Source organism: Pempheris klunzingeri, chromosome 3, assembly GCF_042242105.1.
Source record: "Pempheris klunzingeri isolate RE-2024b chromosome 3, fPemKlu1.hap1, whole genome shotgun sequence".
Taxonomy (NCBI): domain Eukaryota; kingdom Metazoa; phylum Chordata; class Actinopteri; order Acropomatiformes; family Pempheridae; genus Pempheris; species Pempheris klunzingeri.
Genome location: NC_092014.1, coordinates 17486130 through 17550724, shown reverse-complemented (window position 1 = coordinate 17550724; position 64595 = coordinate 17486130). Strand labels below are relative to the sequence as shown.

The window sequence follows — 64595 nt, the reverse complement described above, 5'->3', positions numbered from 1 at the left end:
GGGCACATTTAGTGTGTGACCTGTGTATAAATCCTGCTGTGTGATTGATGTATGCACCATTTTGTTTTTGTTTATATTTTAGTCTCTGTTTGAATGATGTCACCATGCATAATTATGGTGTTGTGTGAGGTCTGCGCCTGACAGCATCCTCTCTGAGCACTTACTGTCTACGGAAACAGACACCGCTATTGTTTCCTCTTCTGACCCCACTTCACACAGACACACACACACACAGACACACACACACCACCTCCAGTTATTTAACATGAACCCACATCTCCTTTGCCCCTCCATGTTTTTAATGATGTATCCATGGTTTGCATGCAAACCTTAGTGCACAATGAGTCTGATTTACTAAATATTTTTCAATGGTGTAATGAAGATTTTCACAGTCTCCATCTGGGCTTGGTGACGTTGATCTGGCCTTGGGCAATCCAAAAAAAAAAAAAAAAGGTCTTTCATCTCTTCACAACACCTGCCATCAACAGATCCATCCATATTCTCCCAGAGACATACAGTAATATTACATGCTATCACTGACATCCTGAGGCATAAATTATTTCCCAGGAGGCTCAAAAAGCACAGACACACAAAATGGAACAACCTAACCAGCATTTTGTGAAAGAAAACAGGAAATTCAGCTAGTTTTCACAGGAATCCCGATCTTACTGATGTATCAACCCCTTCCCTCATCTCCTGCCCCCTGTGTTTGTGTGTGTGTGTGTGTGTGTCTGGCCCTCGGGGCCTTCCAGCCTCGACATAAAGGCCGACCCCTTTGTTAATATGTAGGTTCTAACCTCGCTGTTGTTCCAACTCATGATCTCATGTTAGGTTACCGACACGTGGACTGTTCATTTCCACGCGACTCATCCACTGGAATCACGGTCCTTGTGACCGCTGCTGGGCTCCATGTTGCTCAAAGCGTCCCATTGTAAAGGAGGGCCGTGGTTTTTTTTTTATCTGATATTGCTGCTCAAAGCTCACCGTTTGTGAAAGCCATAACTGGAGGCTCAATGACTCGATTATCTAAAACCAATGTATGGAATTAGTCCTTGCTGCACATATTGACAAGCTAAACAGGGTCCACATTTAGTGCACAACAACAATGATGTGTAAAGCAGATACTAATCAATACGCGTGTGATGAAAGCAGGCTTTTAAACAACCTAACAGCATCTGCCTGACAGTGGTGGAAAGTAACTAAGAACATCTACTCCAGTACCGTATACATGTTAAGTACAATTTTGAGGTGCTTGTGCTGTAGTTGTACTATCTATCTATGCTACTTTATACTGTCACCTAACAAAATGTCTCTACTTTTTGCTCAATTTATTTGACAGCTGTAGTTTTTGGTTACTTTCTCTATAAACTTACTCTCTTTATAAAACATCATGCTTTCTTACAAATAAACCTATTAACACTGTATGAGTTAAAATTAGCCCCAGCTTGACCAACTATAACATTAAAGTGCTCCTTTAATACTAATGCGATAGCGATCCAACAATATAACACTGACAAGGGCCAGTGCTGCATAATGGGCACTTTATTTGTTGCTAATAATTTTGTACTTTTACTTAAAAGCGTTATTCAATGTTTCACTCTGACGCTCTAAGAAAAAAACGTGATGTCTACATTACCCACAATGCAACTCTACCTGTGACAGTTCAGTGAGAGACTTCAGCGTGTCATGCTAGTAGCGGCTGGTGTAGCGTCGAGCCGCGAACCTCAAGCAGAGACGAGGAGTGAACTACAGTCGTCTGGTAAGCTCACCTCTTTCTAACGCCGCAACCCCCTAAATTTTCTTTTCATTCCACACGTCGACAACTGATGCTGACTCAAGTGACATCACCTGAGGACATTTATCAGACTTCACGCAGCTTTATACAACTTTTTTTTCAAATATGCAGTGATACTCAAACTCTTCTCAACAGACTTGCGTGTAAAATTAAAGCAGTTCCTCTTTAGTATAGTTTTTAATGTGTATATTTTAGTATTTTTATATTGTGGAAGTGGTTCTTTTACTTACGTGAACGATCTGCAGTACAGGGAATGTCTCCTTATTAACCCTGAGATCATCATCACAGCCTATTCTACAAACAGCCCTTGTGTACCAGCAGCACTTTATGGATTATTGGGATGAAATTAGTAACTCTCCTGAATTCGTGCATGCAGCAAATGTTTTCTGCCATTTGTCCAAAAAGAACTTAGTGTGACATTAAACCTGATTGAGGAGGGGACACATTTAGGACAATCAAAGCGACACAGATGGCAAACGTTTCCAGACTTGGATCGCTAAATCGACTGACCATGTTCACTATATATGACTAATGCTTTCCTGCTCTAAATTTAGTTAGTATCCCTCTCCAGATGATTCGGTTCCCCTGAGAGCCACTGAGAGAGGAAACTGTCTGGAAATAGCCCCACAACCCATCAATTACTTGACTATTTTGCCATTTTCTACCACTGAACGGCCAGTGCATTTGTACCAACACTGCTCGGATTATTTAACATTTTAGAATTTTTAAAAAAGCAACCAGATTGCTACATCCACTAATCACGCACTAATCTCAAAACTGGATTACATGAGCGTGCCATGGAGGATAACTGTTAAACTGGGTGCTACCACAGGCATGCAGCCCTGCTTAATGTGATGCTGAAGCAATGACTGACATTAGTCTTCCTGCTGCCTTCATTATACTGTGTTATCTTTTCGATTTCATACTGTCCCAGCAGTGCCTTCACGAACGCTGATCAGTAGCTGCTGTTTAATCACCCGTTCTGATTACAAACATCTGTTGTTTGCCTCAGAAATGGCTGTGAGAGGAGGAAATAGTCAAACATTAGGAATCCATTAAGGTCTTAAAAATAAGAGACTTTTGATTTTTTATTTTTTTTTGCAAGATTACTTTCTAGTATTTCATAACTCCTCCTGGGGAAATGAGAATACTATTCAAACTGTCCTGCTAGTAAAATAAACTAATAAAAATTCTAGTGTAATCAAGTAAAGATTGTTCAACTCTAAAACATGCCTTATTCATTCTGCATCTCAAAATACGAGGATATAATTTCACACCTAATTTGAGCTGCAAAAAAAGCTTCTTTATGTCTACATTGTTTACTCCACAGCCTAGCCTAAGCACACTGATGACTCATTAGCAGACGGGACTCACCACGTTACAGGTTGATTGTGCAAACGAAGCATCATCAACAACAGCCGAGAGTAACGACGCAGGTTTCAGAATGCCTCAGTCTCTCAGTCAGTGACACGTCCCTGTTGTTAATCATACTCCCACACAGTCACCTCTCAGTAGATCATTCCCTCATGTTCCTTTTAAACAGTAATGATACCTTGACTTAGCTGATGACATGCCCGTCAAACAGATGTACAGTGTTTTTCAGAGGAAATGTTACACTTTTTACTCCACTACATTCATCTGGCAGCTTTAGTCCCAATACAAAAGCACCCCAATACAAAGCATTATTAAAATTTTAAGTAGAGGTTCCCAACCTTTTTGGCGGTGATCCCTTTAAACAAATCAGTGTCTAGCTGTGTCTGGGGCTCCTTGTCACGTCTCAGATGTCTGTAAGCCGTTAGCAGTTCCACCAAAAAGAGATTGTTTAAAGTTTGAGGCTCAAAGAGATAAAATTATCCAGTTTTACTACATTTTGCTGATGAGATTTTACTTAAGTGAATGCAGGGATTTTACTTGTATTTGATTGTTTTTACACTGTTGTACTGGTACTTTTGTTGAAGTTCAGGATGTGAGTACTTCACTATTGAAACAGGTGAGTGAATAGAAAAGGGGGAAATATTCAGAATAGAGCTCAAATGAGAGCTCCTCTACTGCATATCTAATAACCTTATGCATATTTCTGTCTCATTATTTGAAGATAATTTGCATGTTGGTATAAATACATCATGCAGCAGTGAAAATGAGATCACGAATCAGTCAGTGTAAAACCTGCAGGGTTTCACAGATCCAGTTACAAATCTGCAGCCTACAAGAACAATAGAGTGGAGAGAGGAGAGCTGCAGTTGTAGTGAGCCTGAACCGCAGCAGCCAGGTCATCAAGCTGCTCACTGTTTCCATGTGTCAGCAAACGAGATGGAAGTGCAGAGCCGAGCACGCAGGCCAGGCTGCCACCAAAACAGTCAGCCAGCAGGTCAGCCAGCCAGGCAAGCACATGCACGATCAACATTTCCTTGTAAAAATCAACCTTTCTAGAGAGTAAAAACTTTACTTTTTGCCACTTAGTAAACACTGACAAGCAAGAAATGTGAAAATAAGAAAAAAAAAAAAGGTATGTTCTTTGGGTTTCGGACTGTTGGCCACACAAAACAAGTCACCTTGGACACTGGGTCATTTTATGAGCTAAAAAAGAAAGAAAATGATCATCATAGTAAACCATACGGAAAATACTGCAAATTGTAGTTGTATCCCTTTAATTTTTTCATGGTTTTGGCATCTTTCCTAGACTGTACCCAAGTAAAACTGCCAGTCGACATCACATCTACATTATCCTCATCAATTAATCAAGCTTAGATTTATGCTTTGGGGAAACGTTTCACTTCTGTTGAGCACAGGAACAGAAACGATGAGTGTTTTCTTTGTGAGATACTTATGTGATCAAGCAACGCTGCCATGAAGCTGGAAAACAGCATTGCATACAAACAGACATTGAGCATAACTAATAGCTGGTGATTATCTACTGCAGTGATTCATGTGAGTTTATTAAAAAGTCACAGCGCTGCTCTTTGATTATTCATCTCAGGTTGTATTGTTGGATTTAGCCACCAGCGGAGTGGATGTTAGCTCAGGAAAAAGACGTACCCGACCCTTATTTACACTATTTATGAAAGGCTAATCAATCAGTCCATCGATGTTATGAGCTGGGCATGTGGCTCCTGTTTGTCCCGCTCTACAATCAAACGCAGTCGCAGACAATAATAAACCTGGACAGCAGCAGGCAAGAGGCTGCGAGATGATATCCCTCCTCCTGTTCACACACACACAGAAGTATGCACAGATTCAAATCCATGCACACACACACACACACACACACACACACACACAGCTCAGAGACTGTTTATCCTGACGACACTGTCCAGAGCCTATTAGCTTACCACTCTCTCACACTGATGAATAAATGTGGCAGCAGCAGTGTGGCTGCACAGGAAAAAGGTTATCTGGGATGGGCCGGGGTGTGCTTGTGTATCACAGATGTGTGCAGTCTTTTGTGTGTGTGTGTGTGTGCGTGTGTGTGTGTGTGTGTGTGTGCCATAGTAGGATCAGATAAAGAAGTTTTTGAGGCACCTAAAAACAAGGTCACCAGGATGTGAGAATCAGATACCTGTTTCCTTGAATGTGAAATGTGTGAGAGGCCTTTTGTATGGTGATTGGATTTCACAGATAAGAACGAGAGTAATCTCACTGTATCTCTGTGACGGACACATTACTCACTGGTACATGTCCTCAGTTACGGGGCATTTTAGCCATAAGTTCAATCAAAGAGTAAGATAATTAATTCATTGAACATTTCCCCCCCTTCTGAAGAGAAAGATAAGTCCCCGAGGGAACTCTTCAATTTTGTGATTAGTCAGCGGTATCCTTAATGCTCCAACATCATACCCCCAAAATTATGTCAGCGCCTAACTTTTTATCCCATTTGGGAGGTGAAAACGATATGTGCTTGGCCTAGATGTGAAAGTCATTTAACTCAGTGGTTTTCAGCCCTGCGCCTCTGTGTTTAGGGCAGAGCTGGGTTTTCTGTCTTACAAGCCTATTTAAGCACATTTTAATAGGGATTTACCAGTAAATCACCCTCTGATTAGATGGATACAGTGAAAATAGCTGGATTAGCGGCCAAAACAAGACCGAAGACTGTTGATGCAAATGATATTTCTAGCTAAGTGGACTAGTGAACAGGCAGGTATAGACGCTCAGGGTGTACAGTGTTTAGAGGGACAGGTCAGCAAACATCTGGACACAGCTGGACACAACATAGCAACCATCCATTGAAGAAAACACCTTTTCAATGAAGAGGACTGTGACTCCCTCAATCCTTTGTCTTGCGGTCTCATACTTGAAGAGCCTGTAATCCTATTGACTGGGCTCCTTGGACATGACAGCTCATTATCCCTACCCAGAGCTGCTTGAGGGATGCCTCAACAACAGGCCTGCATGCTCTGCAGTCGACTCATGGCTCGGCTGGATCAACATCTGTGGCCAAAATGACACATCATCCCCTCTTTGCGGCACCAAATGTCCCGGCTTCCCACGACAACACGATTGTGTAACACTAAAAATGAGAACGGGACGCTGAGGAGGAGAGACAACCAGGACGTGGCACGGAGCGGCACGCTATGCCTTAGCAGTAAATATGGTTTAGGGGCTAATGAATGGGCCGTGTCTCCGCTGGCATGTCGTACAGCGGAATTTTACGCTGAGATAAATTGAGCCGGAGGATGGAGCCGCTGTTGGCAGGGTTTCATCATCCAGGACCGTCAGTGTTTTGCTGTGTGGGCCTCGGTGTGTGTTGCTATGTTGAATTGATAAAAAAAACTAATAAGCTCCTGGGCCCATCAATAGGCTCTCCTCGCGATAACACTTAAAAACAAGCACATGAAATAAACAAATATCAGCCGAAATGCTTACCTGGACCCCCTTTCCATAATAAGCGCGGTGCGTCTGTCGTCGCTCCCGCAGCAGTCCGAGACAAATGTCAAAATGTTGTCGGCTAATTAAAATCTTAATAGACCACCGAGGACAAATAGGTCCAGCGCAGTGCCATCCTCCTCCGACCGGGAGCCAGCGGCCGCGTCGCACAGCTGGTCGCGAGCCTCAGCACGCGGAGCAGGCTCGTGTGTGTGTGTGTGCGGTGAATCAGAGGAGGGAAATATTTCTGCAGAGATCCGCTGAAATAACCATGACAGCCGCGCTATGTAGGCTACGGTTCACCGGGGATGTGGTGTATAAACGGCAGCATCAATCATTGCTGGTAAGTCTCACAGAATGGCTGGCGTCCCGTGCCTTCTGCCGAGCACGAGGAGGGGCGCACCAATCAGCTGGCAGAGTGAAATGTGATTGGCAGGTCGTGAACCAATGGCCTGCTCAGACCGCCGGATCCCGGTGGAAGGACAGCAAAGAGAGCCAATCAGTGTGGAGCTTTATTCTGCGGGAAGGCGGGACTTGCAGGTGTCCTACAGCCGTGTCGGCTTGAGAAGATTCACTGAGGAGTTTATTTGTGTGACAAAACTGAAATAAACGATTATATTATGTGGCTAAAACGTGATATACTAATGGTTCCAGTTAATCTTCTGTTCTGTGATTGATTGCACGTTAACAATGACTTCAAAGACGTGAATTGAGCATTACTTTTATCCAACATTATTTCTCAAAAACTAATAAACAATAAATGCTCAATTTTAACTTAACTGCTATTGTTGTGGATTTTGCCAGAAACCAAAATTCCGTGTAAACTTCCAAACATGGGCAGTAAGTCGCCAATCAGTGCAGGGGCTGGGAAGGGGCTCCTTCACTTAAAAAGCAATGGCACACTGTAAAAATGCCTGCATCGAAAATGCATTGAAAAGTATTATTAGCTAAATGCTCTTAGATACAAGTAAATGTGTATTAAGTGCAAGAGATTATCATACTTTTGTTGCTGATTCATTAATGTATAAGCAGCATTTTAACAAACCTATTGTATAGGCTATAGAGTTGGGGTTAATTTTATAAGGTGATGTTTTGTATGTAAATCTTAATTTGTTAACTACGTAGTAACAATAGCTGCCAAATTAATGCAGTAGAGTAAAGAGTATAATATTTCCCTCACTGTTCAACAGGAGTAGAAGCAGCCTATAAAGTAACATGAAATGGAAATATGTGAGTATGTGTACCTGAAAATTGTACAGTACTTAGATAAATGTACGTGGATATATTCCACCACTGTCACTGCTTTAACACAACTTCAGGGCCTTGGATCTTTGGTCTGGATGGACTTCTTCATCAATAAAAGAGCCATCAATGACAGCAGTGTAGGAGGATGATTGAACTGCAGGAGATGAACAGGAGATGCTGCAGACAGCCTAAATGTGGAAAAACAGGAACTGCTTTGAAGTTGAAGTATGGCAACAGGAGGCTGTAAAAGAGAAAAAACATTTAGTATGTCATCTGGGGAATCAGGAATCAGATTTGAAGGGAAACAGAGAAAAAAATGATGAATAATCTGTAATACTGTTTGTACTTTTCAGCAAAGGGGTAGTGTACTACTGATAGATCTATCTATCTATCTATCTATCTATCTATCTATCTATCTATCTATCTATCTATCTATCTATCTATCTATCTATCTATCTATTTAAAACTCAGACTAGAGATTGATGTTGAATCTCACTTTTCGTGTGGTGTCTTTTTTTCCAAATAGAGCTCAGGAGTTGTTATACAGCTGTAGAACCAGTGTGTGTGCACCCGAGTTGTCTTTACTGCACACAACAGAGAATAATATCTGTACTCCAGGCAAACAGTATTATTTATTCAGAATTGGGCTGAATTTGAATTGTAAATTGAGATTTAATCCATTTGGTTGGAGCGCATCTTGTCACAGACCCTATAATGACCACAGGCACGCCTTGAGGGATGTTCTCAACCTTTGTGCTGAGGCCCCACATAACATGAGCATCCTTCAACTATATTTAGTGCCATCTGCCATCCAAACAAATGTCGTTACTTTATTGCCATCAAGTGGACAAATTGGTTACTGCAGCTCCTCGGGAACCCCAAACAGATACTTGTAGATTGATTTAATATCTCGCAAGGTCATGAAACCATAGGAAATATTAATAGCACTATATTTGGAAAAAAAGCAGACACGATAATATACTGATATTTAATTGATTATACAGCTCTGACCCCTTTCCCCTGCCCCCTATGGTGCTGACCAATCACAGCCTCGGAGCACACGTCCTGCCGTCGGGCGACCGATGCCTTCAAATTCTCACAAAAAACGTAATTATGACTCACAGGTCTTGGACTTGATTATTTGGACAGTAAAATAAACGTAACGTTGAGATTTATGAACACAGTTTTGTTCGCGGCGGTGAATCCGAAAGACCTGTCATCAGTTGGTCTTGAGATTATTTACTTAACCATAAATTTTGTCATTTGTCAAACACATAAAAAATTAAGTTTGACAAAATTACGGGTCTCAGCTCTATGCCGCACGATGCGGTATATATAATCAAACAACAGCCTCCTAATAATTTTATTGCAAGCTTCACTGTGCTGTTACCGAGCAAGCACGTCTCAACAGGATCATTTTACAGCCATTGGTTCATACCGCATCGATAGGCGTAGGATTTTCCCAGATTGTACTTGAACACACCATATATGTGTGCTCACTGTGCAGTGAACGCTCACTGGCTCGCTAGTATCACGCACATTGACATCACCGGGACATAAGATACCACAGCAAGGTAATATTATAGTGGCCTTCCTACTTTTCACACAAAACTCGTCAGCGTGAAGATGCATTTGATTGTTACTAATAGAGAAATGGGTTGAAAGCTTTGTTGCAGTAGCTCAAGTTGGAGCTTTTAGAGTAGCTTCGGTAGCTAGCATGCTAGCCGTGTTGAAATTAGCGTCGTTTTGAGCTGGCTGACTACCTCTAGCTGTCTAGTTATAAGTACTAGTGAGTGCTTTGAATTTCCATTCGTTCACTCTACAACGCCACCACATACCTACCAGTATGACGCTAGAGTAGTTAGTAATATGCTTTAAATGTGCTACTAGTGAGTGGAGAGTCCCGTTTAAGTGTTAGCTGCTAGCTTGCTAACTAGCCGGTTTGACTGCAGGTGAAGGAGGAGCAGTTCATTGTTAATGGCTGCGACGTCTCTGCCGGTCACACAGGTCGGCTGATATTTGGAGTCGGCGTGGTTGTAAGAGCTACACTGGTCTCATTTATCACGGTGGCTGCTCAAGGTCGTACACTGCAACGTTGATTTTAGCTTCATTCATTCATTTCTCATGTGAAGCGCGGCTGCGGCCTGCTAACGTTGCTGCTAATTCAGGAAACTGTTTAGACAGCTGGTTTGGTTTCAGATCGTTGCAGCACTTGCTTCGTATCGGCATTTGTTCCTGTTATTTCCAGCTGTTTCATATCGGCCAATTCCTAGTTTAACTATACATTTATAGTAGTTCTGGGTTTAGTAATAACAGCAGCAGCAGCATGGTGTTACCAGATATTAGAACATGTGAGATTGTGTGTATTTATCTAATGATTACTAGACCACCAGTTTGCACATTAAAGGAGACTTTGGCACAGCCCACTGTTTATGTAAAGTTGTGAGACACAGACTTGCATGTTGTCCATACAGATGGCTGAGACAGACGTTGATAATGAACTTTTGGACTATGAGGAAGATGAGGAGCCCCAGGGAGCCCCAGAGAGTGGGACCCCAGCAAACAAGAAGGAGGTGAAGGGCTCCTATGTATCCATCCACAGCTCTGGCTTCAGAGACTTTCTCCTCAAACCAGAGCTGCTCCGTGCCATTGTGGACTGTGGCTTTGAGCATCCCTCAGAAGGTAAACAGCAGTTTTGGGAGGTCCAAAGCCCCCATATAAACTACTGTGTCTTATGTTTTTAACATATCCTGATTTTAATCAACAGGCGTTTTTGAAAAATTCATCTGCTTATAATTGCCATTTGTTTTTTTTCCCAGTCCAACACGAGTGTATTCCCCAAGCTATTCTGGGTATGGATATCCTGTGTCAGGCAAAGTCTGGTATGGGAAAGACTGCAGTGTTTGTACTGGCCACCCTGCAGCAGATAGAACCTGTGGATGGTCAGGTGAGTTGGTCGTTGTTTTTGCTCGTCTTACATGCTAAAGAGTCATTAAGCTTCTTCTACAGTGTTGTACACGTACTAAGGTTAGGTGGTGCTCTGTGCTGAGTACTCAGACCTGTTGCCTCATGCTTAATATTCGCTCAACATTGAATAGAAACATTTCACTTTCAATGAATGAGTTTAAAAATGCATATGATGTGTCTCTGCTCAAAGTTGGTATTTGGCAGCTCAAATTTGATGAAAGCTACTTGCGTTTTTGAAACAGTGGAGATTAAAGCTTCCCACATAAACATTTTGAGTCTGAACTTTTAGGTTTACAATTGCTTTTCTTCTGAGTTTGATTAGAAGATAAGTAGCCGATAATGGTAGCTGCTGTGTGATTGAAAGCCTATTTACCTGGTTCAACAGAACCAGCAGCTTAGTGTGATCTGGTGTAATGGTGCTACTCACTTTCTTTAGTAGTTGGTCATGTCAGAGCTGATGACAAATGATACAGCCCTGAGTTTCAGCATTAACCACTGAAGTTTGGTCTTTGTGGTTTTTGGTTTCAGATCTCACAGCTCATATTCTTTTTCATTGTTAAAACGGTTTTTAATAATTGCATGCCCAGCAGTAGGATGTCCCTGATGTATCCATTTCAAAAACAAAGTGCTATTGAATTTGGTCCCTCCAGATACTATAATTTAAATCATCATTGGGTCTTATGAGCTGTACATCCTGATGATTGTAGAAATTACATTGAAATGTTCAAATAGCCCTGAAATCATTATGTGCGTTAAAAGTCCTGTAGAAAATCAAGGAGCAGTAAAATACGTTAGCCGATATTACAAATGCCCAAGCTGCACTATGTGTGGATGAAACACTTGATGAGACTAATGTCCTCATTCCCTACATGCCAGGTGTCTGTCCTTGTGATGTGCCACACGCGAGAGTTGGCCTTCCAAATCAGCAAAGAGTACGAGCGCTTCTCCAAGTACATGCCCACTGTCAAGGTGTCTGTGTTCTTTGGTGGCATGGCTATCAAGAAGGACGAGGAAGTCCTGAAGAAGAACTGCCCTCACATTGTTGTAGGAACTCCGGGGCGTACCCTGGCCCTCATCCACAACAAGAGCCTCAGTTTGAAGAACATCAAACACTTTGTGCTTGATGAGTGCGATAAGATGCTGGAGCAGCTGGGTGAGTAGCTTTGGTGGAGGACGGGGGGGGCATTATGTAAGGCAGGGAGGCCAAGCTTTTGTTCTGGGATTTCATGTCGTACTTGTGGAAGTGTCATGCCATCTTTTCCCACTGCATTATGCATAGCATGCTCCCTAATTTGCTGAAATGCAAGTTAAATAGCTGTCCATGAGCATTTGATGTGAGGTGTGGGTTGTGGGTGTTATAATTTCCCTGTGATCTTATAGTGAATAAGCAATCTACAATTTTGTTTATTTTTGTTAAGAGATGATGAGCAAGAAAAGAATATTTTTCGTGTACAAAGTAGAATCGATGTGTAATCTTATTTTCCTGACAGACATGAGGTGTGACGTTCAGGAAATCTTCAGGCTGACGCCCCATGAGAAGCAGGTTATGATGTTCAGTGCAACGCTAAGCAAGGAGATCCGCCCTGTCTGCCGCAAGTTCATGCAGGATGTAAGTTATTATCTTACTGATATGTCAAATTAAACCCACTGTGCTTCTTACCTTATTCATTGAAACTGTGGCTTGTTTAGCACTTAACAAAGCTTAATATCTTTTAAGTAATATGTATAATGGCTATTATTTTATCAGTGTCCTGTCTAGTTTCAGTCATTAAGATTCTCCCTGTTGTTCTTGCCATGTATAATCAACAAGTGAGATAGCTCAGGTAGCCCAGTGTTGTGAAGTCCCTCTTGGCTTTGCCCACTTGTGGCTGTCAGTGTCATAAGTGGCCATATCTGAGGGGCAAAGTGATCCTCCTTGGCAGATTTAGCTCGGTCAGGACAGTCGGTCCTCCTGGCTCTGCTGCAGTCCAGGAGAACAGGTTCAGTGAGCTGCCATGCACAGTTCATTTGTCAAAACATGGTGAAGACCGTATGAAACTGTAGACTTGTCACATGCAGAGCTCGGAAAACATGAACCACGGGGAACTTCTGGCGGAAATTGCCTGACTGCTCTGACCAAATGTGTTTCTTCATATGTTACATTTTTTTGTTTTGTTTTGTTTTCTTTCACTTTGTGGTCCTCACATGTTGTTTTTGTGTCTGCAATAAGTTTTCTTTTTTCGTGCTTGTTACATTTGGTGGTATAGAGATGTGTGTTTGTTAGTGAGAGAGACTAATGTTTGGCTCCTCTCTTGCTGTGTAGCCCATGGAAGTGTTTGTGGATGACGAGACCAAGCTGACACTTCATGGTTTACAGCAGTACTACTGCAAGTTGAAGGACAGTGAGAAGAACCGGAAGCTGTTTGACCTGCTTGATGTGCTCGAGTTTAACCAGGTATAGCTGAATACTGATACTAAATCAGATTTAGTCATGTCTGTATATATTATAGTTTAAGTATTTCATTTGCTGCCTTGTTCTTTTCCTAATGATTGAGCTCAAGTTTTGTGTTTTGGCTCCCGCTAGGTTGTCATCTTTGTTAAGTCGGTGCATCGCTGTGTGGCTCTGTCCCAGCTGCTGGTGGAGCAGAATTTCCCCGCCATCGCTATCCACAGGGGCATGGCGCAGGAGGAGCGGTAGGTGCTCCTGGCTTATGTCACTTTTATTCTTGTCTTTTTGACAGTAGTTTTCCCCGTTTCAGTGGCTTTACTAGTTTCAATATCTTGGGCATGTAAAACAGCTCATTACTGCACTTGTATTTTTTAAAAAAAATTTTTAGAGGCTATAGTTCCTGCTTTAAATTTTAACTTATGTATGTATAAGTCCTATTTGTCAAGGAATTTGTGACCAGGTTTCTTTTAGTTCCCTAGATTTTGGGATGTTATTTTACTTATTCTTGTGCCTGTTGTTCCTCATCCCTTCCCCAAGGTTATCCCGGTACCAGCAGTTTAAAGACTTCCAGCGGCGGATCCTGGTTGCAACCAACCTGTTTGGCCGAGGAATGGACATTGAGCGAGTCAACATTGTCTTCAACTACGACATGCCAGAGGATTCTGACACATACCTTCACAGAGTCAGTCCAGCTATAATCTAATTTTGTTATCTCTATATCTGTAGCTTGTAGAGAGAAAGAATTGGTTACTTCAAGCAGAGCCTGTTGTGAGCCTAATATCTTTATCTGTACCTCAGGTGGCACGTGCTGGCAGGTTTGGGACCAAGGGCCTGGCTGTCACCTTTGTGTCAGACGAGTCCGACGCCAAGACCCTGAACGAGGTCCAAGACCGGTTCGAGGTCAATGTAGCAGAGCTACCAGAGGAGATTGATATCTCCTCCTACAGTAAGTTCTGTCATTGCTCACAAGCTTTCTGAAAGTGTGTTCATCCTGACTAAACTTGCAGTGGTCTCCGCATCTTGCGGATACGCCTTTTACATAGTTAAAAACATTATATGTACACATCAGGATATTGGCGTCCATGTCAATCTGCACGATGACTAACCAAACCATTGTAGGTTGAACTCTGGCCGTCTTCATCTGGTTGTAAAGCACATGGAATGACACAAAGGATAAGCGTTACTGTACTAACACTGATCTGTGACATCCCATTTTATAGGTTGTATAAAAGTACATCTTATAAGCTCACCCTGTAAAAACTTTCCTTTTCCCTCTTTGCAGTTGAACAATCCAGATGAGTCTGAAGTGTCCTTTGAGAGAAGACTGTGTGTGACCTGTGATGTTGCTGTATTGTGGTGGAGGGGAAAAAAAAAACCTCACATTTATTTTAAAGTCCCCCTCGGAAATGTTGGCACGTTCATGATAATTTTTTTTTTTTTATTATTATAATGTCTTTACGGGGTGATTATTTTAGTGTTTTCCTTATTAAAACCGTGGATATATTGTTTTGGTTGAAGAAATAAACTTTTTATACCTTATTTACCTGTGTTGGATTTAATTTTGCATATTACATTAAACATACAGTTACACCACAACACTATCATAAAATACAAGCTGTGTTGTCATTTGACTGTAGTTAATCGCTGATGCAAGCAGAGGGCGCTATCATCATAGTTTGAAGACTAAAGCTACCATTTACAGTTTGCTATGTTGAACTAGCTGCCAAGTTTAAAACTGTGCAAGTTGAATTAAAATAAAGCCTCACATGAAACTTGAGCTCAGCAGCCAGTTTTATCACATGGATGGATGAACAGAAACTTGTGACCGCTACCCTGTAGTGTCTTAACCCACACAAGTGTATAAATGTGGTAACAATACAAAGTTGGATCCAAATAAAGAAAACATGTCCAGAATACAGTCTGACCCAACATAAATTCTCAAATACAGGTTTGTGTAAGACATTCCTCTAAGTTGCATTTAATGCACAAACAAGAAATCAGTTTGCATTGGTCCAGTCCTTGCTGAACGCTTGTTTCAGTTCCAGGTAGCGTTCCTCATTATTGAACAGTCTGTTACAGGGGAACATTGTCATTCGTTGCTGTGTATGACTTTACTTTGAAGAGGCTCGTCATGTCAGCATGCCAAAATAAAGGCACAAACAACAGACTCTGCTTATAGGTTAGTGCTTATGTTCATAACATGCTGATTTCATACATTTGAATAAAAAAAAAGTTCGTATCCATATTTTGCTTTATATTCTGAGGCTTTCTGCATAAAGCTGCAAAAGTTATTCTTTTGCTTGTCACTGAGTAGCCACAGTGCATTGTGGGATATGGAGTCATCCACCGTCACAGTATGTACAGCTGTTGGAGGTGAGGTGATCTCTGTGCACTGCTGTCATAATTACAAAGTTTCAGTGCTAAAAAAAGTGCTTTGTTGCTCTTGTAGTGTTTCTCCTCAACAAACCAAAAAAAAAAAAAACAGCCATCCATTGCACCTGGACCGGCAATCAGTCCAGAGTGGAGGAAGTCCAGGAGCGCTCCAGGGCTCTAATTTAGCTCTCACGTCTGTTTGAACAGGAGCAGGCAAGTGTACAATCCACTCCGGTCACACAATAATATTACAATAGGGGTTACCTTTTAAGATTTAATAAAACCGAGGCGTCCCTTCCTGTCTGCATTTCGGCAGTCAGGTGCCTCTGGTCTTCACTCACTGGGAGCCAGATGAGAAAAACGGCCCCTTGTCTTGAAGCGTCTTCCTTCATCAAGAAAGCTGACCTCATCACGTTAACATAAAAATAAAAATCCACCTCTGAACTAGTCTACGAACTTGTGTGTATCGCCGTACATCCAGTGCTGAGGAGGGAGCGCCACTTCATTGAGGAGGCCGCAGTCGTTGCTACATTTACACGACTGAATGAACATGGCCGACTTCTGGAAACGCTCGCCATCTGGGCACACAAAGGTCACAGGTACGGTGCGTGTGCGGCGAGGTGAGCAGCACCGTCCGTCTGTACACATGCCGCAGTAGTTGGGCCGGTAGAGGCGGACACTCACACAATCTCCGTAGGACAGGCGGACGGGCTCTGAGGCTTTGTGGGCTGGGGAGCACTTCTTCCCTCTCTGTGGCTGGATGATAAAAGTAAAGAGATGAGTGTCATAGCCTATAATCTCATAATAATGAATGTTGTTCCTAATTGACTCCAGTAGCAAAATTCACACTCAAAAAATCTAATAAACTGTGACTTTTATCTCCTGTGTGCTTTTACATAACAGCAGACTTAAGCAGCTTTACACTTAGACTCATTAGTTTCACATTAAGAGGGCCACACTTCGACTTGTTATGCCAAAACAGGGATTGAGAGAGGGATTACTTTTAGATTCAAGTGATAAATTTTAAGATTAAACATTTATTTAACATTTGAGTGTCTTTTTCTGTTCAACGGCCTGACACCTATGATCGTTAACTCAGTAGAGCAGAGAAAAGGGCTCTTAGTGTGTGTCCAACATGGAGGATTAATATAGACACACCACTTCCCTGGACTCTGAGTACACAGACGGGGCCTGGCTATGGACAGTTGCTTGGCAGGAATGCCGGGGGTGGGGGACTATATTTAAAAAGGCGCCTGCCTGCCACCAAAACACGGCTGAGTAAATCAGCACTGCCCAGTTCCCACTGGATGTAGAGCTTCCCGAAAGTACCGCTAAGATAATCTCTGTTCTTAAGCTTGGGATAAAGATGGCTTTAGCACTAAGAGCATATTTACTCAGGGCCAGAACATCTAATTTTTCATTCTTTGCAGCACAGGTTTGACGTTTTTACCCTCTGCCGTTTAGTTTAAAGACTGAAACAAGAAAACAGAGCAGGTATTGTTTTTCTCTGCGCAGTCAGACATGAATAGATAAGAGGTGAAATAATTTCTTATTGATATGTGTTATCAGAAGGCGTTCAGGTTTTTGCTGTGTGACAGATAAGTTGTTGTGATAAGTTATCTTAGCCGGTATGTGAATATTCGACCTATGCCCTCAGTCTGTCTCCTTCAGTTCAAGTCAAGTCTAGTCTACTTCACCTTGGCCGGGACAGTCAGCCCGTGGCACGGCCGTATGGTGCAGATTCTTGTCTCTCTCTCCAGCTTGCACTGAGGGTTCTTGTTGGTGATACGAGAAGAAACGCCCATTCCACAGCTGCGGGAGCACTGGGACCAGTCAGTGGTCTGGACCGAACACTTCTTCTCCTTCAGGTGGTTCCACACTGAGGGTCGTTGGAGACATGAAGAAGGGTGGAGGGCAGGGAGGAAGAGAAAAATCATACACATCAATTAGACCACCGGTTTCCAACCTGGGGGTTGAGACCCCATCAAGGGGTCACAAAATAAATCTAAAGGGTCGTAACAGGATAGAAAAGCAGAATATCTACATTTTCTGCAACACAATATCATGTGGATTCTTTCAGATTGTCCACACTGTCTATATCAATATCAATATCAATATCTCAACGACTCTTGGATGGATTGCCTTTGATTCCCTCAATTTTTCTCGAAATGTCAAAACTACATTCCCATCAGCCTCAGCTGTACTTTGTACTTTTATGTTTTATGTTAACTTTCATGCTAACATAGTAAACTAAGATGGTGAACACGGTAAACATTACACCTGCTCAACATTCTCACTGGGACAATCTTAGCATGCTGACATTAGCATTTAGCTCAAAGCACCAAGTGAGTGAAGTCTTACAGAACTGCCAGCACGGCTGTGGACACTTTGTCTTGTTTTCTTGTGAATGATTGAACAATTTTATGCACCGGTCTGGAGGAATAATCACTTTTTGGTTCAGCTGGTCACAGCATGTAAGTGTTCAAAAAAGATTGCATTCTGCCTTTAGCTTGAACTTAATTCCCTCTTTGTCTCACTTGGCAGGTGTTTGTAGCCATGTTCACTCTCCCAGCCGCTGGACTTGACGTCTGCAAGCTCGTTGGTCAGCTCATTTTCAGGCTGATGTGGTGCGGGATGGTGCGGAGGTCTGGGCAGGTGCTGTTGTGGTGGAGGCACCTGTGATAAGAGATAAGACAGAATGAGACTGTGCCGCGGTCACGTCTGCCTTTTGTGTATCTTTTACAGTCTTACAAACAGCCATGGTGCCCTGATAGTCAATGGGTAACATCAGGGCGATCGGTCAGATGAAGCAGTGAGGAATCTTCAAAACTTTACTGCAAATTTTGATAAAACTTCCATGGCCCTTTGTTCGGGGATTTAATGCTGTTATGAGCTGAAATTAAGTTATAACCCATACATAATACATAAATTGTAATCAGCAAAGGTTTTGTTTATCATTTATGCTATATGATTTGATGCTTTCCCTCATCTAATGTGATAATAAACTTAATATCTTTAATGTCGCAATCTGATGCCATCAATTGGAAATGGTAATGGACAATTTTCCATCAAAATAATACATTGTTTTTTTTTTTTTTTGTTCTGTAGAAATGATTCTTTTTACCAAATCATCTTTGTTTTCTTTATCAAGAGAGATTGATTTACCTCCGTAAAAAATATGTTTCCAATTTGTGCCATTTTCAGTCACATACTAAGAGACTCCTTTGCCGTTACATGAAAAGACAAACCTGATGCTTAGGTGGGAGCTGCCACGTGCCCTTATGGCAGTCCACACTGAAGCAGCACTGCCCGGGTATCCTGACCAGCCGAGGGTAGGGGCAGGATGGAGAAGCCGGTGGCAGCTTGTTGCTACAGAGGGGAGCGCAGCCGACAGCACCGTCGATGCAGGTGCACTGGTGTTTACAGCCGGCACGGAAGCTCTCGCCATTCTGGTAGATTCTGCCGTTGTACTCACACGTGCGTCCCTCTGATTTAGCTGGAAAGACACATTTTATTCAGCTGAGACAAAACATGTAATGTAAGTGTAGTGAGATGTACTGCAGATTGGTCATAAACACAGATTGGCTGCATAAACCAAAGGGGCGACAGAGGTGCTCCAAGGCTTATGTACCTCAGACATGCATCTGTCAGTTTCTACGGAACATGCTTTAAAGTCTAACAGGACCAGTGATTAAGCTTGCAGCCTACAGCAGGTATGTTAAGAGGAATTCCTCGCATTGTCTTCTTGTAAGAGTTGGAACAAACCCAGTCAAGCAAAGTGACTTGATCAAAACACGTACAATGACTTGACACTGCAACAGCACACAAAACCACACAGAGGACCACTAAGATCGAAAGGTCAGTGAAAACGAGGAGACAGAAAGTGTCAGACTCCTTGTCTCCAAAGCATGGAGGAACCAGCTATTCATAGTTTGTGGGGCAGCACTGGCATGGTGCAGATGGAAAGTGTATTTTTATCTCTGAAACCCCCTGTCGCTGCCATAAAACATCTACTACTCATTAAAATACCCCCTGTCTTGTTCCTGGATGCGAAACGTTTTATGTTGCTTGATCGCTGAGTTGTGATTGCTTTGGCTTTACGGAGAGGAGGATCTGTCATTTTACACCGGTTTCTCTTGCATCTTTGGCACGTAGCTGCACAACTAAACAAGACCTTTTGGCTTTTATCTATTAATATTAAATAGAAAATACTTCTTCCATGTTAATACTAAGCCCTCGACTGGGTTGACATGAACAGAGGAGCAGTGCAAATAGCTGTAGAGGACACTAACTTCCTAAGTGGAATTCCATCCTTCCCAGCATACTTTGCTCCCTCCTCTCTCACCTCGACAGATGCCCCAGGCCACAGTCACATCGTTGCCGTAATTACACTCCAGCCCTTTGTGGTGGTCGCAAGGCATCATAGGGCTGCAGTCCTGGTTAAGCTGGGCAGCACACACTTTACAGCACCCGCATCCGTCTGGCACAGCGCTCACTCCTGGAGGGCAAACCAGGGGCTCTGCAGGGCACTGGCACACTGCTGGGCAGCTAGCAGTCACCTGGAGGGAGCAGAAAAGGAGATCACATTATCAGATGAGATAAAAATGATCTGAGTCGTGCAGCATTCTCTACAGCTAAGAAAAGAAGAGAAGAACTAAAAAACAACCCCAGAGCCTTGCTCAATCAGCATCACAGGATTTGAAAGGCAGCCACAGTGTTACACATGGAATACTTGATTTGAGACACAAAATGACTGTATGGCAACCAGTTCCAGCTTTGCTTCCAACACCAAAGTGTGAAGTACGTCTCTGGTATATTCATTTTTGATTCTGTATCATCTTTTAGGCTCCTCAGGGGTTTGTGACTGATTCTGAATTCTTCCACAGACAAAGTACAGTGGTATGCCTCTACAGTAAGTCTCAGTCACTGGCCAGCAGTCAGCCCTAAGTGTCTAGACAGCTCAGAGTTTGTACCCAGTCCCCTGCTGGCTCGTGATTTGAGTCATCGTTCAGCACTAGAGCCAACTTGTTCCAGTTTATAGGAATCATCACGTCACTGTGCTTTAAAGACACGAGACATGAGTAGACATGCTGATTATTGCCGTGAAGGACAACCAACTTCAGGAGAGCTATATTCATTATTATATAAGCAGTATTGGAGTGGTCACGCCACCTAAACTCCATTTAGCATTTGCATTGTATCTACTTTTTAGGCTGACAGGCATAAAGTCATGACGGTAATCACTGTTAATCTGATGTTTGCTTTATGAAGAACAAGTCTTTGAAGATGAAACATGTCTGGGAGCTTTTCTAAAAATACATCTGAGTTTTGTTTACACCAGGAGGTGTTTCTGCTGGAGGTCATATTCTAATCACTTTTTTTTTTTTTTTTTTACTGCATTATCCATGACAGATTACACATTAAACTCATCTGGCTCTTTAAATAGAGTTTCTGTCAGCAGACTTTTGGTACAGCCCAAACTCCATGAGCCTCTGTCAGGAGAGAAACGTCTTACCTGTGTGATGACGGCTGTTGTCAGAACAGTCAGGTAAATCAGAAAAACCATGATTCATTTAAGAAAAATACAAATAAAGATAAAATAGTGTCTTCCAGCTGCAATCGACTGAGCGATTGTTAGTCTAAAGTAGTTTCACACTAAGTTTAAGTCTCCTATCGGACCGTGGTCCTTGTTTTTCTACCGGGATAAGAGTCTAAACTCTAATTTATACCCGCTGGTGAGTCCCTGGGAGACCACGCCCCTCCCCACACTCCTAACCAATCAGAGCGCAAGCAGCAGCCCAGACATTCCACATGGGCGTGGCGTCATCACGGGGGCACTTCGCTGATTGGTGGGCGTGTTTTGGAATGAATGCAGCCATTCATAAAAATCGCAGGGCCGCTCTGTATTTATTTTATGGGTTAAAAATTAAAATGTAACAGCCGCTTTCAAGTCACACTTAGGCACATTCCTGCTTTTGTGGCCGCCACTCTCCTAACACTAAGTAAATATATTCAGCTGGGCCAGACTGCATGGTTACATTAATAGGACCTCCACCTCTGGGAAAAAAAGAAGGGGGAGGAATTCCCTCTGTTTTTCCAGACCAATGTAGGTGCCAGGACCAGAAAATTAAAGCGGAGTGTATTAAGCAAATAGTAAGATAATAGCAGGTGTCAGAGAGAGAGAGAGTGAACACACCCCTCTTTGTCTATAGCCACCATAACCTGAGAAAATGTGTTTCCAAAGGTACATTTTGATTGTTTTCGTCTCTGAATGCTTCATCTTAAGTTCAGGTGGGCTGGCTGACGCTGACTATTATTTCTAACCTCACGGTGCTGACATGGGAGTGATGAGGATATGATCACTTGGAAAGAATGGTAGAGTCCAGGGTGAAAGCAGGATTATTGTTTTAAGGGAAGCTCATATGAGGGTTGGCCTCCTCCTCCTCCTCCTCCTCCTCCTTCTCTGTCTTCCTTTTCAACCACAGGTTTTCAGCCACACCTGCCCTAACACAGAGGCCTCATCTGATGGAAGAAATGTGATAGGCAGAGGTTGGAAAGTTAGGTTTCTGCTATTAATGTTCGTGTATATGTGCAAAGTTCTAGCTCAGACCTGAAAAGCCAAACATCTCACACATGGTTTCTCACACGGGCTGTGGTGGTCGTAGGTGCTGGGAAATCTCTGTTAAACCTAATTTTCATTCAGGAGGTAATCATCGATAACCCATATTTAGTTTCGCGCATAAAAGAGCGACAGATTCACTTTTACCAAACCAACCTGTGCATCACTGGCACACCCCACCCACTTGAAATAGGTGAAATTGACCTTTTAGCTATATCTGATGTAATTGATGTGTGGTATTGTACATTGTCCCTCTTAAATAAACAATATAGTTTCACATCATACTTTTTCATTTACATTTCTAACTCTTTATTTATATTCTACTATTTTTCTCTCTTATACATACTTTGCTTTCACTTATTGATTCTCTGTTTTCTTTTGCTTATATTCCTTCTTCATAATGTTCCTCCTTTAAATAAAGTCTTATTCTTATTACTTGCATTATGTACAGTCTATACAGATTTGAAGTTACGTTTTTAACTACACCCTGCACTGTGTATCAGACAAAGAAATGCTTAAATCTTGTATCTAAATTAGAAAATAGGAAACATCACTTCATCAACTATAGAGAATGTCATAACTCGTGCTACAGATGGACACCCTTCCTCTTCATCCCCCATTTAGATTGTGCCATGTGACAAATGTTGGGTGTGTTCAGTTCCTTGCCAAGCAATGCTCTTCAACTTGAGAGCACAACTGCACGGCCCGTGGCGATTTGGCAGGTCTCATCAATGTGCTAATGCAGTTGCTACAACATGACCGCTCCTAAGAGGGAAAGACATGAATATGAGTTACAGACACTGTAAACATCCCCAGCTGTTCATCTTTCCTGTTCCTCCCATAACTAAATCTTCACCAGCCTTTGGAAAATGTGCAGATTTTGTCATTCAGTGAGCTGATTTCAGTGCTGACAAACCCACATTTACCCTTAGAAAAGCAAAAGAAAATCAGAAATGATACTGCCAAAATCAATGTAATCCTTTTTCAACCCACCAACATAAACACAGAAAAACTCTGCCCAGGTGGAAAGATGGTTGATGTAACACTTCTTAGAGGAATAGTTGAACTTATTGTTTATGCTTAGGTTATGCTCTCATGTCTGTACAGTAACAATGAAGCTACAGCTAGCAACATTTGCCAGGTTACTATCAGAGACTGCATGAAGTCACTGCTCCTGGTCAAAAAAAACCCACGTTAAACCAACTAAAAATTGTTTTCTATAACTGTCTTTTAGCTCCAATGGGCAGATATGGGACTGGTATTGAACTTCTTATCTCACTCTCATCAAGACAGAGAATAAATGTAAAAAAAAGTCAAACTAATCTTGTTATCACATAACCTTACAAACTAAAGAATTACACAACAAAGTCAATTTTGTAAGTGAACTGTGTTCAACCGATATTTTCCTTTGCGGAATCTACCTCAGCTTTAAAGAAAACTGGCTCTTTTGCAACCAACATTCATCTTCATGTTCTGCAGCTACCTGTCTGACTAGTATTTCACTGAAAACACATAAGAGGTTGTGGACTGGAGTCATGACTCTCAATTTACAAAAGGAAACCACCTCAGGAAGCTGTCACTCATGGCTCTAATGGTGTGACCAAGGAGACAAAGTCATGGCCCATCTATTTTAATCCTCCGCTGGTCATAGTACAGGGGGAGTTCTCAAAGTCCTGTGACTGCTTCTGTTTTCAATGTCTCCACTGATGCCGAACGAGAGGGAATCAGAAGTCTGGCAAAGATGTAAAACTGATCTAGTGTGATGAAGTGGAGCGGTCTTTTTTAGACATGAAAATCATTTACTGTATGCACGCAGTGAGACGTTTTACAGTTTCTTCGATTCGGTACGGGGCATCAGACAATTGTGAATTCTTTCACACAGGTCAGTCTATCCTGGGAGAAGTGAATAACTTTTCTCCGAGCAGAAATTCAAACCAGAGCCTGAGTCACAGTCAGGACGAATTTGCTCCTAATTTAATCAGGAAGTGTGCTATAGTTTTGCCACAAAAAGGCTCTTACAAATAATCACAGTTTTCAGTGTTTGTGGAGGTATTTAGATCCCTTACTTAAAACAACTTTAATTTAAAGACGTACACACACATTCGCTTTCTTACTGAGAGTTGAGACACAAAGGTTCACAATATCTGCCTGTACAGCATGAAGTTACAGCCAGCACACAGTTAGCTTAACTTAGCACAGAGATGGAAAACAGCAAGTCTGGGTCTGTTCAAAGTTAAGAACATTTACAGGCACCTCTAAAGGGCACTGATTACGATGTTTAATGTCTATGCAAGCCATGTTAAGCTAATCGCCTGTTAGCTGTAGTCTTATACTTAATTGAGAGATATGAGAGTGGAATCAGTCTTGCATCATGCAGAATGGCCCTTATCAGAATGTTTTATTGCTGCATTTCACAGATTATAAGAGTATTATTTCTGATCCATCAACATCAAAGCATTTTAGTATAATTTGTTGAGTTTGATCTTGATTTATATAATCATAATGTATATTATTATATATAATATAATAGTCAACTAATTTTATGTGTAACAATACATTATATTTCATTAAATAGTCACATATTTATAAATGGAATCTTAATTCCAGTAAATACAGCTGTCAAATAAATGTAGAGCAAAAAGAGCATCGTTTTCCATTTGAAACGTGGTGAAGAAGAAGAAGCCTGGTGGAGGAAAATGAAAATCCTCCAATAAAGTAGGTCTACAAGTACCTCAAAATTGTATGTAACCTAAGTAACTGAATTATCTCGCCCCACTGATAGTATATTTTGAATTAGGTGAACTGAAGGTGTGAATTAAGTCCAGCTGATGGCTCTGAAGGAACAACAGTTCCTGAGATGTACTGAGGTGATATGAAGATAGCAATCTGAATTAGCAGACTGGTAAACAAAGTGATGTCAGAAGGGTGAATGGCCCGACGCTGCTTCTCTCACATGGCCTGTCACCTGAGAGGGGCACACTGGGGGCAACAGGACACACGAGAACATCAAGGGAGCCACAGCTTTATGAGAAAGGGCTGATGTAGGAAAACAGGAAATGTCCACATGAAAGAATGGTGAAAAAGTAGGTGAGGCGTTGTGTGAGAGGTAGAAGAGAGATGTGAGGGCAGAGTGGGTGTATGTGTGCGTGTATGTGTGCGTGTGTGTGTGTGTGTGTGTGTGTGGGGCAGGGGGTGACGACAGGTGTTTCATGGTAAGAGAGTTTGTTTTTTCAAGGGGAGGAGTGAGCAAGTGCCCCGCTGCCTGGTCTGGTCTGCCCCGATGGGGTTCTGGCAGCCTGGCAGTATGGTATTTCACACAAAAACAGACCGCTGGTGTTTCAGCCCATACCACTTTTAAGGTCACATGCACCAAATTACATGATACTAAGGTCATATACTTTAAAATATATAAATACATACGGACAGACGTAAAGAAACACACGTTGCATAACATAATTCCAATGTAATTATCCAAATGGGAGCATGAAATTGAGACATGTGGAGAAAAGTCATGTCCTGAGAGAGAAGGGAGGAAGAAAGAGTGCAAGTGGTGGTGACGGAGTCATTAAACTGGTTCCTCTGCTGCTACAGTGGAAAAAGTTAGGCCTGTGGGAACCTCATTTATGTGCTTATTTAAGGTGACAAAGGGGATAAAAGTGTCTGTGTGTGCGATTCTTTCGAATAACAGAACCCTGAGACAGAAAAGCATGTGAAAGTTCTGAGTGAGGCTGTGTTTGTGTGCGTACGCCACACTCCACACTCCTCATATAATATTATAATGTGTAACGGGATCTGTGCTAAATCTGGAATCGACATTTGGTTCCGGTGTTAATGAACTGAGCAGTGAAACGCACAGAGTATCGTAAAGTTATGTAAGCGAGCAGGACTCAGGTCTGGAATCTAAGACAACTTCCTTGGAGCCATTTCTCCCCCTAGTGGAAATTTCAGAGGAAAGTAGTGGATAAAACACAAAAACAAAACAACATATGCTGAACTAAAAGGTTTCAAAGATAACAAGAGCAGGTAACTGTTCAGATTAAGATGAAATCTTTCATTCTGAAACTGAACCATGTTGCTTTTTAAGACACATGGTGGGACTGCTTCAAGTCTCCCATAACTTTAATCAACTTTCTAAGATTTATTCCTGTTGTGTATCAATTTGCTGCACAGTGGCGACTTTCCTCAACCCTCCACAAGATGGAGCCAAACACTACGATATCGAGAAAAATATATGCCTCTAGGGCAGGATTTGATCCAATGCTCGACACAAAGGCACTGAGTTGTGAAGTCCAAAGCAGCATCATGAAAGTTGTTGATAACTCACCCCTGCTAAGTTTGCCTTTCTGGATGGCTTTGGTGTCAGAGATAGGAACTTAGACTAGTGGTACAGCAAGTGTTCACTCCAGCCACATCAGCTGATTTAATGTCCAACACATCAGAAAACCTGCAGAATATCATCCTCAGCCATTCGTGATTCACAGGTCTACATGACTGTGGTCATGCCGGATGATTTTATGAGAAGAGCTACTGTTAAACATTCTTTTGGTTTCATTTTTTCTCCTTCACTTGTCCGCCCTCACTGATATTTAATTAAACTCTCCTCAACAGACTGTGAGTAGGTGGTGGAGTTGAGGGAGACGCTCTCCCTCTTTTTCTCCTCATTTTCGCTATTTCTATAAATCTTTTTCTCCATCCTCCTCCTACTTTTTTTTTTTTTTTTACAATTCTTTTCTCTTCACTGAAACCTCTCTGACTCCCTTTCCCTTCTGTCTCTCTCTCCCCATTTCCCTCTTCTCCCCCACCCCACCTTCCCCCGTTTTTCTCCAGAGTGTGACAGCAGAGAGCAGCCGTTTTGAACCTGGTTTTATTCAGGGCACGCGCTTGTCTCCCATCACCCATGGTCTCCTGATTAGACTGCCCACCTCCCCTCCTCCCTTAGCAGTCACTGGGGCTCACAGCAGCCGACTGTCAGGGAAGGAAAAAGCTTTTCCCAGGCAGAGTAGCAGCACTGCCTGAAGACTTGTAAGCCAAATATCCTTCTTGTATTGGAGGTGGGGATTACCCCTTGACCAGGTGTTAGATCTTTCGATTCCAATATGGCGATTTTGAAAAGCACAAATATGGAAACTTGTTCCAAGGGAAGATGTATAGTGTATGTCAGGATTTGAACCCTTGCCACCGAATTCCGTTACATAAAAATGTACAGAATTAATATTGAAAAACAAATCAATTCAGTCCAAGCTGTGATACCTCAAATAAACAGCATGTACTGCATACAGGCTTGGTGTCTGTAGTGTATTGTGAGAGAACAATTTTCAGTTTGCGCTCATTTCAGCAGAAGTAGCAAATACATGTAAGCTGGTGGGAGTAGAACATGTGGTATAACATATAAACAGCTTGCCTGTCATTTATTCTCACCCTGTATTTTGCAATCTAACACTATTATGTTTGCAGATGATACCACAAAGCTGAAGAGTGGGCTCACATGGAGGAGTGGACCCCTAAGACCAAAGAGCTCATTGTATATTTCATGAAAACTGAAAGCTGCAATTTTCATGAATAACATCAAGTTGGGCCTTGTTTCCTGTTTACACCTCAGAAGGCCTCACCTGCGTGATCCCTCAATACTCCTCTGTGGTTATAAAGGCGGGGAAATGTGTTCTCGTAGAGGTTAAAGCCAATCACCTCCTCCCTAATATCCTGCTTGACTTGTGTCGCTGCATGGCAGAGAGTATCCTAACAAACGGTATCATCTATTCACGACAGCTACCGTAAACGTTGTCTGAGAAGGACGTTTTACATTACAACTACTCTGCCTTAAGGGAGGTGCTGCAGTTGTCTAATATTCTGTAATGCAGGCACACAACCAATGTTTTATTTAAGGCTGTGGTTTAATTGCAGCAATGTTGGTCTGACGGTTGTTCAGTTCAGCACTTTGGAGCACACTGAACAATCTCAACAACTAATGGATGAATTTACATGAAAGTTAGAGGATGAGTCTTGATCTCCTGACTCGCCCTCTAGCGCCACCAAAAGCTTGACGTGTTTGATTTGAAGTGTAATTTCAGCATACCTTTAGTGCCATCACTAGGTTAAAGTTTGAATTTGTTGAATACTTTTAGAAGTACCTGCAAAGCTAATGATATTCTGACCAACCTCAGCTACTACTACTACTACTGCTAATTAGCAAATGCTGTTCAAGACAGATGGTGAACTTGGTAAATACTATGGCTGCTGAAAGTCAGTATTCTCTCACTATTATAGCCATCTTCTCTTCTTTAGTCCTGAAACCCTTTCTCCCTCTCCATCTGTCCCCAGCGCTGCATACCACCCTCCCCTTCTACGTCCCTCCTTTTCCCCTCTCCACATCCATCACTTCCTTCCCACCCATTCCTCACATGCAACCCCCCCCCCTCCTCCTCTCCATCCCCATGGAGATGCACTACAAGTTGACGACGAAAACCTTCCATCAACTGTGGCGGACTAACACAGATTTCTCAATCTGCAACATTTACAGATAACCCACATCTCTCTCTGCCCCCTCCCTCCATCCTTCATTTCTCCGTCCTCTGTTTCCTCTTCCTCTGCTTGCTCCATCCCCCAATGGGATGAGGGCCTTATGAAGATGAATGACGCCTCTCAGCTTCCTTACCCTTCTCCCATCTGCTTCCTTCGCAGCTGCGGTGGGGAATTCCCTTGTAAATCTCTTATTCCTCTGAGTGTCTTGCCTGACAGGTTCGCAACCTCATTTTTTGTCCACAAGGAACAGGAACAGTGAAAAAAGGCCTAAACACGGTTTGCTAGAGCAGCTGGCGACATTAGGAAGCCATGACAGAGATTTAGAAGCTCAATGCTCATCAGATTTCTATTAGAGAGGAAAGTGAGTGCAAATCTGAAGAAACTATCTGATAATCAGTGTTGGTGAACATTTTCTGGCCTCTGATATGACTGAGGAGACAATCAGCTCAAATCAGGTAGAACATGTTACTCTTTGATTTTAGATATAAAACATACACATGCTATATCTTCTTTGTTTAATCCTTACAGTAACTTCTTTATGCTAAACTAAGCTAACTGGCTGCTCGATGCAACCTAATATTTAAAGGTAAATCTATACGAGATGGACCAGAGTTGAACACGCACAAAAACTAAAGTAATAGTGGTTTGTTGACACAGATAAGGAGAGCAGTGTGAGACTTTCCAACTTGGCAGCTGTCAGTCTTCTGTTTTCTGACTCTCCACCAGAAAGCAAATGTGTGGTTAAATATTTGGCGAATTCTGCCAAATGTACAGTTATTCCCTTAATGTGAGAGAGTTGGGCCAAAGCTAGAAACTATTTTATTGGATAAAAACAAAAGATGGCTCCACACACTTCGGTCCAATGGAACCACTCAATGGCAAAGTCAAGCTTTCAGTTACTGGATATACATGAATTTCCTGCCTTAATTCAAGACCAGAACGAAAACAACCAACTCAACAAGGACCAGCAGGAACATCCTTGTTAGACTCCCTTTTGTGGCTGGGCTGTCAGAACATTTAAAATATTCAACAAGCAGTAAACCAGAGAGCATGCAACACTAATATCTCTGCTTGTAGATCCTAAGACACTAAGAATATGACGTTTATAAAACAGCAGGCACCCTGGGGATCAGCTGTCAGTGAGCACCAGACCAAAACTAATCACTGCATCAACTGGCAAGAGGTCAAAGGTCACTGACCAGGAGCCAGTGGAAGGTGGGAAATAGATCAAGGAGGACATTCATCAGCTTTGAATAGAGACAGGAGTTGCCATTGCCACCTCATATATACATGTACAGACCACCTGTTATCATGTGATGGAAGCTCCATACTCAAGGTGTGTGATGACACCTGAGCTTGCTGTGCAAAGCTCCACTGAGTATTTACTAAATTTATTTCCTCTGTACATGATTTTTTGCACCTTCACGCGAGTCTTTTCAGAGCAGACACAGGTGTTACTAATAATGTTAACTATGGCCGTGTTGTGTTCAGGTGTCTCAGGAAATTGTGACAGTGTGAGTGAGAGCATGACCGACACCAGGACCATGAAACTAAAGCAGCTAACTGAAATTCACTTTCAAGTTTATCATTTACACCTGTCCTTTTCCCTACTGTGACAAGTACACATCCTCTGTGTTGTTTCATCTTTCATATTTCCAATGTGAACAATCCAAGGCCGTGACCTGTATTAATAAATTCAGTTTCATGACAAATTTGAATGAAGGATTAAAACAAAAATGCAGTGTTGTTACTTCAATTCCCCTTTTCACATATTGAGCAGAAGGGCATGAATAAATCAAAGAATGAGCAAACTCCTTACAAGTCTGCAGTCATGAGCACTTGTGTTCATGTGAGGGTATGTAAGTGAATTTATGCGACAGAGTGGGAATGCTAAATTTAAAATGAAGACAGAAAACAGCCTATTCCACTCTACCGGGCACCTTGAGCTACTTACAGAGGCAGCAACCTTAAACCCCAAAAATATATCAAGGACACAGTGCAACCCTCTCTTTGCTCACCAAAAAGGGATAATACAGTCACTGTGTGGACGGTGAACACTGGTTTAACTGGCTTGGCAAATGAAAAGCTTTTCAGTGAACGCAGATAAAAAAGAATAGATTGATCCCTGAGTCAAGGCGTCCTCAGCCACGTGGAGAGACATGTAAGGCTGGCAGCTGTTTTCTTTCCTTTGCTGAATGAAACCTAGATCTGTAGGAGGTGGACCAGGTGAGGTGAATGTGAACAAAAACTAAAGTAAGAGTGGTTTGTTGACACAGATAAGAGGAGCGGTGTGAGAAGAGAATCCCCCCCTTGGCAGCTGCCAGTCTTCTGTTTTCTGTGAGGGCAGATGTTTCATCTGATTCCACAAATCTGAAAATCAATGAACATAATGCAGCACACCGTTGTCTGACAAATGCAACCTTTCATTTGACGTTACCTTGTCTGTATTTTAATGCCAACCATAAACAAACCATTCCTCCAACTCAATTCTGTATGCAAAATACTCGAGGAAAAACACATGACAATGAGCACTGAATACATAACAATGAATGCTTAAAGAGTCATTTCCTTCAAATAACAAAGAAATAGTTTCTTACTTTCCTATGCAGGAGGTTTTGGTTTCATTTGCATTTTTAACCTTTCTTTCATCCTTCCCTCAGTTATACACATTCACAGTTAAAAGCAGACTATGACAACCACAGTTGAGGGTTAGGGGTCTTGCTAAAGGGCACCTCAGTGGTGGCAAAGGACCAACCAGCCTGCTGGTTTACACCTACATTACCTTCATTGAGAACAATCTTAAGATACTTTTGTTTAGTTTTATAATTAGTGGTTTGTCTGCATGCTGACTATGTTATATTCACTATAATATCCACTCTTTTATCTGTGTGCTGCACAAATGACATGGAGCTTAATGAGGCAGGGGCAAGCAATGCTGTTTCACCTTCTCCGATCAGATTTCTCCTAACTGCTCAGGGATCAGACTAAGCCAACCTTCCGGCCACAAGCCCTCTTATTGTATTTTCCCTCAATAATAACCTCCATAATAAATCAGCAGCACTGCGGTGCCATTTAGTTGTGGCCAATTAATAGAATAGACTTCTGCTCTGTGTTGTAAATGAGCTCCGGCTCTGGACAAAAAGCAGAGGAAGGTGCTGCTGAGACTAATGGCAGGCGTCCCTGACTATGCCGTCAGTGGTTTCCACAAACACAGGTATTGACACTTGACCCGTGCACGGTCAAACATTTCTGGAGCGAGAAACTTAGAGATTGGTGGTTGTCATAGCTGCACATGACTCTACACAACTGAGGCTATGGAGATAACTGAGATTATATTTTATATTTGTGTTCCCTCATGCGGCCATTACTGTTTTCAGGATGCTCAGTGTACGGCGGTATGTTTAATGGCCAACAGTAATGGCTTTGAAAATCATTAGAGGGAGCTTTCAGCATGTGTCCGTCTAAATTCACACACAAACACGCACATTAAGACCATCAGAAAAATACCTAGTGATGTTTTCTGTTTTTATCCTGTAATATTCATCTGCTGATAAAGTCTCATAGAGCAATGAGTGACATTTAAAAATTATTTTTAGGTAGGTGTTACAGCATAGGGTGCCAAAGGGTAATTTTTTCCAACAGCAAACAGGAGCAATCTCTTAAAAAAAAAAAAAATCCTTTTCAAGAGTTTTTGTGGGAAGTTGTGTGTGTTTTGGTTTATTTGTTCATAAAATTTCAGAAGACGTTGACTTTTTCTTATAAACTTATACTTATAAAAAAACTTATAAAATCCTGTCATTCATTTCATTGAAGAATATTAATCTCCACACCTTTGTGGAGGAAATTCTCAATTTCACCTGAGCCTCACATTTGTCAGAATATTGTTTTATTTGTTCTTGAGAGAAAGAAAAGGTAAAAAAGTGTTTGCTTTTTGCAGTAGACTTTGCAAGAAATATGCTGCCAGTGTTTAAATAGTCACCAATCATTTTGTTTTCAGAAAGGAGAAATTAGTGTTTCTTTAATGGGACAAAGCCTATATAGTTCACTACTCACGGAAAAACAATATGCGGTATATCCAATACCCTCTTTGCAATAAGCAATAAGGTAGTCTCTTCAACTATTTAGTGAGTAGACTATGTAGTCTACTCACCATTTAGCTCTCTTAATTTTGTTGCTGCTCTCCTCGTTTGCAAAATCTGCTGTCATCACTCATGTAACACTTCATATGTGGGCTCACAGCTGCCATATTTACTATATATTACACATTTTGTGTTTACACCGCGCTTCTCATTGGTTTTCTTTGTTGGTAATTTGCTATATATATAATAAGATTATATGGTGACAGACAGCCACAGATAGAAACAAGATAGTTATCTTAGGTTAAGATAACGGACTGTTGGACAAAAGGTCTGCCAGTAGAATGGGACATTTCAGGTTGTGGTTTTGGAATAATTGGTTGTTGGTTGGACAACTAAACAATGAGATGAAACTCACAATAAAGCTCTGTAAAACCGAGGGGAGCTGCAGATTCAGATGATAATATCTGTAGGTTCATTACTACGAGTTTCCCCTTTCACATTGTCACATTTATATTATTAAAGTATCCGCTGCTGGTGCTAATGCTAGTTATGAGTTGGTAGCTCTCTTCAGTTGGTGATTATGAGGATTTGGGAATTTACAGCTTTAATAGAGACCAGAGATTCTGGTTAAGGTTAAGTCTGTCAACTGCTAATTTCTTTCTGCTAGAAAGACTTCAGAAAATCACTTGGACTTCAGTTTAAAGTCCGACAAGGTCATTACATGAGATGAGGTCCTGATGGGTGAATGGGCCAAAATGATAACTTTTAGCCCCTTGGACTTGAATCCTGTGTTTATGTAAAAAGGAGATATTTATTTTATTTTACACACACAGGGTTACTTTCTTTCTTAACTTTATTGAGTAAAAGTGACATGTACATGATGTTAAATTAGGTCACAAACAACAAAAGCTTGGTTTTGAGTCTCTTTGAGTATCTTTGCAATTGGTCTTGGCAGATTATGAAATATATGCCACTCTGTCACAATGAAAAACTAATATTTTATGGTGCAATATAAACTGAGCTTTATACTGAAAGAGCAGCTTTATTGGTCATTACTGACGGCTATACATTGTAGGAAATGACACTTTTAGGTGCGCCCCTCATTCATCACCACTTAATATACCTCATATACTACAACTAGGTGCCCGTGCCCATGTTAGAGTGTTATGAGTGTCACGGGATTAATCGGTTTAGGAAGCAAAACCATCACATAGTTTTTATCTTAAACACAGCACACACACACAGGATCATTTCCCTGTAATATTAGCTTCATGGAAAGCAAAACTTGGCTCTTGTCACACTAAATAGTAACATTTACATTTTCAACACAAATTCTATTTAGAATCTAATTCTATTTATTGTAATGTCACTGTTGCTCTTTACCTGTCTCGTTGGATTTTTTACTTGTGAACTGCTGGCATGACCGAAAGATCAACGTTTAGATTTGCTGGTTTTTGCTGCATTTTGGAGACAGCTGGATTGCCTGTTTCCTGGCAGACAGCCCCAGCCCAGAGTGGCTGTGGTTTCCATTGTCGCTGTGCTTGTGTCAGTGTATTTTTTTGCTGACATTATCCTCTTGTAAAGCCATCAAGTGTTAGTACCTGCCTGGATTGCATTTTATGTAAAACCTCTGCTTTCATGTGCCTGTCTACAGATTTCTTTTGCTGTTTGTTTATGTACTCAAAATCCTCCAGAAACTCCACTTTGCAATCTATCCTCATCATAAGAAGAGCATTCATAAAAAATCGTAAACAGTTTTTGCTGTAAATTAGAGTAAAATGTCTCTCCACTCCACAATGACCAGGTTTTCAGTTTAATCACACAGCCAAATAACTACAAACACTGCATCTCAACTTAGTTTCTTGCCAATTAAAACTATGCAATTCCATAATTTGCTTGCATTATAAATTAATTTTCAAATAACAATATTTGAACATTTTTGTAGCATCGAACCATAACACTGTTTAGGATACATCTTATGATTGCTCTCTTTTTGAGATACTTTCGATTTTCTTTGAATTTCGATTTTTCATGTTTTATTTGAGGTTTACAAAATATCTAATTAGCAATATTTTCCTAAAAAAAGGACAGAGGACAGTGTAAATATGAACACACTGAACTGAAACACAGCACACTGAAGTTGAGTTTTTGACATTACATTTAATATTTATGAGATGAGTAGAGTGAAAACAGACTTGATGTAAAGTCAACTTCAGTCAGCTCATCATTATATACTTATTATATAAGTATCACAGTGTCAAAGGAACAGGTATGAACCCGCACAGAACAGGCAGACAACAGCTTATAAGCCAAAAATTAACATCCAAAACACAGAGACTTCAGTGAAGACACTGATACAGTATGTGTATCTATTGCTTACAGTATAGGAGCTGTCGCAGGTTAAAGACTTCCATCATTTCAAATTTGAGAAGGAGTCTAAGACCTCAGATAACATGGGAATCAATTACACCTTTGGTTGGCACTTTCAAGCAATTTATTCGAAAGCCATGAGTCATGTCACAAAGAGAGTAACACTGCAGGAGGACACATTTGTCTACATTTTGAAATTTAAATTGTGCATGAAATTGGGTGTGGGTGACATCACGTCACATTAATGTGACATCAATGTCTCACACCCAACAACTTCTTTAAAACGTTTTTATTTCCCACAATTTTCACTCTTCGTGCGCAATTTAGATGTCTGAGCCTGAAAGTCCCACGCAACACACATCCACAATAATAATAATAATAATACTAATACTACTAATAATAATAATAACGTGTAAAAGTGGTCTTAAAAAAATGTGATTTAGCCCAAGAAAGATCAAAGTCTAGTGAACTGTTTAAGGATTTAATCATTTTTCTACGTGAAAAAAATTGATGAAGCAATATATGTTCAAAGAGATGTGGATTTAAACTGTTTGTGATGATTTCCCATTGTTGTGTATGGAAGATGAAGAATGATAATAAAAGGAATAGTGCGTTACACAGTTGGCAGACTGGTCAGTAATCATAACATGCTGGAAAGGTGAAAGACAGAATAAGCAGAATGTTTGTTGAGCAAATGAACATGTTTTCTAATGAGTAATCAGTGTCTGAAAGTCTGAAAAGTCTGAAAATGTATACAGCTTTCAGTCACAAAAGAAGGTCACAGTCACTTAACCTGGCAAGAGCAAATACCCAAGTCATTAAATAAGGAAGTAAAAAAGTATAATAATATCACAGCAGAAATGCAATGTCTCCCCATTTTGATTGGATCTATGTTTGTATCAGCTACATTTTGTACAAGTGCTGGCAGATATTCTCCAGATTCTATACACTGCAGTTCGGTTTTAGTGATAGAAAGCAGATGATAAATGTCACGCTTTTCTGTCTGATTTACCAGATGCACCATTCTGAATCTCTCACATGCAGATGAAGTGGAGTCTCTCCTGGCAGTCCCGGTTCTCCCACAGTCCCCCTTTGGTTAAAGCTCCACAGCGTTTCCACGCTGGACACTGATGGTCCTGATCTCCTCCTCGGGGCCAGGCCTGGTACACCAGAGGGTGCTTGTCCACCCATAGCCAGCGGTCGCTCAGGTAACGCAGGCCGAACCACACCCGCTCAGTGATCTGGACTCTCTGGATCGCTTTCTGGGCCAGCCAGTGCTCTGTCTCAGAGAGCAGGCTGATGAGCTTAGCATGAGTCTTTCTGCAGTGTTTCAGAGCCTTCTCCCACGTCTTCTTCACCTCCACCACGCTACTATTGAAGCAGTAGAAAGGGAGGAATGTCATCCCATTAATATCATTCCATTTTCCATTAGGCATGATGTGTGCGTTGAACTCCAAATTCCCGTAACTATCTGGTTGTCCAGAAAGCCAGTTTTGGTATGTAATGTAGCCTCCTCCTGACCACTTCCAGGCAGAGATGTTGCTGGGATTTCGGTAGAGACCGATCCATCCAGAGGCATTATTTCCACTTACAGCTGCTTGGAGCGTGTCTTGATCACTCTGGCTAATAACAAAGGAAAGATCAGTGTAATGCTGTCTACAGTAAGCCTGAGCATCAAGCCATGTCATACTTTTTGGAACAAAGACATGTTTGTCTAAATCACCCTCAACAGCTGTACAAAGAACAATCAAGAAAATGATTTTCTCCATGGTCGCTGCTCTGTAGCTCAGGCTGAGCTAGTTGTCTTTGGTTTGTTCTCTGTAATGGTATCACATAAGTCGCCGGGTTGTTATGATACGACTTTGCATGTGCTTTGGTTTGTTTTCACAAGCAAAGCATCTTCAAGGTAGGTTAAACTTTCAAAGAGAAATACAAATGGTTGACATCAACACAGAAACAGTATCTTCAGCAGAATGGCTAGGTGGTGAAACAAGGTTTTGCATACATGCTCCATGTGTGTACACACTGCAAGGGGTGGTAGCGTGGAGTCATGTGATCTGTGTAAAGAAGAGGCAGGGCGACTTTTATAACCTTGGTCCCTGTTCACCGAAAGTTCGTAAAATGAACACTTTTTATGAACATATTTTTTCCCATCAGATTTTTCAATCACATTTCAATTCAAAAATTACTTTGTACACTGTTGCCCATAAAGTTGGAATAAAATGTTTTTTACCTCTTCTCATGAAGTGATTGTGACAATGTGATCTTGATTCTTGATAAATAAAGTGTATATCTTCTCAACTTTATTGATCAAACTCTTCCAAACATATCACAGTGAAACTTAAACCACAATTAACCTTTGCAAACTGTATATTTAGGCTTTTACAAAATTGTGGGTATTGAACAATTATTCCAACTTTATGGGCAACAGTGTAGTGTTCGCTTTTATGTGATACTTTTATTTGAAACTTTTTTAATCAATCTATAGCGAGCCTCATAAACCCACCTCTGCCTCACTCATTGTCTTAATTCCTATTAAAACACCTGATTAGCTGATTCATCTTACAATTTTCCATACAATTATCTATACAATTGGACTCTTTGTTTATACTTTGCTGACCAGCTTTGGGTGCTTGTTGACATATATCAGTATGTAAGGTATGAATTACAAATGTGAGGGAACAAATGTTAAAAAAATTGCTCTTTATTACCTCCAGACAATCAGCCCAAAGAGATCAGTGTGTGGGCTTATGTTATTAGATTAGTGTCAGTGATGTGGTATATATGTATTCCTACACTCTCATAAGCACAGAGAGACGCTAAAACCCACACTGACATGATTTAGGTCATTTAGTCAACTTAGACCATCTCTACAAAATGAACACAAAAGTAGCCTCTGTGTACTCATGGCTGTGACACACACACACACACACACACACATGCACACACACACAGTCATAGTCTCATAAACAATATTCGACTGTGTGAATTATAATGCCCAGGAGAAATTTGATTCAACAGTACTTCTGCTGCAGCTGAAGGACAGACCATCACTTTGAAAATGGAGTGGAAGTGGGATTTGGTGAAAAATTTGCTAGTTGGTTTTTCGGTTGTTATACAAGAATCCCAGGTCAAGAATTAGAGTAAATGGGCATTGTTCTGATTTTTTGACATAGAGAGAGGAGTGAGACAGGGAGATTCTCTTTCCCCCGTCCTCTTTGTTCTCAGTATCGAGCCTCTGGCGGAGGCCATACGGCAGGACGTTCAGATTGAAGGGATTGAGGACGGTGGGGGGAGAATTCATAAAATCTCCCTCTTTGCGGATGACATCTTGCTTTTTATAAAGCACCCTCTTACTTCAATACCTCGACTCATGCAGTGTTTAAAAGATTATGGAGACATTTCCAGATATAGAATTAATCAAAATAAATTGGAGGCAATGATGATATCAGGAATGTGGCCACATCAACGTAACGAGACAGTGTCATTTCACTGGTCTAAACAAGGATTAAGACATCAGCTCTTGCACTGTTTGCTTTATATGAATGAGTGTATGAAGCGTTATTGTTAATAGTATGTTTCATTATCAGTTATGTGCCCCAAGTTTATGTTTATCAGTAAGACAGATTAATTAAAGCTGCTATCAAGACACAACAAGTTGCGGAGATAAGTGAAGCTTGAGGCCTCACTTATCTCCGCAGATAGCCAGGAACTGGCCTCACATGGACTGTATGTGGATTGGATTATGTATGAGTCTGTAATGTCGGTAGTGGGCATAGTGGGCTGTGTAGCCCTGGCTCAGGGTTTTTCATAGTTCTTCATGAGTGTGGACAGTTCACCTGTACAGTATGTCCATCCAATTAAAGGTACCCTTTGCAGTTTTTGATCTCTAGTAGTGCCACGGAGTCACTGCTCATCTTGTAATGTCTATGCACACTAGAATTGGGGGCCATAATTGTCTGCTGATTAACAATTGGTGCAACATGCAAGGAAACATAACAATGTGCAAAAAACTGCAAGGCAAGAACATTTGGATTTAAACAATCCAGAGTTTCAAATATTCATAAAAAATGCCTTTAAAAAGGTTCTATGAAGAAGGAAATACATTTGCGACCATTGTTAGCTCTTAAAAACACACACACACACACACACAATACGTTTTGGCTGACTGACCGTAAACGTGGTTTTTACATGATAACTTTGGCCTCTATGTTGATTCATTTACAGTAATCGTGACGTCATCATTCCTCTCCATTTGAGTAGAACTACTGTAAATGTCAGTAATGAAGTTATCAGCACAACCTAATTACCATACACTTCCTTGAATCTCCTTAAACTCTCTTTACACTGTCTATAGGTTTAACCCATCACTTTTAAGCGTCCACAAACACCAGTGCTGTAAATATACTGCACAGTATGAAGAAACACTGCTTTAAGCCTCACAGATTTACAAGTGAGCCAGGGCCTTGGACAAGAAATTTATGTTCTCCTGCTGAAAATAATGATGAATAATGGCTCATGTTGAGAAATTTCAAAAACAGCAGGGGAAAAAACTGAACACATGCTGCTCTCTGAATAGCAATTATCATTAATGGAGAAAATATAAGATGAATTATTGCAATCTGACAGATGTGGGAGGCGTATCTGAAGGGAAAGAACACAAAGACAAGGATATTAAAATATGAGCTGACGTCATTGTTAAGACATATTGCAATAGTATTACAGTATGTTATGCTGTTAAATAATTATAGTCAATGTAATATAAATAAATGTAATGATTAGGATACATATCTTCACATATGTGACTAGTGGAAGGCGCTAAGATAGCATAGTTTCTTTTAGGCTGACCAAACCAATTACAGGAAGCCATAATCTAATAGTTGCCGTTGACTATGCTTTGCTCCATGTGCCATTGATTTATGAAAATAGAGCCTCAGAGGTCAAATGGGATGAAAGCATGTTAGGCGCTCTGAGCTCATGGATCTGAGGGGTGACTCATAGGCAAATTTTTTCCCTTGCTCCCCTCTCAGGGCAGCTACAGCGCTGAGCGTCATAACAATGATTTAATGAGGCTAATTGGGTTTTGTAGATGAAATGGTAATGGTGCTGAACAGATTTCTGTCTTCTGTTTGGACAGGAGTTGCATTTTGCAGGAAGTAAAAAGCTGAGTTAAAAAAAAAAAGAAGGAAAAATGATATGACTTTGTAATAAATAATCTTTGTTTACCTCCTGTTTCTGCGTCCTCCCAAGTGTGGCACAGGAAAGACAATCAACTGTGAGCCAGGTGAGTGTGTACGTTCATTATGTTTATTTATGAGTGTGTGTTTGTATGTGTGCATGCTTACAAAGTGATGGGGTCTGGCCTCTCTCTGGCCCCTGGGCCAACTGCATTATTCAGTATAGAGATAAGAGGCTCCATACTCTGGACCTTCCTGATACTGCTTAACCTCAGCATGGTTATACAGTAAACACACACAATCACAAAGACATTCATAGGCACACTACACTCTCTCTTATACACACAAATACACAAACAAACCCTCTGCAGTGGCCATCTGATCTGATAGACCACTGAATAACTTTCAAAGGCAACGCATTGTATGAAGGACAGAAGAACCCACGGGAATTCAGACTCTGGGTGCTTTTCTCTTAAGCTTATTGCTAATCCTGCACTTAGCTCTGGCAAGCCAAAAAAAATATTTTACTGGAGACTTGCTGAACTCAAAGCCAAGGCTAAGGAGCGCAAGCAGCAACTTGTAAATAAACAACAACAACAAAATCACATGTTGTACTGCATTACCACATCACATCTGAACAGTTAGTCATTTATTACTTTGTGAGGAGTCTACTGGTTTGATGTAATCTTATGGTCTAATGATGCAATAACTTATCAGAAATGTATATTATAACCTCAGTTAATTCATATTTAATCAAGATTATTGCATCATCTGTCACATAGAGTATATGCATTATTACACCCCTATGAACTAACTTTCTCAGGGTAAAAGACTTAATGGGTAAGCTACATTAAAATGAACTATGCAGTATGTACACAGCATTTGTGGTATTAAAGATTTAAAGAATGGTAGGTCTGTGAACATTGTATTCACCTTGTTCTGTGCTTTCTCTCTGACACAATCTTTTGAGTACATCATACTGTGGTTCAAGGATTCACAGATGATACAGAAGTTATACAGAGAACAAAATGTAACATACACCAACACTGAAACTGCCCAGTTTAAATGATGATATGATGATATTTTTCTTGTGTGACCATAGAAGAATAGACAACAAGACAGAGGGGAGGAAGCCATTTTTGGGGGTTAAGTGTGAGTTTGTGGTAGATATTGGTGTAGTACCTACTAAAAATCACTGCCCATGTTACCAAGAACATATAAACAACATAACAAAGAACAATCTTTGGGTGTTCCTCCCTCTGGGAAGCTTACATCGTTAGGCATCGATCCAAGGCGACACCATTGCTTTTGATGGGGTCACATTGTGTGTAATTGCAGGTCCAGTTGAAGGTCAGGTGATTTTTCTGTCCCAAAGGCTCCCTTAAGGTCAGATAACACACACACACACACACACACACACACACACACACACACACACACACACACACACACACACACACACACACACACACACACACACACAGAAGCATAGGGCCAAAGCTCTATAAGCAACCCTGATGAGCATCATTAGGCCCAATCAAAGCAAGAGATTAGCCTCAGTCTGAAGCCACTAAGTAAGACAGAGAGAAACTTTAAAGGGTGACTAGTACATGAATAGTGTTAATAAGAACAACAAAACTGGCAAATAGCAAACATTAGAAAACCTGCAAACGTTGCTCTTACAGCCCGCTCACTGAGCGACATGCCAGTGGGAACATTAACCTTTAACTCTGTCCCAGCTCATGGCAGTGAGGTGAAGCTATCGTCAAAGTGTAGCGATCACTCTCCCCCCTTCTCCCCCCCTTCGTCCACTGTTAGTTGCCACTGTCTCCAGCAACAATACCTTTGTCCATTGCGATGCTTTACTGATGACATCATCATATTCAATTCAGCAGGCATTGTCCAACCTTATGTCAGCATCTCTCCAACTAGGATCAACTTCAAATTCAAATCTCACTGTGCATAGTATGAAACTGCACTGCAGTGATCAAAGGAAAAAAAAAATGCTGAGAAATGCTTCTCATAGTTGTGATGACTTAACATCGCATCTCTGACTTAATAGCTCAATTAGACAAGACAAATATTGTATCTGACAATATTATATTGGCCACAATGAATATGTAAAAGATTTATGTTGGAGATGGCTTTGCTAGATGTGTGTTCCTTTTGATGTTGTCTTCACTATCAACTTATCTCCTGCGTCAGAAACAAGCAGCTCATTCTGGCGGTCTCCATTTGGTATCTTCGCAGCAGAAAAAAAGGCGGTTCTGTTTTTCCACATATGAACCACTCACACAAGACGACAACCTTGCCGCACCTTCACCAAGACACAGACCGTAGGCCCTGCCGGCGTTGTCATTACTCACATGCAAATGACTCCATTAACATGGCATGTTGTGCCCTACACTCATTCACATGTAACAGGTGATTAACTTAAGTAAGGCGTGACTTCTCAATGACACAGACCATGTTAAAGGCAGCAGACTCAAATCCTTTCAGTGAAGTACACTGAAGTAATGTGTTCAGTCACAGAGAAATTATTGATGATGACTTGATTAATGTTCATGTTAGCGCAGCTAAGGATTCAAATATATATGCATACATTATATATGACTCATGTAGGGCTCATCTCGGCTCTTCCCCCTGGCTCATTTGTAATGATTAATCACACTTTGAGGGATTGTGGGTAATTACCTTTACAAATATTCATTTGCAAGGTCATGGAGTATTCGCTATATACTAATAGCGTTAAGGGTAATATATACAGTCCTTCACCCAGTGGGAATAGATATCATACGTATAATATGCTACATAAGGCTTTCAAGGAATAAGAGGGGACGTGAAGTAGTAGACCACGGCCACCACACAGAAATGTCTTGATACTGAAAAACTGGAAAAAAGACTCTGAATTCAATTGATGTGAAGAGATTGAAGAATAAGTATGCTAGAATATGAAAAACATTTTTCATTGTCACACACTGTCAATTTTCTCTTTTTATTGTCCAGTAATCATACGTTGCTTTAGCTCCAGAGTAGTAGCATCATAAGAAAATTCAAGCTGCATTTGCACCAAACCAAAGTAAGACTCATGATATCTTGAATCTTTTGTGTGAAGAGAAAAAAAACATATCCTCTGGGAGGCTGTTGCACTCTGTTCAATGGGGACACTGTGAGGACTCTAGAAATAGAACAAGAGATGTTCCCTATACATACATATAATCTATGGTTCATACCCACCATGCACCTGCACATGCACACATACATACAGGCATTCACTCGCACACACAAGCACTGGCGACACACTGCGTCCCTGGCTAGTTGCAAAACTCCTGCTGAACTTGAATGATGACTGCAGTTTTCCCTTAAGAAAGCTGTAGCTTTGTTGCTTCTCCACCAGCTGCTCATCCACAGTGTTGTGAGGCCTTGGCAGCAACAGATAGCCCATCCAGATCTGTCATGATCTGGGTTACAATAGCTGCAGCCAAGCCCAACACATTGTTTGTAATTCACAACTTGCATGTTGCTTAAGGCTAGTATTCTATATGCTCACCCTAGGGCCAAATTAAAGCTCACTTATGTTAAAGTTTAATCTATGAAAAATACATTTTAAAAAAGCTATGCATACATAAACCTTTATTTGTATTCACTCCAATCACCACCCTTCTCTCGTTTCAGTACCATTTGTATGAGAAAAAGCTGGTCCACATGAGGCTGTGATGCCCATTATACACCGAAAAACACAAATGCTAAATGAATGAAACATAGAGAGATAATTTTGCCTAGGAATAGAGAGGCATTAAAAATCAATTAACGTAAAATAATGGTGGTATCTCTTATGTTAATCAGCCTGGTGAAGACTGAAGAAACTGATGGCTGTACTGGAAGTCAAAACATCTGCAGTGGATCAAGAGATCGCAACAGACGGCTGGGAGTGCAAAAAGAGCCACGTAGAAACATAATTCAGAAAGATCTCACATAGATCTCTTTGTCAGGATTTTAGTTTACTCCACAAGCCACCAATTCTTCCTCCTCAGGTCTAGGATTTCCTCCAGTGTGACACAGATGCTGAACGAATTCTCTCTGTCTGGATCTTATCTACTTGGTGAAAACACTGATCCACGAAGAGCTCAGCCATCACTAACTCACGGCCTTTCCCTGTGAGAGCAGCTGGCAGTGGTGACTCTCCATTTAGGCTTTTCAATAGTCTCTCCACAGACCTGTGGATAATGGCCTCTATCGAAATCCTCAGCTTGAAAAGCCCCACAATTAACTTTTATGTTGGTAATTAAATAATGGCAGGCCGGTTTCGTCGGCGTAAATCTTCAGACTCCTCTTCCTGCAGACATACAGAAGTATAACCATACAACCATAATATCCTCTCTTAGATGGATGTTTGACTGTACTTTATGTTAATGTCGCCATTGATAATTTGAATTTTCATATAGATGAAGAAAAGATAAGAAATAAATACAGCACACCATGTGCAGTACATCCTAAAAAGATGAAAACATGCTACATACATACACTATAATGAATAGTTTAAACTAAGTAAAGGAAATGTGTACATTGAAACAGAATAATTCTCCTGGAGCTTTTGAGGGGCATTGTGAGGAAGTTCAAGGTGAAAACAGAACCAACAGCTAATTTTTCGCTCATTTTTTCCCCCATCATTGTGTCAACGGTTAGTATAAATGAAGGTCAGAAAATTCAAAAAGAGCAAGCCCACACACAATGTGTGACTCACTGACACAGTCGTTTGTTAACTTCTCACAGAAATGACCACGACTTCTTAACACCTCATTACGTGGTGGAGGAATGTAATGTGTTAAAATGATGTGCCGGCACCACGGAATTTGTTATATATAATATGGCCATTAGAGATTATCAGCAAAAGACATAGGGGTCCCTCATCGTCATGTTAAAAAATATAATCACATGGTTAATATGAAACAGCTGCAGTTTGTGTAGGTTTAGGCAAAAAAAAAAAAAGTATGAGTATGTTAGTTCCATGAACAAAGTTTGACTTTTGGTTTCACAAACAATCAGAGGTCTTCTGGGTGAAACTCTTGTGTTAGGTTAGGTTTAGGCAACAAAAGTACTTGGTTAGATGGCAGTTTGTGTTAAATTAAGTATGCTAGTTATGTGAGTTAAATTTCACTTTTTGCTTTTGGATTCACAAACTCACATCCCTCCAGCTGCAGTAGCAAAGAAGATTAAACCTTTTCACACTTCAACAGCTATTTATGAGGTGTCTTGATTTCTTTGCTCTATTTTTGTTGGTATTTTTTGATGTACTATACCACCACCCACCAACCCACACACACACACACACACACACACACACAGACAGACAGACAGACAGACAGACACAGACACATACACATTTAGACAGACTTAGCCTGTCTTTTCTCCACTCCTCCTTCCTTTCCTCCCTCCTGTGCTCTCCTACCCTCTATTCTGTCCTGCTCTGATAGCCCTGCTTCTGTTAATCACTTCATACTGCAGACTCACACACATAAACACACAGAGAGACACACACAAGGGCCCAGGAAGGGGAGTAATGAAGCTGGCTAAATGTTTTCAGCCGGGCTCTCCATCATGTCACCAAGGCGACCTTGGCTGGAGGTTAACCCGCTGGAGACTGACTCACACCGAACAGGGGGAGGGGGTAGGGTTAGGGGCAGATGTGTGTCTGTGTGTTTACTTGCTGTGTGCAGACTCAAAAAGAAGTATGAAGAGTGGAAGAAAGTGAGAAAGGACAAATGACGTGTGTGTGTGTGTGTGTGTGTGTGAAGAGACGAGATAAAGTGTCCCCATCCCAGCCTGTGTGTCTACTTTTGTGTGTTTTAAAGAGAAAGAGAAAAGAGAAAATGAGGGACACTGATGGGATCAGAGACAAACAAAAGTCTGATGAATAAGCTCAGAGAGGAAGAATAAGGGGGTAAACAAACAGGAAGTTAGAGATATTGATACAGTGTTAGATGATGAACAACTGAATACAATAAGATGGCAATAACGACAAGAGATACAAAGCCTCAGGGTGTGTTCGCAGTGTGTGTCAGAGGAAGAGGGCTGACAACAGAGGGTGAATGTGTCCATTAGGCATTCAAATGACTCCATGTTGCTCTAATTTTTCAAAAACAAACTGATCATTCTTCCTTTGCTGCTGAGGAATCAGCGTAACCAGCGACAACAGTGCTGAAGAATTCATAACAGGAGGCCATCGGTGGAACACTGCAAAAACCTTGTATGTGTCACTGGCGTAGCCTCACTGCACAATGTCGATTCAGAGCCTCTGAAGGTCTTTGCATTGTGAGATACAATATACCTAAGCTTTGCAGATGGAGATGAAAATTGCACCAACATTACATCCCTCTTTAATCTCTACTTTCTATACAGGAAAGCACGAAGACCATTATAGCAGGTGCATTTTACAGCGCGTGCATGCACACACACACACACACAATCTCCTGCTTTGTTGTTTGAGTTTCAAAGGTTATATTTATGGTGTTGTTTGTTTGACTTGCTTTAATGGGGTACAAGACTCAGGCCTTTGACATCTCTTGCACAATGTCTGCACACGTATTTATGACTACTTCTGCCCTAATGTGAAGAAATAAACTTTCTCCTCCAGCTTCTACCCATAAAACTGGATAAAAAACATAAATTCAACACATTACAAAATAATATGTGTGTATTTTCAGCTGCAGGGTTAGAAACTACGACTTTAAATCTTGTTTCAGTGTTTGTACAATTAGTCCTTACCAAAATTAATCACTGACTTCCCTTTCAAACGATTCTGCCAAAATAGACGGCTTTTTTATGCTTGCTAAATTGCTGCGCTTTACATATTAACGCAATACAATGTAGATGCCTCGTTTTATTTCCCAGACACAGAAATTTCCTCCCTGTTGCTCGATCTTCTACCTACTGTTGCTCAGTATGCAGAAGGCTTAACATCCACCTCTCACCAAACACCAATAAAGCCTCTATACCAGCAGCAGCAGCTTCAGCCCCAAGCCTAAACAAATTTCCCTTGATAGCCTCTGTCTCCCTGTAAACTAATATATGCCCATCACTTTAAAGTTTCACTTCTTTCCTAACTTTGTGTTTATGTTTGGACACATTCAAAAAGGAGAAAGTTTGGTATCCACTGTGTTTTAGTTCCCATAGGGAGTAAATATGTGTGTATAGCTGGAGTTGTACTGTATGCTTGGGCAGCAGACTAGACTGGGAAAAGCTTATTAAAGGAAACTGCAGTAGAGAGCAGAGCTGGAGTATTTATTGTGGCCAGGGCAGGTCATACAGAGCCTTCACTAGAGAGACTAGGACATGCTTTGTAGTGGAATAAACTGTAATGACTTTGTCCTCTAAGGGGAGACTGTGATAGAGCGGATGTGTTTATATGCCTGCGTGTTTGTGTGCACAGATGAGCACAATACTTCTTCTGTGGGTGCATATACACACATATACTGTAAGCCCAAACCACATAACAGAGGGTGTACTTAAAAACAGGAAATATGCCCCTAGGTGAGAAGTCCTCAAGGCACTTTTTTTCTTTAAAGATGTCTACAATATACAGTGCTGTGAAAGTATTTGCCCCCTTACAGATTTCTTCTGTTTTTGCTTTTTTGTCACACTTACATGTTTCAGATCATCAAACAAATTTTAATATCACACAAAGATAACCTGAGTAAATACAAAAAGTAGTTTTTAAATGATGATTTTATTTATTAAGGGAAAAAAGCTATCCAAACCAACCTGGCCCTATGTGAAAAAGTAATTGCCCCCTAAACCTAATAACTGATTGTGCCACCCTTGGTGGCAACAACTGCAATCAAGCGTTTGCAATAACTGGCGATGAGTCTTTCACATCGCTGTGGGGGAATTTTGGCCCACTCTTCTTTGCAGAATTGTCTTAATTCAGCCACATTGGAGGGTTTTCGAGCATGAACGGTCTGTTTAAGGTCATGCCACAGCATCTCAATCGGATTTAAGTCCGGACTTTGACTAGGTCACTCAAAAACCTTCACTTTGTTTTTTTTGAGCTATTCGGAGGTGGACTTGCTGTTGTGCTTCAGATCATTGTCCTGCTGCATAACCCAAGAGTGCTTAAGGTCACGAACTGATGGCCGGACATTCTCCTTCAGGATTTTCTGGTAGAGAGCAGAATTCATGGTTCCATCAATTACGGCAAGTTGTCCAGGTCCTGAAGCAGCAAAGCAGCCCCAGACCATCACACTACCACCACCATGTTTGACTGTCGGTATGATGTTCTTTTTCCCAAATGCTGTGTTAGTTTTATGCCAGATGTAACGGGACACACACCTTCCAAAAAGTTCCACTTTTGTCTCGTCAGTCCACAGAATATTTTCCCAAAAGTGTGGGGGATCATCAAGATGTTTTTTAGCAAGTGTGAGATGTGCCTTTGTGTTCTTTTTGGTCAGCAGTGGTTTTCACCTTGGAACTCTCCCATGGAGGCCATTTTTGCCCAGTGTCTTTCTTATTGTTGAATCATGAACACTGATCTGTTCTTGAATTGCTTTAGATTGGGGCATGATGTGTTGCATTTTGAGATCTTTTAGCCTACTTCATATTGTCTATTTAAGTGATTTCTTGATTCTACAGCTCTGGCAGTAATCAGGCCTGGGTGTGGCAAGTGAAATTGAACTCAGCTTTCAAACATGTGGTTAATCACAGTTAATTCATGATTTAACAAGGGGGGGCAATTACTTTTTCACATAGGGCCAGGTTGGTTTGGATAGCTTTTTTCCCTTAATAAATGAAATCATCATTTAAAAACTGCTTTTTGTATTTACTCAGGTTATCTTTGTGTGATATTAAAATTTGTTTGATGATCTGAAACATGTAAGTGTGACAATAAAGCAAAAACAGAAGAAATCTGTAAGGGGGCAAATACTTTTTCACAGCACTGTATTACCACTATTATATGATGAAAAGTAAGCATCTTGTAGTATATTTATAATATATCCCAGTGTCCCCTGGAGTCAACAGTGGACAGTTCTGCAGCTAATAGTTAACATCCAATGCAATTGTAAAAACTAGCATACCTATTTGCCTAACCATCATCATACCTTAATCATAGTTTATTTGCCATAACCACCTCAACAATATTATAGTTACCATGTGAATATATCATAAACAGCAAGAATTACACAAGAAAGTAACACTTTTCTAGTATGTTCAGGCTTTGACAAGTGACAGGAAACACACAAGAAACCACTCGGCCTCTGAGATTTTCAAACAGCATTAATAGATAAGAGCATTGATTAATAATTTTGATTCACAGTTTACTAACAATACATAAATTAAAAAGGACCTGTGTAACAGCTGTTTTAACAATAGGAATGACACCTTTTCTTACTGACAACACAACAAGGTTTCTCCCTCAGTTTTTGAAAGGAAATATGAATATTCCAAGAACAGTACAGCCAACCTTTAAGTAAAAGCGTCAGTGCTAAATTTGTATTGTGATGTCGTTCCCTATTTTGCCTTTCTTCCCCATAACTTCAGATGACATGTTGCCGTTGACCGATCTGACCTCTGTTGCCCATGAATTATTTCACAACACAGCTCTTTGCTCTAATGGCTAAGCAGGCAGTGAGGAGACAAAGTGTCATCCAGCTTGCAAAACACACTGTTAGTTCAACTTAATATCATACTGGCTGCATGCATTTGAAGTCAAACAATGACAGCCTAATTCACAGTAGAGCTGACAGTGACTGCATATAAATAGAGAAAATGGGGTGTGTGGGCTGCAGTGCAATAAATTAAATAAATCAGCCTTTTCAGACAAAGGAATAAAGCCTGGGCCAAATATTGGTCATCGAAAAAGCTACAGATACATAAGGAATCTATGTAAGACCAAACCAACCGTATTCTCAATAAAACTACTAAAAGTCTCATAAACCAGGTATGAACAAATAATGATATCATGTCTGAGCCTTTTTCTCTTCTATCTGTGGTTACCAACACATTCATTTCTTTTGTATGGCCAGTTCTTCAAACTTCATTATCTAATTGTTCATTTGCCTGAAAAAAATCACGACTATTGATGTTTTTTATGCTAACTGTGAGTTAAAAGAAAGTAATAGTGCTGGTCTGGATGGTCTGAAAGCTAAATTTGCTGCTCATGTCATGTGCAGTATATTGTAATGTTTCCCCTTGCAGATTCATTTCCCCTGTCTCCCCCATATGGAAGAGGGAGAACGATCCAATGCGAATGACTGTCGACCAATTTTTATTATTTGTAGCACTGATCTGAATCTTTGAGAAGCTTTATTTTAATCAATTATCACAATGAATCAGTTTGGTAAATATTTCATTTCATTCCCCAGCCAGGCTTGAGGCCTAATTTTTCTATGATCTCGGCTTTTCTGAAATTCACAACTAATGTGTTGCCATCACTTGATAAAAGCCAACTCAGAAAATTGCAACAGAATTTTTACGTTTGTTGCCAAATATCCACCTAATCCTAAAGGAAATATCTGACCCTTTAGATACTAAATTCTCCACTATGTTCACCATCTAGTTGCTCATATTGTTGATCTGTTTTTTGGTCCTTGGCAGGTAGAGTACTGTGTGTTTATCAGACCTTTTCAATGAAAACAGCTGCCTGCTGCTGCTGGAAATGAGGCTGATGAGACTCATGAGAGTGAACCAAAAGAGTGAAGCTGCAGGCTGGAAAACCCAAACAATAAGCAAAAGCAAAAACACTCAGGCATGGCGGATGGTAGTTATCTGTGTCACTATGAGCGACAACCATAGCCATTTGATTCATTGCAGCTTTAATCATTTATGTTCCCAGCATAACTTTTTTTTGGTTGCAATTTAAAGCAGCAGTTCTCAGTATCTGAGCTTTGACCCAGTCTGTGTGCTGCTTCCGACTGTGTTGCAAAGATGATGGATCGTGTACATAAGTGCATTTTGACAGATTTCAAAAGCTACATTTTTGCCGCTATCTTGTTGTTAACTTGCATCATGGCTTGGCATGAATTCCAAGATGAAACAGGGATAGAAGAGTGCTAAAAAGAGAGAATTTCTTGTAAACTTGTCTTTTTTTGTATGTTTATGTTCTGTTTCGTACATGGTCCATCGATCAGCAATGGTCCTTGAAAACCTTCCTGAATACTTATAATGATTTTTCACACATTACAATGGACACACTAAGTGTTAATCATTGCTCAATCAGTGATCACTTGTTAAAGTGTGTAACCCTCTTAACAAGAGTTACATTTGATGACCCCCATGAATGCTCCCATTGACCTAGCTGTGCCGAAGAGAAAACACAAGAAGGGGATAAACAGGGAGAGAACACCAGAGACATTTTAGATCCCATCATGTTCCTGGGCAGCTGAGTCACCCTTAACCATCAACCTTTCACACTGGAACAGTAAGTGGCCAGATTCCTGGTGGCTCTATCTGTGCCAAGGAGGAGAAAGAAAAATCTTCAATCATAGCTAAGCACAAACAACATCCTCTGTCATCCTCCTGTTCTAATGCTTTGGAGGTCTTGTGCTGCACCTAAATTTGCGCTATATGCAGCAGATGACAAAGACCATTGAAAGACAGTCAAAGGATGTGCGTGGGAAGTATATTACAGCGACACTCCATATTATAATTGTGTGAATGGTTTTCTTTTCATTCCTCCTTCAAAGCCTAAAACGAATGCAGTGAAATTTCAAGACTGGATTAAGCGTCATGGGGGACCTCACAATCATTTCAACATCAGACTGCTGAGGACACTGAAGAACTCCTTCGTCTGTTTAAAGGTAAAAATAAAAGATATGTCTCCTGTCTAAGTAACAAGATTTACGATGATTAGTAGTCTACCAGCAGTTTGTGATTTCAACCTACTGAACTTGGCTAAAGTTGCCATATTGTTAACTGAAAATCATCCAATGCTTAGGATCACCTCCGAGGTCAACTTTCGGTTGGTTTTGGTGGAAGAATCAATCTTCTCCCCCCAGGAACAAATTAATTGTCAAAACTCAGGTCAATCAGACTCTCTCCACAGCAGTGACTGGAAAGAGGCAGTGTGATGCACGGCAGAGCTCAACAGTCTTGCTCCTGTCTGAGTTTGGGCAGAATGGCGCATCAACAGACCCTATCTGTTCCTGCATGAAGTGGTCAAAGAACTGCCTGCAGAGCAACATTATGATGACCTAAAAGACACCTTGGAGGCTACTAAGTACATTGCCAAAGTTTTATCCAGCATCACCCCAATACCCCATGTAGGAAACATTCCACTGACAGAGCTCCTCAGGGAGATGTCTAAGCCTCTTGAACTTCTGCATGCTGCTGCCAAAGACTTTCTTGCTGCTTGTCTTTAAAAGTAACTCATAAGTTCAGTGGAGAGGTTTCTCAAATGAAGATTCGGGATATTCACAATCCTCTCCTTAATCAACCTTCCTGTCTGGGGGTTGTGGTGGATCAAAGGTTTGCACCATTCACAGAGAGCAAAAACCCTGGTTTAAACCCAGGCCTTCCTGCTGGGGGCTTTCAGTGAGGATTTTGCATGTTCTCCCTGTGTTTGCATGGGTTTCATCCATGTACTCCAATTTACACACACAGGACAATACCATGAATGATTTTTGACAGTCTAAGTAAGCTTTCCCTACTTACACTACAGATTTGACAAGTTTGACAAGTTGATACTTAGCTTAGCTAACTATTACTTGAGCTACTTAGCTTCTTAGATAGCTTCACTAACAAACATCTATCCGTAGCTATTCGCACAGTAGATTCTATTTGTGTTATTTTACGTATTAAATATTTCTCTAAATGTTTCCACTGCTGTTTCCTCAAAATGTGCACCACACAATTATATCACAGAAGCAAGTATGTTGTTCTCATTTGCCGGAATGGTGACGTTGTGTTTTTTATAGCATCTCAGAACAATGATGTATGTTATAGCCTACATGTCTACTCCTGTCATTTCCACCCATTGGCTGCTCTCTTTGCTCTCGCCTCCTGTTGAGTTGCTGGGACAGATCAGAGTAATGGAAGAGAGAATGAATCCAGACACTGATCAGCTCCCCCACTGGACATAACAAAAATTCTTCTAAACTGTATAAAATCCTATTACTCTAGTGCCAGGGGGAAAGAAGTCCAATAATGTTCACTGGGATATCTATTTTAGAAACAGTTGGGAGGAAAGAAAATGTGGAGTAATTATTCTGCAGAGATGCTGAGCGAGTAGGTGGGTCAATCTGCCTGTAAATATTTACTCTCGGAAAAAAACTTTTGTGTTTGTTTATTGCTAGTTATTGCCTGTACTTTGATGGATTTCCAACTTGCACATTTCAGACTAACCGCAACAGTGGCAAATGTGCAGAAAGTCTCCAGAGATGCTTTATTTTGCACAAACTTTTTTTTTAGTTCAGATACTTCAGTGCTTTAAATGTTACAAAGCACTGAATTCCGACACACAATGTTAGTTTATCAGAGGGGTTTCAGGTATTCTAGTACCTATATAGCTTAAGCTAAATTCCCCTCTACTATAAAGACATCCTGATCAACAGGCTGTTTACTAAATGCATGTTTATGGTGTCTCTTTCATTAATGTTACTGCATATACAATGCAACTAGTAGATACTGGTGCTCATGACTGCTGCTAATTCCAGCTGCACCAACGCCTGCCAAGTGTATGACTGCTGTATAAAACACTGTGGTCTCCAGAGACTTACATGAATGTATGTCAAAAATCTGACCAGTTTGGTCAACAACAGAATGTGTGGAGGACTGCCAGAGCAGTCTGACAAACATCCAACGTTGTTTACAAAGTGGTGCTTATGGGAAAACTTCTCCTGCACAACACCAGAGTAAGCTGGTCGACTTACTGTCAGAGTGATGTTTCATTATGTGTTTGAAACAATATGATATTATTGTATATTACAATGTCTGAGTGGATGTTCAAAACATGCTATAATATTACATAGTATATATAATATAGTACAATATTTCTTCATTCAAAACACAATCACAGTGGAGATTCATCTCGCTGTTGACACACAGCCCAGTTTTCCTTTGACCTGAGATTAAAACAATCTGATTAATCCAAATCATATTACAAATACAAACACACATTTTAAATTATATATTGTATACATTTTTATAGTACATTATTGGTTGAAAACACGTTTAAATTTGTGATGGTTCCAAATATCAAACTGAAAAAATTTAAGTTTCACCCCAGAAAACTGTTACTGTTAAGACACTAACACTAAGCTAGTTGTAAACTTGTTAACATCAAGTGTAAATTTACACCCATCTTCTTTAATCTGCTATCTGCAGTTGACATGTATTTGTTTGTGCTTGTTCAAAGATGAGAGACAGCAAAAGAGTGCTGCTTGTACGTGATAATGATGCTCTGTGTGTGTGTGACTCTGCTTTGCATGTCCTCAGACTTAAACTACAGAGGAAGGAAGTGCGCATTCTTAAGTGTGCCTGTGTGTGTGCATGTGTGATCAGAGTTTGAAGGCTGAAACAGCGTATCTGGATATGCTACTGACTTAATCAGAGGGCTGTGCCCTGCAGAGAGCCTCGCTGCTTCACGCTGAACATCAGAGGCAGTTGCTGTGGCGATCTGTCACCATGGGGACAGGTTACTGCTCTGGGGTTCTGTAATAAAATGAACCTCTACCTCCGCCCTCCTCTCCCCAGTTCTCTGATTCTTTCTTTCTCTCTCTCTTTCTCTGGAGTTGTGTAATGAAATGAATCTCTCTCTTCAGGATATGGGTCAGTCCGCCTCTATTTCTCCCTCACCACACCGCACCCCATTCCCACCCCCTCTGTGCGATCTGGCTGAGATGGACTGCTCCATCACTGTCACAAGGTGCCCAGATTAGGTGCCAAAGCCACTAATAAAGACAAGAAACACATTTCCCTGCCTTATAAATACTCTTACTTGGTCAAGCCATTATAGGTGGATGTGTGGTTAGATGTGTCTGCAGGTGTGTGTGTGTGTGTGTGTATACTGTAAATATATCAGACTGTATAGCTTCAGGTAATTTAGTCCCTGTCTCCCTGATGCACACACATGCTCACTCACACAAATATGTCACCTCCAACTGAAGGTCTGAAAGACTATAAAGGGAAAGAGCAAAACACAAGTCAAAACTTGACACCTTCTCAGCCTCAGGCTCAGGTCAGAAATAATCATACCTTTCTTCAATTTCTTTTAGCCCCAGAGCACTGCCATGAGAAAACATTATAATATTAGATAGATTTGATAATGTTAATTGAACTACAAGCATGTTAGATTTGCTAGCTGTACTTAATAAGACTTAATTTATTCCACAAAGAAATTCAAGGTTCACAGCAGCACCAAAAAGAGTCAAAATATATAGAAAACAGATGTAGAACTATTAAAGATATTATAATTAAGACAAAACACGATATTAAGGAAATTACATTCAAAAGCCATGATAAAAAATCAATATCCCTCAAGATCTTCATCTCAGGTTGTGTGTAGGAGCAGTTGTTTGACTGAACTGCTTTTTGCAATTGTTTTATTTTGATAATCTTTGTGACCTGAAGAGGCAAAAGAAAATCTGGGAGAGCAGTCTGAAAATAAACATAATTTTGTGTATATTTTTGAGCTGATGATCAAAAGTTCACAGTATCTCTGCCAAAGATATTTGTGAAAATAGTTCATAGGCTCATTCATGCACATGTGTGCACTGATACATATGGTATGTGTAATGAATGACTATCTACAGATTATTCCACAGATATTATTTTGGAAAATAATATTGTATTTCATTCGTGAGAATATTTGTTATGAAGTCCTCATAAAGAATTAATAGTCATATAGGGGAAAAACATCAAAGTAAACCAACAACAAAAACAAAAATAATCATATTCAATCAATACGTTATTGCATGTTTTTGTAATTGAAGCCTCCTGGTACATCTGAACCCATTTCTCTAAGTAAGTGACCTCAGTACATACAGCCGTTAAACATCACACTCCGGTCCTGACCCCTCCGCAGCACCTTAATTGCAGGTCAAAGGGGTTTTGACTGAACAAATTACGAGTCAACCCCTATTTACTTGATTAGTTTCTCCTACACGGGCAGCGTGCCACTTGGCTCTCAGAGGGTCTTGCTGCCACGATCCAAGTGATTACAGGAAATTTAGTTTGGGAGACGGAGTCACTCTTGCACAAGTTTAATCAGCAAACGAAGATGAGATCACTAATTGTCATGCTGTTTATCTATCAGAGCAGCCGTACCCTGAGTGCTCAAGTGACACTGTTATCTGATTGGACATCAAAACATTAACTTATCATGATACTGTTTAGGTTTAGCTTATAACTGAAATCCCAACGCAAGTATTGGACGCTACTGTATGTATGAATAGTGGCTGTAAAACAAGACATTCTGCATCAGCTAAAATGCCTGTAACAGAGCCACCGGTATTTCTGAAAAGTGTAAAAGCTACACATAAATAAATATACTGTCTGACACTATCTGTGACCCTGTTAGTAAATGCCTCAAGGCCATAATGAGAATGGAGACCAAGTAGACAGTTAATGTATCAAAGGCTGTCATAGCTCTGCACGCTCACAATGGTTATTCTGGCTGACTGCACCTCTCTTCAGTTTCTGAGGTCACTAAACTTAATTTACCTAAAAGTACCATAAAAGTGCCAGTTATCCAGATCTAATAAGTGCTGCAAAGCTGACAGGAGACTCACAGAGTCACAGTCAATCTGTAAACACTGAAACAGTTCTGAGAAGAGGTGTATTCGACTACAACAGGTAGAATCACCTGTGTGGACGCAACATAGTGCTGTGGTTTCAGCTTGTGAAGTTATTCCTGCTGTTGATAATGTTATTCATAGCGTCTTAGTTGCCATTGTGAAAGGGGTGAAAAGACAATAGTTCCCATGAACAGGGGTGCTTCCTAGTGTTTCTTTTGTGTCTCCTGATTCTCCCGGAGCATTCATGACAGGGACGATACGTCTGACTGTGGGGATATATGCGCCTGAATGCATCACAGAAGTTGAAGATACGGCATCCATTTTTGTGTTGGCTTTCATGAATAATTTTCACAACAGTGCAGAAAATAAACTGAGCCAAAGGGAGACTGCCAGGGAGCGGTGAGGTAGAGGAGAGGTGAGAGTAAATAAATTCACTGAGACTTGTTTACAATAGTCTTACATCTAGTCAAAAACATAAAGCTTCTTTGTTGTAAGATAGAAGTTAATATACATGTTGTAGAAAGTAGTTAGCCTTGTCCTCTAATCACACAAATGCAGAACATTTAAGTACTTAGTGATTTCTCTTAGTGGTGATGCTGGTGAGCTGTCTGGGTCTGTCAAACATAGATTTACTGAGGTTTTCACTTGATAAGGAAACATAAATAAAAAATGTAACATTAAATGGAAGGAGTAATTACTCCCATTCATGCTGCAAGCAACATTTATATCATGCGGCCTGTTGGAGCAATGGGTGTGACTTTCAATGGGGAGAAAATAACTTATTCAACTATATCTATTAATGGGCTCCTTAGTCAATAGTTTCTTTTTTTCTGCTCCTTGGCATGGCTGAACTAGGCTTTGCCCGGAATTTGTTTTTTTATTTCTGCACATGCTGCAAGTGCATTGACTGCATTTCAACATTTGTGCCCCTAAGTTAGCTAATCTTCTATTTCAAGTTAGAGAGCTCAACAAGATGACACTCAAAGGTTGATAAAAGTACAGGACTTTTACTAACTGAATTTCTGATCATTTTGGTCAGATGTTTGTTTGGTACATGATGTATATCTTTAAACTGTACCACTGTACTGAGTCAACATACAAACAACTAGAGTGAAACTCTCAAGAAAAGTGAACATATTCAATAAAGCAATATTTATTGCAGTGCTGATGTATTGCATGACATTACATCATGCAGGTGTTATTTCTCTGCTCACGCAGCGTATGAGCAATGTGACAGTGTAATCAGCATGTAATACTTCACATCATTCCTCCAAATGCCTCAACTCTCCAGGAGCTAAATGCACACTTCTGATACCTTTTAGCACCTGTTCACACAGTCTTTACCCTCCTCTCATTTGGCTGGTTAATGATATCACAACACAGAGGTGCAGAGTAAATGACAAAGGGAAGCTAGCCGCCTTGACACAGACAGGAAAGTCTATTTTTACCACGCCAACCTGCTCCCACTGGTTACCAAGACAACCACTGCGCCATTGTTTAATCAGATTTCTAGAGAATTTATAAGAGTCTTGTAGAGAAATATAAATGGAGTTCATGCCCATAAAGAGGGGAAAAGAAATAATAGTGTTTCGTGTGATCCAGCAACAGACTGACGAACACTGATATTATTTGTCCTGAACCACTTAAATGTTCTTTTTCTTCATAACTTCATTATGAACATCTGCTGGTAAACAGTGAAGCCCATGCTAACACTGGAGTTGTCGTTGCAACATTGCATAAAGAACCGTGTTTATCTTTACTGCTCTAAACTGTGACTAAATTTGACAGTATGTCGGTATCTCTGAACTGTCTCCCGATTGGGCTGCCCTGAATTGGCCCTGAAAACTGCAGGTAAAAACTAAAAGCTCCATGACGATAGTTGCCGCCCTGCAGTGTTACCCGGTTCAGGTTACTGCACAGCAGAACTTCTCAGCTGGGGAGAGGCATCCTGGGTGGGGGAGCACTGGAGGAGGCATGTTGCTGAGTTCACTAGTACATTTCCTTCTCTGATTTAACCCTGCTTTCATTACAAAGTTTTCCCATTTCACCACAGCTTTCGCTTTCATTTATACTCAAGCAATAAACCTAAACCCTCCTCACTTGTTCTGTCTTATGAACACCAGGTATAGGTTATGATAGGATACTGACTATCTATCTGTGTACACATATATATACAGCTAATATAGTAATAGGCAGTATAAAGAACAATACGATCCTGTTGTGGATGTGAGTGTGGGGGTCGAAAGGTTAAGGTAAGGTACAAACAAAAAAAAGAAAATCAGGGTTTATATCTTATTATTTGGCTTTGTCTTGTGCCTTTTTATTCATCCTGCAACAGAGAACCAAGTGGAGGTAAAAGGGGAGAGAAGACAGACAGTAGGTAGAACAGAAACTGAGAGAGGGGGATCAGAGGTATTTGATTTTGAAAGAGAGAGGGAGAGAGAGAGAGACAGAGAGAGACTGTCATCAGTTTATGAGCCAGAATGTGGGTGGTGATATTGACTGGTGTTTCATTACCCTTGAATAGGCTATTGATCAGCCTGTTATGAAGCTTTGTGTATTTCTGTAAAACACACCACGCACACACAGGCAAACACGCACACACACAAACACAACATGGTGGCAATAGGCTGTCTGTCAACGTAATGATTGATTGACACTTAAACATTTCGTCTCTCTCTCTCTCTCCATCACTCTGATGCCCACACGCAAACACACAATCAAACTGGCGTACAAGATTCCTCCCACGCCGTCACTTTGCCTTTCTCTTGCAAATACACCCACACAAACAAATCACACGCACACCAACACACAATACCTTCAGTCTCCCTCATCTGCAACCTCCCATCACAATGCTATCTCTGCTCATTATGTCTCCTTTGTGTCCTTGCCCCACTGCCAAGAGTGATGGGGCCAGAGCTTCTATTGTTCCAGGCCCTGTCTATCAAGCTGCAGTGCCGGCTTATCAAAATGAACATTACCATAACACTGGGTCCACTGGCATCCCATGTGCAGAAAAAGAGGAAATACCAAAGGTGAGCTAAGCAAAGACTACAATATAGGGCCACATAATGGTGTCTTGACATTTCCAGAGCGACAGATAACAGAAGGCTAATAGCTTTCTTGGTCTGTGAATGTGTTTGTAAATGTATATATATATAGTTTTTTTTTTTACTGGCGTATGCTTATGTGGATGTATAAAGTCGGTATTTGAATACACGTGCGTATGCAGCTGTTTTGTAGTACTAGGAATTACAGTAAATCACTAAACCAAGGAGTCTCATTTCAATTACATGATGAAATCTTGAAAAACAACAGTCTAGTCTTACCTTTTTCCTTATTATACTCATGATACTAGGACTAACAAACTCTATACTGCAATACAAGAACAATGTTTTGTGTTTCCGTGTAATCTCCAGTGATCAACAACTGTTGATGATGTTTGCCTGGGACATGCAGCTTCAGCATCGTTTAGTGTATCATGTATGTAGCCATCAAGTGCGTATTTCAGAACCCTTTCACAAGATTTTCCTTTTAAAACAAGTCAGCTAGAAACTTTAAAAGTCAGCCAGAGACCAACTCATGGGCTAATAAAATCTGCTTGAGATAGCTATTATTTAAGTCAGCAAAATCACTGGTAGAAATAGGAGGCCTGCTTTTCTTTAAAGGTTCTCCATATGACAGTACGAACACTCCCTCGGTATGTGTTTTATTACAACCTTGTCTGTCTTTTGCTTTGGTCGTCAGGACCGCTGCGTGTGTGTATGTGTTGGTGGATGTGAGTCTGTGGATTGTTCAGTGAGCTAACACAGTAGCCATGATAAGAAAGGAGAAAATTGTAGTGCCATTGTAGGAATAGCCCAAAAATACTCAGTCGACCCTTAATACAAAACCGAAATCATTGAACAACATCGAAATCAAAAACAAGCAATGCCTCTTGCGAATAACAGACAAGTTTAGTGAAACTCCATGAACATAGAAGTTACGTTCATAATCCCGCAGGTATGCTGCAGTTGGCTCCTGAGAATGGAGCATTGGTGGATTTATGGAGTGCAAAAGTAAGTTATTGGAGGGTAAAACTACAAACTACTGACTTTTTAGCTTGTTAACAGTGGTTAGCAAGCTAACGGCTATCACTCTCAAAAGGACTGTGCCTCCTTCACTTCCAGAGATCCCTGCATCGCTAGTGAGGGCTTCACAGCCATTGGCTATTTTGAGTTCCATTTAATATTCTTGTTGAAAAGAAGAAGAGGAAGTGAGAGAGTGTACAAACTGACTCTGAATCTTGCATATAGAACCTGTAAAACCTTCCCCTGTTGCCTTTGTAAACTACATCAGATGCGACGAGAACAGAGATGCAATGAGAGCTGACACATGAGAATGGATGAATGTGCAAACCTAAGTTGCATGTCGACGAGAAGATACAGTATAGAGTAAATGTGCATTTGTCTGCATGGCTGTCAGTCAGCATGTGTGTTGTTAAGTGACTTGCTGGTTTAAAATATTCATTGGTCCATTCCCTTTCATGCAAATGTGGCCCACAGCTCCATAGTATATGCAGAATCTTTTTCCATCTCTCCTTCGTTCAGACAAACTAACACACATCACAGCCATGGTCACCCTATTGAGAATTCAAAGTCACTTCCATCCAGCCTTGAACAGGAGTGTGTGGTTATGCTTTGCCCTGTCTCTGGCTTGACTCTCTCTCTCTCTCTCTCTCTCTCTGTCTGACTCCCACTGGTCTGTCTATCTTCTCTGTGCTGCTTCATTGTTAATCAGTCCCATTTACTCACAGCATTTGCCAAAAGACCTCTGGCTCTCAGTATGCAGCTCTTAGCGTTGGCTTCGCCTCTGAGGATCTAATGAAGTGCAGACATGAAGGGAATGGTGGGATATCTGCGATGAGGTGAACACAGACACAAAGGAGGACACAACAACATACAAACAAACAAACTGTATACAAGCATACTGTATGAACATAACGACTTATCACAGATGAATTACAAGTGACAATAGCAGTGCAGTTATCCTGCATATTCAACCCTGTTTTGGCTAAATACTTTTACATTTCGACATATTTATACTTTTGCAATACCATTTTTTGGTATTGTGTTAATGATTTTTTTCCTTCTCTATATTACTTTTGCTAGGAACATAAGTTTATACAGCCTCAAAGGCATCTGTCCTCTCATTTTTTACTTTAAAGTTTCTTGCATAATTTATTCAATTTAAGGCTAATTCCTTCTACTTGCCTTGTAAACTACATGCTGTTATGGCCTGCTTTGATCCCCAAATAAAGATGTGCAAAATCATCCAGCGTGGACATTATGCAAAAACATATGGAGGCAGAGGTACATTTAGGTAAACTGAGGAACATAGATGCACAAGGACCCAGATACAGTACATACACATAAACATACAGCACAAATACATGCACAAATTGAGTGCACAAACAGGCACAGAGGTACAAATGCACACACAAGGGCATAGCATAGCAATCCTCCCCCTGTTGCCCTGAGCTGTGATCGGTATCCTCCACAGTCCACCACCACCACACCACACATACACACAATCTACAAGTGTGTCTCTCTCTGTCTTTAGGCAGAACGATCACGGTAGAGGTCACACTCTAAAATTTCAGGCTTTGTGGGTGGGTGATTATGAGGAGCACAATTACACACCCCTGCTTGTTGGCCAAAGTCACCAGATACATACATTTCCATATTCATGCCTGTTATTTCTAGTTAAAAAGGTCATCAGCTCCACAGCTATTTGCATAGCAGAGGGATACACAGGGAGGTGAGCCTCAGATGAGTCACAGAAAACATGCCAGGGATGCTGCAGACGCCTTAAGTTTTTGTCATCCTGAAGCTGTTTTTGTGCCACATTGTGATGCTCTTAATTAGCAATCCTCTAAAAATAGTTGTTGGCCAGGAAATTTCAAAGTACAATCGTGGCTAATTAAAAAAAAAAACAAAAAACAAAAAATATTATCTTATGTGAAAAATGTCGCAGCTTTGTTTTGATATGCGCTATTTAAATGGTCTTACTGTGTATTGTACTATTAGCACTGTTACAGCCTGAGTGGATACTGTTTTTTAGAATCTGATAATATTATAGACAGTTTTTAACATAAACACATGACATTGAGAATGTCACTAATTCAGACCATTCGGGACCAACAATTTTTTTTACAGATGAAAAAGTGACCTCTGAACTCTCTGATGGACCAACTATGCAAAAGCTACATGCTTTCTAAGTTACCACAAACATTTGTTGTATTTACTTCTTAGCTGACATATATCATTCCATTTGTGGTTGGGTCATATCAGGCTCTAACTATTATATTTGTTCAAACCTTGTATTCTAGTATTTGTGGGCAGTAGTGCTACTAAAAAAATCTAACATGATGTGTTTGTGGGTCTGTCTGTGTGCACCTTCATGACTGAGAGCATTTGTATTTGTGTTTGAAAGCATACCGACAAGAAATTTGGAGGCCACAAACAATCAAGGACCAAAAAGCAAATTAAAGAAGCCAATGGAGGGAGATAAATAGAAAAGAAGAAGATAAGAGTGAAAGAGGCCTCCCACAGAGACCTCTGCGGTGCCGCAGGGAAATCAGGACCCTGTTTCTGTTGAGCTGGCCTTTTCTCCTGCCTACCTCAAATAAAACCTGCTGAATCCTTTCCCATACCAATTCACACAGTGGAAAGCAAACCTAAGCTAGAGGAAAACATGCCTCACATTAAAACTCCACAGAAATGTCTATTTATTTTTCACATATTCCTTTTCAAAATATCTTTTCTTTAGCTGTGTTGTAAGCCCTTGAAAGAACACGATAATACTGAGCCCCAGTGGCTAATTTTTCAACTTCAAGGATTAAACCAGGGCAACAGATAAGCAAACTGTTATAATCACCTATCAGGAGATTGTGTTGCTTGGATCAATAATCACATTAATGACCCTGATTAGCATTGTTGGATTTTTTCCCATTCATCTAATTATGCTGCTAGCAAAGTCCTAACTGGAGTAAGTGGACAGCTTTTGTTGATTTCCACACATAGATAATCATTTGCTTTCAAAAGCTTGCTTTAAGGTTTTCTTAAACATACCTTAAGTTTAACTCCTCAATTAGACAAACTGGACTGATGAAAGACAACAAAACTAGATAAGAGGAACAAATGCTTTAATTATGAGGTTCATCAACACGATCATCCGGCCTCACGTCCACTCACTGTGCTATTTGTGCTCTACTGTCCAAGATGTAACACAGCCAGCACTGGAAACTACTTACTGCCTGATGTTGTCACAGCCAAGTTCAAAATCCACACCCCATTTAATCACTATAGTCATTATCCAAACTGAAGACTCACCCTGCCAGCCAAAACTCCGGTCTGTGCTCCATTAGTCGGGCAGAGCCAGCCGGTCCAGATGGC

General features: G+C 40.8%; 3 protein-coding genes across 3 annotated transcripts; 1 reads left to right on the top strand and 2 right to left on the bottom strand.

Moving 5' to 3' along the window:
• The first annotated feature begins 9388 nt into the window (after positions 1-9388).
• On the top strand, positions 9389-14834 carry LOC139225590 (ATP-dependent RNA helicase DDX39A-like). Its single transcript, XM_070856372.1, has 10 exons — positions 9389-9474; positions 10375-10582; positions 10720-10847; positions 11744-12020; positions 12358-12476; positions 13170-13301; positions 13431-13540; positions 13833-13977; positions 14094-14241; positions 14578-14834. The coding sequence occupies exons 2-10, from the start codon at positions 10375-10377 to the stop codon at positions 14592-14594; spliced, it is 1284 nt and encodes a 427-aa protein (XP_070712473.1). The 5' UTR covers positions 9389-9474; the 3' UTR covers positions 14595-14834.
• A 410-nt stretch (positions 14835-15244) lies between these two features.
• Positions 15245-21357, bottom strand: LOC139225591 (CCN family member 1-like). The gene is made up of 6 exons (XM_070856374.1): positions 21184-21357; positions 20014-20227; positions 18917-19164; positions 18206-18344; positions 17366-17547; positions 15245-16424 (listed from the first exon to the last, which is right to left on the bottom strand). The coding sequence occupies exons 1-6, from the start codon at positions 21232-21234 to the stop codon at positions 16113-16115; spliced, it is 1146 nt and encodes a 381-aa protein (XP_070712475.1). The 5' UTR covers positions 21235-21357; the 3' UTR covers positions 15245-16112.
• Positions 21358-36289: 14932 nt separating this feature from the next.
• Positions 36290-36658, bottom strand: LOC139199370 (dromaiocalcin-1-like). The gene has a single exon (XM_070828433.1). The coding sequence runs from the start codon at positions 36656-36658 to the stop codon at positions 36290-36292; it is 369 nt and encodes a 122-aa protein (XP_070684534.1).
• Positions 36659-64595: the final 27937 nt, after the last annotated feature.

Excerpts from the sequence above, each read along its gene's own strand:
- LOC139199370 (XM_070828433.1), bottom strand. The coding sequence starts at position 36,658 with ATGACATTCCTCCCTTTCTACTGCTTCAATAGTAGCGTGGTGGAGGTG.
- LOC139225590 (XM_070856372.1), top strand. The coding sequence starts at position 10,375 with ATGGCTGAGACAGACGTTGATAATGAACTTTTGGACTATGAGGAAGAT. Across the intron at positions 13,541-13,832 it reads GGCATGGCGCAGGAGGAGCG|GTTATCCCGGTACCAGCAGT; the intron begins GTAGGTGCTCCT and ends CCCTTCCCCAAG. Across the intron at positions 13,978-14,093 it reads CTGACACATACCTTCACAGA|GTGGCACGTGCTGGCAGGTT; the intron begins GTCAGTCCAGCT and ends TCTGTACCTCAG.
- LOC139225591 (XM_070856374.1), bottom strand. The coding sequence starts at position 21,234 with ATGGTTTTTCTGATTTACCTGACTGTTCTGACAACAGCCGTCATCACA. Across the intron at positions 19,165-20,013 it reads GGCCTGGGGCATCTGTCGAG|CTAAATCAGAGGGACGCACG; the intron begins GTGAGAGAGGAG and ends GTGTCTTTCCAG. Across the intron at positions 16,425-17,365 it reads GGCTGACTGTCCCGGCCAAG|CCACAGAGAGGGAAGAAGTG; the intron begins GTGAAGTAGACT and ends TTTATCATCCAG.